Below are 72,089 nucleotides of genomic sequence, written 5' to 3' on the forward strand. Positions count from 1 at the left end.
TGGAGAATCTCATAGAGAGAGGAGACTGGTAGGCTTCTGTCCATAGGGTCGCAAAGAGTCAGACAGGACTGAAGCGACTTAGCGCATATGCATATAGAGAAAAAGTTCCAAAATTAAGAGGTCAGGCGGACTCCAGCATTTACAAATCAGTGGTGGAGGACAGAAGGTATTAGGGAAGATCAAGGATGAGACTGAAAACAGGTTGACAATCAGATGAGTAGGGCACCTTGGAAGCTGAATGGGAGACGTGTTTCAAGGAGTTCTTTTCCTTACTTAACCCTGTGGGTTCTCAGACTTTGAATAGAATCAGTCTGATGGTTCTGTGAGATCTCAAGAATTTCATCTTATAGGGATTTCTGTCTCTCCCCCACAAAATTCCAAATTAAATCTCACACTCACTCCATGTGATGGTCTGTTCTGCTGCCCCTGGCATGAACCAGGTGCTAAGTCACTGTAGTCATGTCTGACTCTTTGTGACCCTATGGACTGTAGCCCGCCAGGCTCCTCTGTCCTTGGGATTTTCCAGGCAAGAATACTGGAGTGGGTTGCCATTTCTTTCTCCAGGGGACCTTCCTGATCCAGGGATCGAACCCGAGTCTCTTAGTCTCCTGCATTGGGAGGCAGGTTCTTTAACACTAGCGCCACCGTGGCCAGAGCTGCAGTGTAACTGGGGACCAGAGGCCTTGTTTCTCACCCCAGCTTCGTCCTTTACTACCAACTGTGACCGTGGACAGCTTGGTTTATCCCCTTGTAAAATGGTCAGAACTATGCCTCCCGCCCTATCCAGAGACTCATGAAGTGGTCCAAGGAGCTAATAAAAGACAAAGCCTTCTATAGATTGCTGAAGCATATACTTCAGAAGGGGTTACTGTGACAGAGGTTCAGAGGATCAGTGTTTCCCACTGTGCGGCGGTGTGTGCGCTTGATCATGTCCTACTCTCTGCAACCTTGGGGTCTGTAGCCCACCAGACTCCTCTGTCCATGGAATCCTCCAGGCAAAAATACCGGAATGGGACCCCCTACTCCAGGGGATCTTCCCGACCTAGGGACTGAATCTGTCTCTCCTGCATCTCCTGCATTAGCAGGCTGGTTCTTTACCACTGAGCCACTGGGAAGGCCTGGGAGAACCCAAACTTTGGTTGGCAGATGTTGAGGGATTCATGGGACATGCTTCTGTCTGACGCGTCCTTTCAAAAGTTATTTCTCAGTAGGATATGTATTCTTCTTAAAAATTTTTATTGGGCTATAGTTGTTTCACAATTTTGTGTTAGTTTCTGCTGCACAACGAAGTCAACGTACACTGTGTACACAGTCATATGTGTTCATATATGTGTACACACATATGTGCAGTCATGTGTACATATATGTGTCTATATGTATGTACAGTCATGTGTGTACATATATGCCCTCTCTCTTGGACCTTCCTGCCACCTCCCCATCCCACCCATCTAGCTCATCACAGAGCAGTGAGCTGAGCTGCCTATGCTATACAATAACTACTATCTAAAAATATTCTTTTCAAATATACTAACATCTAGAATTTTATAACTAATATAATTCCTTACATTTCAAAGAAATTCTTCACTATCGTAGGCCATCATCTATGATAAATTTATAAAGTGCTTTCCCAAACTAAAACCAATGTCTTTAAACACATTACAGTCCTGTCACTGCTTTTAAGCCCTTTAATGTAGTATGGAAAAAACAAAAGAGACTAACTCAATCAGTGACATTTTCAATGCAAGGTGTTTCATGCATTTTTATTTTTCAATTTTGTTTTTTCCAGTTTCCAACAAACAATAAATAAAAATTAATAATATTGTGAAGTATCTATAGTCTCCTTCAATATCTTAAGGTACACAATTATCAAAGCTGATACTGAACACAAACAAATTGATACAATTCAGTACTCTGATATAATTCATTGTCAAATAAGTTACTTTAAACTGCATGTGATACAACTTTATGTTCTATAGCATCTTTAATATAAACTGTATACCAAAATGGCTCTTCAAACTTAAAAAGTGCAATTACAGAGTGCAAAAAGAGCAGAGAGAAATTCACTTTCTTACATTTAACCTCATCCAACTTGAATAACAGGCATGTTTTAGATAAAATTATTCTTCAGTCAAAACATTAAATTTTACTCAAGCAACACTGTTTATATAAAAGCTGTGACTCCCTGTTTTCCCATATGAATAAGAGTAGAAAGAAATCAGAAAGTATTGGGCAGCAAGTTAAACACATTTTTTCCCAAAAGTCTACATGCTGACTGCTGCAGCAAAAATGGCAAAATGGATCAGACATGAGTTTTTAAAAACTGCATTACTGAATTCAATTACTGAAATTAGAAGCTAGTATCATGTATTTGGTACATACAAATTGATCTGACACCTCAGAGCAGTTGAATTTAACTAATCCTCTTCTCAGGTCTCAGAAATAAAAATCTGTCCTCCCAATGCACCATCTGTCTCCTTGCTTTGACTTTGGCAGAGAGATAAGAACAGAGAATGTCCAAAAGAACAGTGGCATTTGATTGTATTTTAAATACTTAATATATTATACAAATCTTGATTGTGAGGTTACAAATTCAATCTTAGAACCTCTTTGGTTATAGAGTATGTCTACTGGGTTACTGTGTGGTCTTGGTGGGAAGCCACAATCTAGGTATTTATGCATTGGTTTGCATTTAGTCTCAATACAATAGATAAAGATAGATCTTTCTAGAAATATATATATAGTGAGAAATTTGTAAAATAAGGAAGATAGACTAAATATGAGCCAAATTTTTTTCATTGTAAGAAACATGAGCTAATAGCAATGGCTTTTTAATGTTTGCTCAGCATTATCTTCATTAAGACATTTTTAAAATTAATTTTCACCCATAAAAGCGATCTGTGTCCTATCTTTTTTATTATTTAATATCAAATTACAAATAAAAATATACTTTTACAGGGGCTAAAGATTTAACATCCCAAACCACTTACAATTAATTATGTAATATGAATTGAAATACTCAGGATAAACCAATACAAAACCCTTTTGTAACAAAATAAATGGATTTCATATGCCTTCTTGTTTCGTCAATAAAATTTTTTGAAGCAATCAATAGCACTCAAAATAAGCAGACCTCCCTTACATACAGTAGATGTCACTAAGGATGTGTAGGATTTAAAACATATTTGCACATTTGACTTCATCTATATTACTGGGAAACAGAAATATGCTTTTAGATCTCTTTAGACCGTATATAGAATAACTGTCTTATATTATACTTTAACACTTAGTCCATCAAATTTTGGACTCTGATTTAATTGTAGAATTCTTTAGCAAAGTTCATATAGAAATAAATACTCTTTAAAAAAGAAGCACATATTTTGGCTTCATGTGTGGATTTTTTTTATTAGTTCACGAGCAACAGTTACCTAGCATAAATGTTGTACTGAAAAAAAAAAAAAAAACATTGTGAAGCTATACATAAAATTACATAAAAGATGGTAAAAGTTTTCTCAACTCATTTTCTTAGGGAAAATCTATTAGATCAGCAGTCCCCAATCTTTCTGGCTCCAGGGACTGGTTTTGTGGAGGACAATTTTTCCATGCACCAGGGAGAAGTGAGTGATGGGGAGAGGCTGTAAATACAGACGAAGCTTTGCTTGCTTGCCTGCCACTCACCTCCCGATGTGTGGCCCATCTCTAACCAGCTGTGGACTGGGAGCAGTCTGGGGCCGGGAGTTGGGGACCCCTGTATTAGACGGATGACTCTTCTCCATAGGAGTTGTGAATGGACATAGAGAACTGTGCACATTCCTTCCAGGCAGTAAACAGCGAGGATGTGTGAGCGGAGGGAGCAGAGGGTGTAGTGTTTAGCCCAAGATCTATATTTGCTTCTCCCCAATTCCCATAGAATTACTGTTTCAATACATGGCACAGTGATGCCAGCTCAAACACCAAACTCTGATACAGTCAAACCAATTATTATTGATTCGAGGAGTAGAAAAATATATTAAATTGGTTTGACCATATTCTAGGCTTATAGAAATCTGTCACGTGTTGACACTTTCTAAACAATGAACTGGGCATTGCTCACTCCTATGCACTGTACACCAGGCAAAAAGTTTTCAGTAAAGCATTTAGCCCAGAAAAGGATTTCTTACAAAAATATCCACTTTCCTTTTATATTAAATATTTTGTGTACATTATACATTAGCAGTCTCTTAAAAATAAAACAAAAATAAAAACTTTTCTTAGTATATTAAAAAATACATCATTGTTGACTTAACATATGACCCCACATAAATATTATTAATAAAATAGGAATATTAACATAGCCAGCCATGCAGTGCATCCTGCCCATAAGCTTAACGGCACCATTCAGACTTGCGGCAATGCCGGATCCCCTGACGTCACTCTTTCATATTCCTTCTTTGGTTCTTTACTTTTTCGATTTCTGTACCTAGAAACATTCAGAAATGAAATCATTAGCACTGTAGTTAACAGTAATAAGAACAAAGTATGCTAACAAAAGAAACAAATATTTGGACTCTAAAGGTATTTCAGCATGGTGCTTCCAAAATGACACAGGTAACCAGGTTTAGGTTGAAGGTGAGAAAAAGGGAGGGAGCAAGGAGTAGTTTCCCTCAACAAATAATTTGGGGAGGAAATGGTGAAATGCAGTTAAAGAACTTCTCAGAGGCTCTCAGATGGTCATGAAAATTGTAAAATTCCAGGAGAGCATGTGACCACATTTAATCCTGGACTGTTAGCATTTTTTTCTTTTTCTCTGTCTTCCCTTTCCTTTTCCTTCCTTCTTTCCTTATTACAAATAAGAAAAAAGGTACAAATACTTTGAATATTGCTATTATATTCTACCTATCACAGTGATGTAATGTTATCACCAATAAAAATAAAAATAACTAATATGTATCAGGCAACCACTACGTGACTGACAATGTTTCAAGTGCTATATATTCATTATTTATTTTATCTTTACACTTAGCATTATCATCCTCATTTTACAGATGAAAAAAGTAAAATACAAATGGATTGCATAACCTGGCAAGTTCTCCTAGCTAGGATTCATAAATCTAGTGGTTCAGAATCTTCATTCACTCATTCATTAAAGCTATCTACCTAATATTTTGAGTTCGTTTTCTACCCATTTTGAAGATGAATCATGTAGACTTAAAGAAACTGCATAATGTTTTTACTTAGTTGAAAAACACAATTAGGAAAACCTTTGTTTAGCCTTGATCTGGCTACTTGTCAACTAGACAAGCCAGGGCATGTCAATTCACCTCTCTGGGTCTCACTCTCTCATCTTTCTAAAAGGAAGGATTGTAGTTAAAGACCTTTCAGGTGTGTTTCATTTGTAATAATATTCAGTTATGTGATCGTAACTAATTAAAAAGTATTATAATTTGATGAATACTTAGAAGTAAACAAAGACCAAATAAATTTAATCTTGTAAAAGTAACATTTTTGGAGCTTCAAAAGTAGAAGTGCATTATTTTCAGCAAAAATAAAGTAAAATTCACTCAAATGTACACTGAAAAATTTGTAGCCCTTCCAAAATAAGAAGGATTTCATGGAGACATGTAAAAGGCAGCTACTATTCAGTAGGGCTTTCTGGGTGGCATGGTGGTAAAGAGCCAGCCTGCCAATGCAGGAGATGCAAGAGACTCAGTTTTGATTCCTGGATCAGGATGTTCCCTTGCAGTGGGAAATGACAACCCACTCCAGTATTCTTGCGTGGAAAAGTCCATGGACAGAGGAGCCTGGCAAGCTACAGTCTATGGGGTCGCAAACAGTTGGATATGACTGAGCACACACACTATTTAAGTCATACTATTCCTGATCCTAACCTTAAAAAACAATCTGATATACTGTCAAAAGTTTCAATGCCCATTCAGTTATCAGTATGTATCAGTACAGCACAGTACACGAATATAGAGTGTTGAAGATGGAATTTTAAGGGATTGGCACGAACCAATTTTTATTTTATTTATTATTTTTTTTCATTTATTTTTATTAGTTGACGAACCAATTTTTAAAAGTAAGCTCTTAACAATTATCCGGACACTCGTTTTTACTAGTCTGCCTTAAATTTTAAGATCCTAAGCCTCTAGGTTTATTAATTTATAAAATATATTTTATGAAATATAAACTTTGATCTAATAAATTAAATACAAGTGGCTAAATTTAACACTGGCATGATTCTTTATGATTTTCTTTTGCATGTGTTATACTCAATACTGATAGTACTCCTGTCATTAATGTAGAATAAGGATTTCTATTTGTATTTTATAAAGGAAGGAACTGATACTCTTAGTTTAAGTTGTATAAGGTCACAGAGGTAATAAATAACAGAGCCCAAAATAGAGTCAAGTCCAGATGCTCTGCTGCTGAAATTTCCTTAAAAATATCTTTAGTGCAGAGTCTGTCTTTTCCCACTAAATAATACTTTGCCATGTTTTTACCCAGTTTGTGTGTCTTGTATAAAGGTAATTTACAAAAGCAGAGTGTTAAAAAACAAAAACACTGGCTTACCATCTGCAGAAGTAGTATATGGAACCAGCAACTATGACAAGGAACAAGATAACAAGAATCACGGTCAAAGCCACATATTCTTTGCTCAGAGGTTTTTGGACGGTTAAAAAGAAATGCTCACACCGGACACCAGTGTAACCTACTTCACACCTAAAGGACAATGGAAGAGAAAGATCAATTATTTTAAAAAGAAATCTTGGTTCTGAATTAGTTTCACAAGAGGTCATCTCACACTATAATGCAGATATCAACAAGGTCTGCCAAAAGTTGTAAAAATGACTTCAAAGACTGACCTGAAAGCTGGCCCAACCTTGATAAAAGAGCCCCATGAAGCTCTCAAATCGTAACTGTTGTATTAAAATGATAGTCTGATTCAGCTGCCAAAGTGGCTGACAATGGTGTTTTGTAAGTTGTGTGGTTTTGCGGTGCTTTGTGTCTAAATCAGTGGAGTCAATGCTTGTAACAATAGCTGACATATAAGTCCAGTGAAAAGATTAAAAGGTGACCTGCTATTGTGATAAGTGTGAGAGGAAGATATCTGAGGCCCTCCCCATTCGACACCTCTGAAGTATCTGTATAATCTGATCACTACCATTTCTTCTGCTATTTGTTCCCCAACTTAAAAGAAGGTGGCACTAGTAGTGAAGAACCTGTCTGCCAATGCAGGAGGCATAAGAGAGCCAGGTTGGATCCCTGGGTCAGGAAGATCCCCTGGAGAAGGGAATGGCTACCCACTCCGGTATTCTTGCCTGGAGAATCCCATGGACAGAGGAGCCTGGGAGGGCAGAGGGCTACAGTCCATAGGGCTGCAAAGAGTCAGACACAACTGAAGTGACACACAGCACAACTTAAAAGAAAAACTCAGTATTAAGTTTCTAATAGTAAATATAAATTGCATGCTAATAGCACTAAAAACTGCAGGCCATGGAAATAATAGAGTAATTAGTAAGAAGATAAAAAAGAGAGACAATGTGGGTTTTTAAAAACTTGTTTTTTGTGTTTGGCACATTACCTGCAGTAATTTTCACTCATGTCTACCAGGTAGATGCACTGTCCGTGCAAACAGTAGCCATTCATCTCAGCGCTACACTTTGTTATTGACACTTGAGCCACACGTGGATTATCTTCAGTTTGAACTGTGAAAGAAATGGAAAGTGGAATGTGTTCTGTTATTTTCTCTGAAATAGTAATCAGCCTTTCATAATAGTAACCAGTCTTAGGCATTTGTGGACAAAAAGTCACTTTAGTTATCATACTCTCTAGACCAATAAGCAAAACACTGGATTTCCAAAGGAAAATGTCCAGAGGACTAAACAAAACAAAATAAAAACTGGCAATAAAATTCTCAAAAGACAACGTTTAAGGATAGAAAAGGTAAGTTGAAGGCACACACGAAAACTCACAATACTTTACGGCTATTCACTTATCCAAATAAGGTGGCCTAATTTTTTCAAATAATTCTGACATTTGCAAGCTGAATCCATTAATTAAGACAGCTTAAATCTATAGTGGGACATTAAGCCAACAAGGCTTGTTTTGGGGTGCAGTCTCTGGTAGCTCAGTCAGTAAAGGATCCGCCTGCAATGCAGGAGACTAGGGTTTGATCCCCTGGGTCAGGAAGATCCCCTAGAGAAGGAAATGGCAACCCACTCCAAGGAAATGGCAACCCACTCCAGTATTCTTGCCTGGAAAATCCCATGGAAGAATCTGACAGGCTACGGTCCATTGGGTCAAAAGAATCAAACATGACTTATGACTAAACCACTACCCCAAACCCAAAATCAATCAGTCTTAATGATAAGACCTGAACATGAACTAAACAAACACTGACTTATAAATGCCTTGGTTACACAAATACAACCATGAAAATGGTAGCCTCTTTAGAATAGTGCTACAACCTACACATAAAATCTACTTTAGAATTTTTTATAAGGAACCTTTTTTTTTTTTTTTTTAACAATTTATTTACTTTTTTGGCCGTGTGGCATGTGGGATCTTAGTTCCCAAACCAGGCATTGATCCCATGTCGTCTGCAGTTGAAGCATAGAGTCTTAACCATTGGACCACCAGGGAATCCCTAAAATGTTTTAATTACTAAAATTTGAAGAATCTAAACGAAATAATCAAACAGGACATCTTGACTGTAATGCTCTTATTCAAATAGCCAAAAATAGGGAGCGAGGCAAACCAAACCTCTAGAATATAATGAGGAAGGACAAGAAAGGAGGTGTAATACTCTGGTTACTCAGGATAACTCTGAACTCAATAACTCAGACTGAGTATAAAGCAGATCTCTCCTGAACCACAGTCAGAGTGCTCTGGGGTCCAAAGATGAGGCTATGTACCACTGACCTGTATGCATGTATGCTAAGTCGCTTCAGTCGTGTCTGGCTCTTTGTGAGGCTATGGACCATAGCTCGTCAGGCTCCTCTGTCCATGGGATTTTCCAGACAAGAATACTGGAGGGGGTTGCCATGCCCTTCTCCAGGGGATCTTCCCTACCCAGGGATCAAATCCACATCTCCTGCATTGGCAGACTAGTTCTTTACCACTAGTGCCACCTAAGCATGGTATTTGGCATGTATTAAATACTCTATAGATATTTTCTAAATGAATGCTGTAACTCAAAATAAAGGACATCATCTGTTCCTTTTACAAAAAATAACAAAATACGTTATCTACTGTGTACAAAGCTCAAATTTTCCTATTTTGCCTGGGATCCAACCTCTCCCAATGGTGTCACAGCTCTGAAATGTTCAAAGGGAATCTGATTTTTACTTCACATTTAACTTCACATTTAACTAGATATCCAGTCCCTCTGCCTCCAGTTACTCCTTTATATAATTTTTCCAGATCATTGAGTTGTTAATAGAGCAGCTATTCCCCCCTCTATTTCCCACTATCTCATATTTATAGTCATATTTTTGTTAAGAACGTGTAATTATTTGATGCAACATTAAAAAAGCTGGGCTTACCTAATGCTGTGCAGTTATCTTCCGACTCTCCCGGGATACATGAAGGAATCACAGTTGTACTGAAGACTGCTTGAAGAAGATAGAAAACTATTTATGGAGAAAAATAAAATATATAACTAATGCTTCAAGAAGGAAATTCTGACTAGATTTCCACATAATTATAATATTTGCAGATTTCTTTGAATTATTTCAAGAATTTGGTCCATCTAAACCATGAAAGAAAATAATTCATGGAAACAGGCATATCACTGAAAACAAATGAACACCCAGCCCTGTGTCCCATGGTAAAAGCCTTGGCATTACATTCAGAGTTACAAAATTGACCTGCTCTAAACATTTCACAGTAACCTTTTCAAAGACCTGGTTTTAACATCTGATTTCTTAAGAAGCTTAGCAATTGGAAAATTTCCACAGTTTTACTTCATGATGTGTTCAGAGCAATGATCCAAAGTAGAACCTATCACAAAGAAGGCTTCAAATAAAACTCAGCTTCTATTTATGGTCACAATGAAATAGGACTCTCAACCGAAGATATATCAGTTGTTGATTTAAGTATCTAAGGTATTCTTTGTATTACACATGAAAATATTAATAGATTTTAATGAACAATGTGTAATCTAAGTAAAGTCACAACATATCTTATCCAATATGGGAAGGAATACACACACTACGTGAACCATACTGAGTCTTAGAATATGGTTTCTGTCAGCCAATGAGAGATTAACAAGGTGTTTCACTGTGTGTCTCCACTGAAAAGATAAATGTTGGGTAACTGGCACCAGGATGACTCAAGAAGTTTGTGAATTGCATGGAAAGAATAGGAAGAATCCTTTTAACTGCAGGAAAGTTTACTGAAGAGAGTTTTCTCTTCTTAGGAGTCATGTATTTGCTCTTTAACCACTCGTTCCAGGTTATATGAGTAACTGTTGCATAATAAACATTATTGGTGGTGGTGGTGGTGGTAGTTGGCAGCAGTCGACATTTCTTCACCATGTACTATGTGTGGGCATATAGATTTTTTATGGTCTGAGACACCAGGGCCCAAGAATACTGGAGTGGGTAGCCATTTTCTTCTCCAGGGGATCTTCCTGACCCAGGGATCGAACCTGGGTATCCCACATTGCAGTACGATTCTTTGCCATCTGAACCATCAGGGAAGCCCATCCTTACCTATTCTATCTCTTTAATCCACCCAGTGACTCTTTGAAGAAGATACTGCTGTTCTCCCCATTAGCCACATGAGAAAAGTGAGGCATAAAGAGTTTAAGTAACTTTCTTGTTAAGTAACTTTCTTTCAATGTTGTTCGTGGGCCACGTTACAGAATTTGGAAACAGGCAATAACACTGGAGTATAATGGACATTACAGGGAATGAACTTAGCTAAATGTAAATGAAGCAGAGTATTTAACGCCATAAAGAGGCAACAAAGTATGGTGGAAAGGCAATCCTGGGAGAAAATCTGAGCTATGCAATTTTGGACAAATTAATTAAATTCTCTGGATCTCAATTTTCCCAAATTTATAGTTTGGGGGAGAATTAAATGAAATGGGACTCATGAATATTCCATGCCATTCAATAGCTAGCTTGTTTTTACCAGTAGTATATGTGGATAGTGCCCTCTGCTGGTCTATAAGAAGGTTATAAATCTCTCTGTACTTTGCTATTTTAAAGGATAATTATTCCATATAATAAAGAATTTTATTTTTTCCCAATCAGAGGAAGTGTGTACATGTTAAGCAAATTGAGTATGATTTGGGTAAAGCATAAGCATCAGAGTTTGTAATTTCTTAATGTTTCAAACTTGACACTGATAATAATCCTGTGAAGTAGTTATATTAACCTCAATAACTGCAGTGTAGATAAATTAAATGTCTTATCCAAGACCAATTATCTAGAGATTATAGAAGATAAGGGTTAGGAGTACGTCTTATGACATCAAGTCTCATAACCTTTCAGTGACTTGAAAATATCTTTTGGAAAGTTTAGAATTATCACCTCCCTTCTCCATATTTCTCCTACAATATAAATGATACTTTGATTGTCTTTACAGGGGGGAAAAAAAAATCTTCCTTAAATGACAAAAAAAAAATGGCTAAAATTTGGATTCCACTGTCAGTTGAACAGAGATGGAAAAGGATAACTTTGTCCACACATTTTTCTAGGGGTGAATTAGTGAGAGTTTTATCCAAGTCAATATCGTTCTACTTCTCGATATAATTTTGCCATGAACTTTCACTCATAAAGAATTACCTCCTTTGACTTACACAATCTGCTCAACACAAGCTGGAGTTTTAAATGTGTGTTTTTACATCCCTGACATTCCTATTCCTCCACGGCTCTTCAATCGATGGGAGGAGATATTATCGATTCTCCTACTGCAAAAGGGCCAGCCAGGTCCACTGTGCAAATGCACATTTCTCTGCAAAGGATCGTTTCTTCATTCTTTGCAGAAACCAGACAGTAGCCTTTCCTGTTCAGAACTGCTTACAAATGCAACCTGCAACTATTATAATAGAATCCAGCTAATTGCTCTGAGGTGTTGCTTATTAGTTGTTCTTTTTTTTTTTTTCTCAAAGGTTTTTCATATTGCTAGCTTTTCCACTGTTGGAAACTTTGTTCCAGTTGGTCAAGCCACAAGTGAAATATTTGTCTTTGTGAATTAAAGAATGTTCAGGCCAGGGCGTGCCTCCACAAAACCTGGGCTGTCCTAACCTCTGACGCTCCCTTGGACATAGTCCATCTCTCAGGATGGTTTCTATGAGACTTGGTACATTAATCCCACATCCGGGTATTTTACAGATGGAACTGTAAATGATTTTAAATGTAGTTCTCAAATGACAGTGTTTAGATTACACTTTCATCATAGATATATGTAGCCAATGAACTACTAAGTGTTCAGTTCTTGTGTGTGCTCAGTCATGTCTGACTCTTGGCGACCCCATGGACTGTAGCCGGCCAGGCTCCTCTGTCCATGTTATTTTCCAGGTCAGAATACTGGAGTGGGTTGTAGTTTCCTTCTCCAGGGGATCTTTCCAATGACCCAGGGATAAGACATGCATCTTTTGTGTCTCCTGCACTAGCTCCCAGATTCTTTACCACTAGCACCACTTGGGAAGAATGACCAAAATTGGTTCCAAATGAACTACCAAAATTGGTTCTAAATCATGTGTTCATTCACACAGCTCTATTGCTTCAAAATTGATTTTCAAACTTTCCTCAACTTCACATCTAGCCCAGAGCCTTGCGCAATGGAGTAAAGGAATAGTGGGGAGAGATCAAAAGATTGAAAAAGTTCACCCATGGAGAATTTTAACATCTAGCATTAATATTCAATTATAATTCACTACTCATTAAAGTCATGCAGGGATACATGCTGAAGTCCTGTCTATATATTTCCTTAATCTTTCAGTTTTTCATGACTTTAGTGTTAATTGAACATAATGATTTTTCTCTAGGTCAATTACAAATCTTATATTTGAGTTTTTGATCTTGACCATGGGTCCCTGCTGAGAAAATATAACCCTATGATATTATTTGGATACAGAGTTTGGATAATGTCAGCATGTCAGCAAACAGATTGGTGGCCAGCCCTACACTGGTAACTAAGACACAGCGGAATTCCATGCTAAATAGTAATTTGTAAACTCAAAATTAGCCATTGGAACTTCTATGTCAATAATGTTATGGAAACAAAACTGTCTTAGGAGCCCATTATTTCTGTCCAATTTCCAAATGGGTTTCAGGAATTTAAAGCTCGCCTATTCATCTAACTTCACCTTTCAGAGATTTGTTTCAGTGAAATCTCAAATGTGCCAGCAGGAAGTGGCACCGGTGACTCACAGGATACAAATCAGCTCTACTCTGACTCAGGGCCGAGCCTACACCTTACACAATACTGGGGCAGCGCGTGGGAGAGGTTGAGTGCCATCACCCCAGTGGGGACGGGGGGCACTAAATGTCCTGGGCCCTGGGGCATTAAGTGAAAAGTGCGTGCCTGACCTTCAGAAGGAATGCTAAAGGTAGAAAACGTCCTTTTTATTGCATACGGGTTTCTTTTGTCCTTGCTTCCTTCTGGCCACACCGAGGGGCCATCTAGATGGAGACTGAGATTTGGTGATTGGTTAACCAAGCCTATTCTGCAATCATCAACTGCAATTCTCAGAGATAAAATGACTCTCCTGAATAACAATCAAGTCAAATAAAAATGACCCCAAATAAAATGAGATGGGTTACAGAATAAAAGGAATGCACCTTATTTCCCTAATTTAACCTTTGAGGATATTTAGACCAGAACAGCAAACTCATAATGAATCACAGTAATTGCCCAGCCCAAACAGGCAGTAAAATCCTCTTTGTTCACACTTCTGTTTGGTCACATGCCTACCTACTCACAAGACTGTTAGTTTTCTACCTTATTCCCTGGCAGTCTGTAATTTTAGGATTTGTCTTTAACATACTAGGCTTGTTAGGTCTTGTATACTTTCAGGAGTGAATATGCCTTCATCATTTCCAGACGTCTTTTTGTCTTAAATTCCACTATTAGATAAAGTTAAAATAACTGTAAGCCCTGTTATCACATCAGGCACTGAAAAGAACGACTGAAAGTACTTTCTAGTAACAGCCTATTTCTCAGAGAATAGCATATATAATAGTACATACATATCATAATGTATATCTGTATAGCATAAACCTTGCTTCCTACCAGCAATCATTTTCTTTCTACAGCTTTTAATGTTAACTTTACCACTAAGTATCATTGAAAAATACATGTAAAAGCCAACAGTAACTATTTAGATAAAAACAGGATAACAGAATGAAACCAGAGGCTGATATACTGACAGGTTACAAATAAGTCTTTAATTTTGAATTTCAAAATACAGCCATAAGATCTTCCTTGTCAAGTGTCAAGAGAAGATGTAATAAATAGGCCATAGTTTTCAGTTCAGAGGCATTAAATAACTCTTCAGTTCTGGCAATAATTTCTAAATCATACTTCAAATTGCTCAAATATTTTAGTTATCATACAATACTATACTTAAAACTATTCAAATCAAGAGTCGTGTGTCAAAATATGAAAGTAGAGCTTATTTTATCATAAAAATGGACTTAACGCTATCTTATTCATAATGGAAATGTTCTCATAATATAGGAGAAAGCATATCAACTATTGTATAAAGGATACAATTTGTACTAGTCTGGATGTTTACAAATTTTGTGACTGAGGGCTCTAAATATGGAATGTGCAACCTTTAAAACCAAAGATTCATCTCTAGGGTACTATTTCAAATTATCTATTGAAAATGTATTTTTTTTCTTCAAGATAATATTTCACGGAGGATCCTTTTAGCACCTTTTCTATCTTTACCCCCTTCCATCTTGCTTCTTACATGTATCCCCATTGATTCAATTCAGAAATTAAATTACTATTACATTATTGTCTCAAAAGACAAATCTTCTAAAGGAGAAACAGTTTGGATAAGTGGGTGCCGTTTGCCTTTTCTTCCTTCCTTACAGTCATGTTGTGGCCTGCAACTTTGAAAACTTAACATTTTTAGAAGCATACTAACTATTGTTATTGTTCATTCTTTACAGAAGCCCACTGCCAAAACTGAATTTGCAAAAGGATAGTGTTTTCATCAGTAAGCATCAAAAAAAAAAAAAAAAAAAGAAAGAAAGAAAGAAAAGAGGAGAAAACAAGTTCATAAAAGATAATTTTTAAAGCCTTAAGGCTAATTACATTTCATTCCAAGAATCTGTGTGATGTACCTAGCAAAATGGGAGCTGCCAAGAAATTTTATTTTGTGAAAATATATTTTTTGGTTAGCACTGGAGAAGTCAACTTTTGTGCGAAGCCCATGTGCATCCTTAGCATAACAGAAGGGTGGGAAGGGCTTAATTACACTTGATAAACTAGAGGGAAGGAAAGCAACTTAACTTACACTACCTTTTTAGTAATTACCTGTTTCTAATAATATTTGTTCAACAAATACCTACCAAGAGTCTTCTATATGCATGATACTGAACAAGATGCTGAAACGTAAACAGATGCAAGGGGCATAGTTTCTGTTCTAACTAGAGGCTAGACCCCAGGTGGTGGTGAGGGAAGGAGGAACTTCATAGAAGATACCACGTTTCTGACCAGAAAATATCAAGGAAGGTGGTGCCATTAAAACAGTAGATAACATAGGCAGGACAGCAGGTTTGTGGCAGTGTTTGGAGCTAGTAGACATGAGGGAAGACATAATGAATGAAGAAATCTGGGTTTGTAGTTCATATATCATCTATTTATATTTATGAGGCACCTGGGAAAAAAGATCTTGAGTAAAAGAGTAGGAATGGAGTTGACAGGATCTATTTGAAAGTCTTATGAGGAAATATTACCTTTAAAAGATAGGAGTCATTCAAATGTTCCAAGGGATAAAGTATGGAATGGAAAATCATAGAATTTGGGAAATAGGTGACAAGGAGTAGATGGAAATGACCAAGGTAATTGGAGGGAAAAGGAAGTTCAGTCTTGCGGGAGTCAAGAGAACAGAATTATGAAAGGAGGCATGCAGTGGTTAGCAATGCAACGATTGGAGAAAGAATGAATGAGTCCATCATAAACAAGATTCAGCATTATTCAGGGAAAATGGTGTTAAAATGGGCAATAAAAATGGCTAAGTCAATTTTTTTAACATTAGAATTGCTTTTATATTTGCAACGAGCTTACCATTAACATGAATTTTATTTGTCTTAGTAACTCAAGCATTGATTATTCGAACTGCAGCTTACAAGAGGCAATGTCTCCTAGCAATGGAAAACATTAGATGGTGCTTCTCACCCTGGAGTAATTTTGCCAACCAGAGACATTTAGCAACGTCGGAAATATTCTGGGTTGTTAAAACCAGAGCTGCCGCTGACATCTAGTGGCTAGAGACCAGGATTGCTGCTAAATGCCCTGCAATGCATAGAACAGTCCACAACAAAAAACTACCCAGTCCATAGTGTAAACAGACCCATGGCTGGAAATCCCTCCCGGCACATCCGTGAGGTATGGAGCTAGTTCTAGCTCAGATACTGTTTATCTCTCTGCAGCTAGGTTTCCTTAACTCTGAAAATATCACCGGGGAGCAGGGTGGAGTAGGAGAGAGAGAATTCAGATTAGATTAAGGTTACTCTCATTTCTAAAGTAATACTTTTTCTTGCTGATTATCCATCATTCAGTCATATCATTGCCCAATCTCCCTCCATCTCTCTCTCTCACACACACACATACACATACACACACACCCATCCACACACATAAAGTGTGATACACTTAAATTTTGTTAGGCATACTGTCACTGAATACAGACTATGTTGAGACAGAAATAGGGAAAACAGGGAAGAAAAAGTGTTCAACTTTATTATTAAACAGAAATGAATTTTCAAAAACTATTGTTCAGCCAAAATATTTGACTTTGCAAACACATTTTCAAAGAACTGAGTCTGAGTCAAAACGGAGTGCTAAGAACCCTAAATAGAGTACCATTCTCATCATCCCCCCAATGATATTCATTGACTGATTCACATAAGTCTGTTACAATGTGAATGAGAAAAGCTGAGCATCAGTAAGGAAAGACAGGCCAGATACACACTTACAGTGTGATGTGAAGGGTAGGACAGGAGGATTCAGAGAGAAGCAAAGGGGTGGCGGCGGCGGGCAGACGGCACATTTATTTTCCAATGGTGAAAGATGGAGGGAGGTATCAGAGAAGGCCTGATACTTTTCTTCAATCTTAAAGGATGAGTAGAACTTTTCACTAAGAGTGAAGTGAGTTGGGAGCATCTACAATAGATGGCACACCATAATGTAAAAAGGAGCTTACATGCCGTGTAACTCACTTCTTTTAACGTGTTTTATCATTTATAAACTGGGAAAAATAACACCTTTCCTGGCTAAAAGAGAGCTGCAAAGATCAAATGAGGCATTTTTCTTAAAAAATCACTTGGTACTACTGATAACAACGCTAACTTTAAAACTGCTTCTCATTATTTTTAATATTATGATATTTATAATATCCACATACAATAACCTAACAGCATAGTTATTACAATCTCCATTTTACAGATGAAAAAACTGAAGCTCAAGGAGGAATAAATTTTTCCAAAAGTATGAAATAAAAGAAGCAGAATGTTAAAACTATATTCTATATACTATGTCTCGATGCAAAACTGTAAAGTATGACACACATGTGTGTATATAAACATATACATATATGCACTTATACATACATATGAGAAAGAGAGGCTTTTCCCCTTATCCTGAGGATTTTCAAAAAGATTTGTATTTCACTCACTTTCATGCCTCAAGTTTAAAATTCAGGCTTTTTGACCTAAGTAATTGAGCTAACTTTTTTTCTGGACAATTATCAAGCTGTCTTGGGTATTATTAACAGTATCCTAGTTAATAAATGCTTTAACTTAGAAAGGCACTGAACCTTTATTTGCCCTGAAACCAGACATCCAGCCTTAACATAAACTGCATTGCCAGAGGACACTGAGTCTGTTGTATTACTTCATTTTCCAAAGGTTCCAGAATCGCCATACCAAGGCCAAGGCTGTCAGGGTGCTCCTCCCTGAGGAGTTGGCCTATTACAGCTTTGGGGAGTCTTCTCATTGTCTTCTGAAGGAATGTTTCCAACAGCAGTTACAGCCATGGGAATTTGCATGGGCCTATATTCAGAGTGGAGACTGACAGATGAGAAGACCACACCTAAATGCAAAGTCTCTTTAAAGAGGATTTCTCACAAGACATTTGCATCTCCTGGGTGATCATTCACCAGGACATGGGAGATTCCTGGGCAAAAATCAACAGAAGACATTCAAATTCAAGTTTTCCAAAGTGACTATGGGACCACTGCACTTTTTTAAAAAACCACATAAGTAGGTCTATTTTCTCACTGTTAATAAAGTATGCTGCAGATTCCACCTTGATCCCTTGTCAACACTACATTCAATCCCCAATATTGTGAATGATCCAGGGAATAAAAAGTATGTGGGTTTCCTTCTCCTTGACTGCTTTACTTAAATATACATCTAGGAAACTATAAAAATAGAAACAAAGGTCTCAGTCAACTGACGTCAATGATTGCTTCATATAAAGTCATTTCCTAGGTATTAAAAATGCTGAATATAGGTTAAGTAAAAATGTAACATATCTGAGCAGAGCTTAAAGGAATAATCTCATCTTTTCTGTGCCTGGTTTTTTAAGTGATACCATCAGGTACCGTTTTTGCACATATGCCAGTGCCCATAACAGGTCCTAAACACTGCAGCAACCCCCACACTACTCTAGGACTTCTCTATTAGAACCAGTTACTTTATTATGTTCCTGATAACTAACTCTGAGAACCTCCGGCTCTTTACACATTGACCCAGAATGACCTTGACATTTGCTGTCTTTAAGTCCTTGTAAGGTATCTGACATCACTGGGCCTCGGTTTCTTCATTTGTCAAACTGGGCTGATCATCTTGACCTCATATAGTTATTTTAAGGAGTAAAGGATACATGGAAAACACCCCTCACACAAAATGGTTAGTTCACAGGAGGCATCTGCCTCCCCAGAGCCTGAATTTGGGTCTCAGGGTTGAACCACACAGTCCAATTACCCAAGTTGCTTATATGGCAAGATGATGCGGAAGGCAGCTAGGGTGCCTGGGTCAAAATCCAGACCGGAGAGGCCTGTCATCGTGTTTCTGCCCACAATGTGTCATCTCAGGCTGTGCCAAGACCAGGCAGCTCATAAACTCTCAGGGTCAAAAGGAAAGCTCTAAGGCGAGCCATTGCCTCACCGAGATCTATGCTTCTCAGATTTCAAGAAAGCATGTTTATTCTGTCAACTCTCTATCATTGTGCAATGAAGTATGGATAAATTGTCTTAGATCTGTCATTCAGGAGCATGCTCAAAAGCCCATCTAGGTATCCTTGAGTATGTTTGATTTTTAGATCAAGAGACCCTAAACATTAATTGCAGACTCAATATAAAAATTTTTCCTTTTTATTCAGGAACAGTCAATATCAAATATTTATAAAATGTAAAAGTGACCAAATGATTGTGGGGTGTGTGTAGCAATTTAAATCTGCATGTGTTGGAGGCAGAAGATGGACATGAAAGTGTCTGGATTTTTTCCACAGACATAAATACATATAAATTCCACAAAAAAAGGCAATAATAAAATGTTTGCTGAAAACTCAAATGAATGTCTCTTTTTCTTGAAGGATAGATATTTGGGAAAAGTATTTCTAGGTAATCTTTAGTTTCCGGGGGAAATGGCAATTTCAGAAAGAACAGTTGGCCTTGTCTTTTTTCCGTGTGCTTTGGAATAAGACTATTGGACTTGCATACCTGAATAGAGTGTAGAGATATGATACAGAACTTCAAACAGGAACTTTCCTAGTGGCAGAGAAATACCTAAACAAACTGGGAAAACAGAAACTGACCGAGCTCATTTAGAAATGGGCTTGGCAGCTGATGAAATAGGTGAACTATAATTAAGTAATGCAATAAAGGAGTTAAGCATTTTTATGACAACAAAAACACACACAACACATAAGCTAAGTGGGTAGTAACCAGGATATTCATAGGATCTTGATGTCTCAAATTAGAATACTCAATGAGTGACCCAGAACAGACACATGCATTGTTCAAAGCAACCTTAGAGGTGGGGAAAAAAGTGTAAAGCTATTCTGACCTCTAGGTTGACATGTAACTCTAGGAAGACTTCATAACAAAGATAGCAAAGCCACATTATTTACTGAGAAACTCCTAGCAAGTTATTCTCAGAAGTTTTGGTAGAAACCACAGATCCTGTTCCCACCTATATTCTTGAACTTGGACAAGTAAGTTACAAGTATGCATAGTATGCATGTCATTAGGTCTCCTAACCCCTAAGATAAGGTGTGTCGAAATAATAATTTAACTGTCACATCCTGCACAGGTAGAGTTAGGGGAATTCGCCTCATTGCAATCCCAGAAATTACGCGAGATTGGCAACCTCTATTTCCTTAGGAAAATTTTCATAAGAGCTCTTCTTGAAGTTTAGGAATTATCAAGATTTTTTTTTCAAAACCTGTAAAGTTACTTAAGGAATTTTCCCCCGTCTATCCAAAACAAAAAAACAAAACCCTGAATTATGTCAAATAAAAGGCAGGCATTAAAGTACGCTCAGCCAGCGCTCGCGCGCGCGCGTGCGTGCGTGCGTGCGTGTGTGTGTGTGTGTGTGTGCGCGCGCGCGCGCTCAGCCGTGTCCACTACCGGCTACCGAGCGTAATTAACAGCAAGTGATGAGCGCGCGGCCGGCAGGGGAGGCGGGCGGGGAGCCGGAAGCGGCAGGGCCCGCGTGTCCCTGCAGCTCCAGGTGAGCGAGCAGCGTTTCCACCGGTGGAGTCCGGAGCTGCAGCGAAGCCGGCGCCGGCGCCCGCCAGCGCCCCAGGAAGCTGAAGCCCGCTCAATTTAGAAAACTAAAGGCCAGGCGGGAGGAAACCGCTTTTCTTTCCCCAAAGTCTTTATAGGCGCGGGTCTAGTCTCTACTCCCGCCTCCTGTCCCCGCCCTCAGCGCAGTTTTCCCTTGTCTTTGGATTTCTTAGAACTGTCAGATTTTCCTAAGGGGGGAAAAAAAGTCTTTTCAACTTTTTATTTCCCCCAATACGGAGCTGTATTAATTCACGCAGAACACACAGCCCAAGTTCCTTGATCAGCGAAAGGCACGTTGAACACCGCTGCCCGCTCCCCTACCCCATCCCATTCCATCCGCGGCGCGAGGGAAGGACCGGACTCGCCGCCTAAGGAGAGACGTGGCTGGAAGTGGAGGACGCTGGAGTCGGGTGGAAAGTGACAAGTGCCCCCCGGGCCGCCCGAGTCTCGTCCTCTGCGTCGGGCAGGGGGCGGCGGACTCACCCAGGACGAGCAGCAGCGTGGGGACCCGGCGGGCGCGGCGCGGCTCCATCCTCCTCCCGGTGAGCGTGCGCGGGGGCGCGGGGGCTGCGGCGGCTGCGGGAGGCGTCCGGCGGGGCGGCGGCGGCGGCGGCGGCTGGAGCGACGGGGGCCACGCGTCCCTGGGACACCCGGCCCGTGTCTGGCAAGTGAGCTCCACGGCCTCGCGCTGCGACCTTTATTAGTCTGGGGAGTGGCCCGAGTCTCACGAGCGAGCGGGGTGAGGTACACAGTGCCCGCAGTTTCATAATCGGCCCGGGGGAGGAGGGGCCGGAGGACGGTCCGGACGTCATCCTCCCTCTCTGAACACCTGAGAGGGACCGAGGAATGAGAAAATGCCCTTCTCGCGAGCCGGGGACTACTCCCCAAACTTTTCCAGCTCCCTCCCTGGCTCCCGCGGGAGGCGATGGGGAGCGTGGACCAGAAGGGTTGGTTTGTGGGGTCACCTGCCTCCCGGATGGTGGGTGGTTTGGGTTGCTCTGGGTGACGGGCGTTAGCTTGAGTCAGTCCCTCGGCCAGGGCTGGAGCTCCCAGTTCGTGCTTTTGGAGAGCTGCGTGAGTGTGTGATGTGTTAGTGACTTATGGACGTTCTTGAAATTTGTCTGTAGCTCCTTGTATTCACACCCGCCACCGTCCAGAGGTGTGTCCGTGTGTGTGTGTGTGTGTGTGTGTGTGTGTGTCTACACTTTCCTTTGCAGCCCCTCTGCTTCCAGCGTGCAGCGAGCATTTAAGGCTTCCAAATGTAGTGATCATGAAGAAAAGCCCCTAAATGATGCTTCCCCCATCGATCAACCTACTGCTGTGAATTTAACTTCCCTGAATTTTGCCTTCATGCTGTCACCGTTCTGTACAAAATCTTTCAATGACTTCCCATTGCCTTTTGGAGAAGGCCAGACACACTTGTGAACTCAACAGACTCCACTTCAACTCCTGCTAGTTCACCAGACAAGCTGTCTAGCCGCAGTCAGACTGGGAAACTCACTCTGCCTTTTCTTATTCCCACTGTCCTCCCTGAGCCAGCGGAGTCCCAGTTTGGAGAAATGGAGCTGGTCAAGCCTATTCACTTTCATGGTTCTCCTCAAAGGCCTGGATTGCTGGGGCCTCTCTCTCCATTCTGATCTGTCACAGCTTGTGTTGTTTATCTTTCCGCTAGACTAGATATAGAATTTTAGATGGTTACTTTGCACCTGATGAAACTACTTTGAATTAACTTTTCTAGTTTGTCAGTCCTGTCTTTGGATCTGCATGAATGAATGAATTGCCTTTCTTGTTGTTGAATTTATCCTGTAGGTCCTAAAAACAGTGAATTAATATAGCAGTACTGACAGCGTATGCTGTGACGTGTTTAGTTGTTCAGTTGTGTCCGACTCTTTGCGACCCCATGGACTATAGCCTACCAGGCTATAATACTGGAGTGAGTTGCCATGTCCGCCACCAGGGGATCTTCCCAACCCAGGGATCAAACCCAGGTCTCCTGCATTGCAGGAGGATTCTTTACCAGCTGAGCTACCAGGGAAGCCCGAACTTCCCTGACATACTGACAGCATACTTGAATAGAAAATGAAATCTAATATGTTGCTAACTCCTCACTTTTCTTTTATCTTTGTTATTCCTTTCCTTTTTTCTTTCTTCCTTTTTCTTTTTTTCTTTCTTCCTTTCTTTTCATTCTTTCTTCCTTCCTTCCTTCCTCCCTTCTTCCCTCTCTCCCTTCCTTGTTTCCTACTCATTTTCCTTCATATCGATGATGTCCTTTACTGATGTTGGAAGCAAATGTTTCCTCTTTCCCACAGTGGTTAAGATCTTGGGTGCTGGATTTAGACTGTTTGCATGTGAATCCTTGGACAAGTTTTTTAACCACTTTCAGTTTCCTCATATGTAAACGAGGCATATTAATAGTATCTAATTCATAGGAATATAGTGAAAGTGCTTCCCATAGCACCTAGTACAGAGTTGGCACGCATTAAAAATGCCTGTTATGATATGCAGATGCATGTTAGGATGATGGTCAGCATTCAGGAGCTAAGTGAATGAATGTATGGTAAGGTACAAGTAGGATTTCCTGTGCCTCAGGAGTTCCTGAGTTTAACTTCTGAACCCAGCAAGCAAACAAGCAGTAAGTAACTTGTCAATTGCTCTCTTCTAAAAGAATAAATGGAACCAAGAAAGATAATCCTGGAGGTGGGTTAGCTTTATGGAACATTGCTAGGGATCACAAATTTGGTAAGTTAGAATTGGGAAAAGGGACAGCTGGTTCATGATGGTTTTTGTTTTACAAACTGGATCTGGAAAAGAACTAGCCCTCAAGTGTCTGAAAAGCTAAAGCAGAATTCAGTGGAAAGAATGAGGGCTCAGCTGGAAGTATGTCATTATTTTGCACAGCGGCCGCTGTCAAGTACTTACAAACAGTGACAGGAAGAAGACTGTCTTAGTCCTAATTTATGTCATATTTCAGTAAATACAGTGTCGTGGTGTGTACGCAAAAGAAGGATGGGGTGGGAACAGATTGGAAAAAATGGGGTCACGCGACAACAGTCAGCTCTTTGGTATTGATATCTGGGGAGGAATTTTTTTCATTTCGTAGCTGATGCCTGCAAGCAGGAGATACCATCATCATGAAAAAATCCCTGTGCTTCTCCCAAAATTTTCCACAGCAATGTGCTCCTCTACAAGCTGATTTCACGTGGTGTGAAGAAATCTTCTCTTTATTGGTTTTATGTTTACCCAATTTTCTAGCCATTAGCTTTCAAGAATGACTCTGTCATGACACATCAGGGAAGACCGGCCGCTGCCTCCGCAGAACAGTCTTGTTTTTTTTTTTTTGATAATTGGGAACCATTTTCATTAATATTTTATTTAAATGTATAAACATAGTATCAAGCATGATCATAATTCCTCTTAAAGGCCCCCAACACATTTCAGGCAGGACAGTTTGGCAATCAAGGAAATGATCAAGTTGTATAGAATTTTCCAACTGGCAGTGACTTTAAGACATCAACCAGGTCAGCAATTCCCAACCCAAGCGGTTTGGGGATTTTTTCTCAAAAACTTAGTAAATGTAAATAATATTTATAGTCTGATATCTATCTCATACTGTTTTTTAAATGTATTGAGGATTGTGATTGTTAAAGTGTATTCATTTTAAATTAATAATGAATCCAAGGTGGCTTGCTGGTACATGTATTTTAATTGATACATAACAAGCATATTACCTCTGTCAGATGGGGCTGTGTGGCATTAAAAGGGGTCCCCTTAGCAGAATTAGGAAGCCCTGGACTGGCATCATCCACACATCCTAAACTGCATACACAGGCCCTAAACTGATATCAGGTGTAAACCTACTACACACCGTAGCCAGATCGAGCCCTGGACCAGACCCAAAAGCTAGCATTTAGCCTTAGACAAGAACAGATGAAACTTCATAATTCTTCTCCCATCACTTGCTTCTTTGGGACTGCAACTGGCACTTCTTTATTATGAAATTAATGATTTTCAAACTAACAACAGAGCATACCTACTTCAGTGAATTAGCTTTTATATAACAAAATGTTTATAATTTTTTGTTAGGTAATCCTTAGCAAGAACCACTGCCATGGAGTGGTATTAGATTGCTTTTTTAAAAATAATGTATTTTAAAAAATTTATTTATTTTTTAATTGAAGGATGATTGCTTTCCAGAATTTTATTTTTTTCTGTCAAACAGGAACATGAATCAGTCATAGGTTGCTTTTTTTAACAATAAAGGTGTTGAAAAATATAGAAAAGTGTTTGAGATAAAGCTATTAAATTTAATATATAAAATATGAGTCCTGGAATGTGAATTCCGTTGTGTCATGGTAACTTTTGAAAAAAAAAAAAGGTTTTGTTCTAAGTTTAGCCAAATACGAATCATACCTTAGCAAGTTCCACTTGAATGAAGAATTTATGTCTTTCATGATAATTATTTAAATGTAGATTAAATAGTATCTTATAAAGTACAAACAAAACACACATTTCCAAGCAAAATTCTAGGCTCCATATTTCCTTGTAGTCTCTGTGGAACTGTGACTGTTTAGCTTTTCTCGTTTTTTAAGAAAAGTATTTACTTATTTGGCTGGGCCAGATCTTAGTTGTGGCATGCAAATTCTTAGGTGTGGCATTTTGATCTAGGTCTCTGACCAGGGACTGAACCCGGGGCCCCCTGCACTGAGAGCATGGGGTCTTAGCCACTGGACCACCAGGGAAGTCCCCTAGCTTTTCTCCTTGACTGAAAATTAACCAACTGCCATGCTTTTTCATTGATTCATTTATTCATATTGTATCCTATTAGGGACCAAGTAGAGAAAGGAGGAACTTATATTGAATGTAGTGATCCTCTCTTTGTTTAAATATGTCTTATCATAGATTTTTTTAAAAAGTCATTGTCTTCTGGACTAATCCATTCTTATCGGAGGATTACTTTGAAAATTCAGAAAGGAAAATGTCCTTGTGTTTCTTCCGATATATGCAGAGGTAGAAGAAAGTAAAAATTTAGCAAGTTTTAAAGTCTAATTAATAGTAAACTATAATTTTTCATTAACTGGCCTGATAATTTGAGTTTTCTTAAACCAAAAATGATTCCAAAACATGTAAAAATTTACATACCATTTGAACAGTGAGTTGTGTGGATGGCTGAGTGATTAGATGAGTGAATTCACTAAAAGACAGTATCTTGCTTGTGGTTCTGTTTTGATTCAGAACTATAGGTGGGAAGGAACATGAAAGTAGTGGATATTTGTTTTTAAATCTAAATCAGAATGTGCCTAATAATAATAACGGTAGCATTTATATACCTAACGTTTTTAACTCGTTAGGTAGTTTAAAATATAATTGCTTATTTATTCCCCTAAATAACCCTGTGAGGTGAGTACATTTTTATTTCTATTTTACAGATGAGACTAAGGCAGAAAGACTGAGGAATTTGTTCAAGGCCCTTCAGCTCATGAACAACAGGAGACAGAATTCAAACCAAGCAGCCTGACTCCAGGCAACACCAACTCTTTCACCATCATCACACTGTATTGCTTTTACCCATAGCAACATCTGGTTCACTGAAAGTAGTGTTTCTTTTTCTTTTTTTTAATTAATTTATTTTTTAATTGAAGGATAATTTCTTTACAGAATTTTGTTGTTTTCTGTCAAGCCTCAACATGAATCAGCCATAGGTATACGTATATCCCCTCCCTTTTGAACCCTTCCATCTCCCTCCCCACCCTACCCCCAAGGTTGATACAGGGCCCCTGTTTGAGTTTCCTGAGCCATACAGCAAATTCCCTTTGGCTGTCTATTTTACATATGGTAATGTAAGTTTCCATTTACAGTGTTTTCTCTATGTGCATTGCTTTCATATATTTTCACTAAAATCCATGTTTCTGGAGTTTCTAGTCTCAGAGTATTTGCATAGAGCGTTCACGTCCTTTTGCAGATAGTTTTGATTCTCTTTCCAAGGAGAATGTCGCATATTATTGCTTTCCTATTAAGAAGGAAATCAGGTATGTCAGTCTTCCAGCTTCCATCGCCAAAGCATTTGTTCATCTTCCTTTTTTATAGTCCATCATGCTTATGTAAAACCTTTTGGTCTAAAAATGCCCCATTGAGAATACCACGTGTGAATTTTATCAACAGCATCCTCTGAAAAATCATTCAGTAATCACAAAATATAAGAAAAAGACAGATGCTATTTGATATTAGGAATCTGACATCTGAAGCTGCCGCTTCTTGTATTTGTCTTGAGCTGTGACCTAGTAATAGAAGAGCCTCCCTTTCTGTCACTTATGCATACCCACAGAGCATTAATTACACACGCAGTGATGATGAATTAGGAATGCAGCCATCCCTACTTAAAGTACTGCTATTTCAAGTTTAGCTAATGCCTAGTAGCATGGGATCATACATCACCTACACTGGTGCTGCTACTTCTTAATCAATGTCCTACAGTTAAAATGTTAACTTTCATAAAGACATTGGTTCAACAATCATTCAATAAGCATTTTATGTGTCATACATCATCAGCCTTTGAGAAACTTCCCAGCTTCTAAATAATCTGTGTGATTATTGCAATGATTGCATATGAACTTATGTAGTTTCATAAATACTCAATTTAATGCCCTTCTTGCTTCTCTTTCCTCAGCTATTTAAAGGCCTCCTCAGACGACCATTTTGAGTTTTTTGCATTTCTTTTTCTTGGAGATGGTTTTGCATACTGCCTCCTATACAGTGTTTTGAACCTCCATCCATAGTTCTTCAGGCACTTGGTCTGCTGGATCTAATCCCTTGAATCTATTTGTCACTTCTACTGTGTAATTGTAAGGGATTTGATTTAGGTTATACTGAGACGGTAAAGCGTGTGCCTACAATGCGGGGTTCAATGCCTGTGTTTGGAAGATTTTCTGGAGAAGGAAATGGCTACCCACTCCAGTATTCTTGCCTGGAAAATCCCATGGACAGAGGAGCCTGGTAGGCTATAGTCAGTCTGTGGGGTCGCAAAGAGTTGGACACGACTGAGCGACTTCACTTTCATACCTAAATGGCTACTTTCCCTACTTTTTTCAATTTAAGTCTGAATTTTCAATAAGAAGTTCATGATCAGAGTCAAGTCAGCTCCCAGTCTAGTTTTTGCTGACGGTATAGAACTTTTCCATCTTTGGCTGCAAAGAATATAATCAATCTGATTTCAGTATTGATCATCAGGTGTGTCCATGTGTAGAGTGGTCTCTTGTGTTGTCAGAAGAGGGTGTTTGCTATGACCAGTGCATTCTCTTGGCAAAGCTCTTTGTTAGGCTTTTCCCTGCTTTATTTTGTACTCCATGGCCAAATTTTCTTGCTACTCCAGAGATCTCTTGAATTTCTACTTTTACCTTCCAGTTCCCTGTGATGAAAATGACATCATTTTTTGGTGTTCTAGAAGGTCTTGTAGGTCTTCATAGAAGTGTTCAGCTTCTTCAGCATTAGTGTTGGAGCATAGACTTGGATTACTGTGATATTGAAGGCTTAGCCTTGGAGACTTATAGCGATCATTCTTCTGTTTTGAGTTTGCCCTAGGTACTGCATTTCTCTTTTGTTGACTCTAATGGCTACTCCATTTCTTCTAAGGGATTCTTGTCCACAGTATAGATATAATGGTCACCTGAATTAAATTCACCCATTCTGGTCCATTTTGGTTCACTGATTCCTAAAATAGAGGAAAACAATAGAATGGAAAAGACTAGAGATCTCTTCAAGAAAATTAGAGATACCAAGGGAACATTTAATGCAAATATGGGCACAATAAAGGACAGAAATGGTATGGGCCTAACAGAAGCAGAAGATATTAAGAAGAGGTGGCAAGAATACACAGAAGAACTATACAAAAAAGATCTTAATGACCCAGAGAACCACAATGGTGTGATCACTTACCTAGAACCAGGTATTTTGGAGTGCAAAGTTAAGTGGGCCTTAGGAAGCATCACTATGAACAAAGCTAGTGAAGGTGATGGAATTCCAGCTGAGCTATTTCAATTCCTAAAAGATGAGGCTGTTTAAGTATTCAGTATGCCAGTAAATTTGGAAAACAGCAGTAGCCACAGGACTGAAAAAGGTCAGTTTTCATTCCAATCCCAAAGAAAGGCAGTGCCAGAGAATGTTCAAACTATCGCACAATTGCACTCATCTCACACACTAGCAAAGGCTTCAACAGTACGTGGACTGAGAACTTCCAGATGCTCAAGCTGGATTTAGAAAAGGCAGAGGAACTAGAGATCAAATTGCTGACATCTGTTGGCTCATAGAAAACGCAAGAGAGTTCCAGAAAAACATCTATTTCATTGACGATGCTAAAGCCTTTGACTGTATGGATCACAACAAAGCGTGGAAAACTCTCTAAAAAAGATGGAAATACCACCTTACCTGCCTCCCGAGAAACCTGTATGCAGGTCAAGAAGAAACAATTTGAACTGGACATGAAACAACAGACTGGTTCCAAATTGGGAAAGAAGTACATCAAGGCTGTATATTGTCACCCTGCTTATTTAACTTATATACAGAGTATATCATGAGAAATCCCTTGCTGGATAAAGTACAGACTGGAATCAAGATTGCTTGGAGAAATGTCAATCAGTTCAGTTCAGTCGCTCAGTTGTGTCCGACTCTTTGCGAACCCACGGACTGCAGCATGCCAGGCCTCCCTGTCCATCACCAACTCCTGGAGTTTACCCAAACTCATGTTCATTGAGTCGGTGATGCCATCCAACCATCTCATCCTCTGTCGTCCCCTTCTCCTCCTGCCTTCAATCTTTCCCAGCATCAGGGTCTTTTCAAATGAGTCAGCTCATCACATGAGGTCGCCAAAGTATTAGAGTTTCAGCTTCAGCATCAGTCCTTCCAATGAAGATTCAGGACTGATTTCCATTAGGATAGACTAGTTAGATCTCCTTGAAGTCCAAGGGACTCTCAAGAGTCTTCTCCAACACCACAGTTCAAAAGCATCAATTCTTGACTCTCAGCTTTCTCTATAGTCCAACTAACACATCCATACACGACTATTGAAAAAACCATAGCCTTGGCTAGATGGACCTTTGTTGACAAAGCAATGCCTCTGCTTTTTAATATGTTGTCTAGGTTGGTCATAAATTTTCTTCCAAGGAGTAAGTGTCTTTTAATTTCGTGGCTGCAATATCTGCAGTGATTTTGGAGCCCCCCAAAGTAAAGTCTGCCACTGTTTCCACTGTTTCTCCATCTTTTTGTCATTAGGGTGGTGTCATCTGCATATCTGAGGTTATTGATATTTCTCCTGGCAGTCTTGATTCCAGCTTGTGCTTCACCGAGCCCAGCGTTTCTCATGATGTACTCTGCATATAAGTTAAATATGCAGAAATGTCAATAACCTCAGATATGCAGATGGCACAATGCTAATGGCAGAAAGTGAAGAGGAACTAAAGAGCCTTTTGATGAAGGTAAAAGAGGAGAGTGAAAAAGCTGGCTTAAAGCTCAATATTCAAAAGACTTAGATTATGGCATCCAGTCCCATCACTTCATGACAAATAAATGGGGAAACAATGGAAATAGTGAGAGACTTTATTTTCTTGGGCTCCAAAATCACTGCAGATGGTGATTGCAGCCATGAAATTAAAAGACACTTGCTCCTTGGAAGAAAAGCCATGACCAATGTAGACAGCATATTTAAAAGCAGAGACACTACTTTGCCAACAAAGGTCCATCTAGTCAAAGCTATGGTTTTCCCAGTAGTCATGTATGGATGTGAGAGTTGGACTATAAAGAAGGTTGAGTGCCAAAGAATTGATGCTTTTGAATTGTGATGTTGGAGAAGACTCTTGAGCATCCCTTGGACTGCAAGGAGATCAAACCAGTTAATCCTAAAAGAAATCAATACTGAATATTCATTGGAAAAACTGATGCTGAAGCTCCAATACTTTGGCCACCTGATGCAAACGCTGACTTATTAGAAAAGACCCTGATGCTGGGAAAGATTGAAGTCAGGATGAGAAGGGGACAACAGAGGATGAGATGGTTCGATGACATCACTGACTCAATGGACATGAGTTTGAGCAAGCTCTGAGAGATGGTGAAGGGCATGGAAGCCTGGTGTGCTGCAATATATGGGGTCACAAAGAGTCAGACACGACTTAGCAATTGAATAGTAAGAACAGTGTCCTTCTTAGCCATGGAGAAAGGATGAAACATACACAGCCTGAAACCTTCTTGTTGTCAATCTCTTCAAAGATATCTAAATTTATAGCTCAATAAATTTTATCTCAGTTCAGTTTAGTCACTCAGTCGTGTCCAACTCTTTCTGACCCCATGAACCTCAGCATGCCAGACCTCCCTGTCCATCACCAACTCCCAGAGTTTACCCAAACTCATGTCCATTGAGTCAGTGATGCCATCCAACCATCTCATCCTCTGTCGTCCTCTTCTCCTCCTGCCCTCAATCTACTGTTGCCTTATTTCTGTAGACCTTGGATGTAAAGATATCTAGAAGATGGAGTAAAATGCCCCAGAAATCTTAGGAATTGTTTTATGATTACTGTTTTTTCCTGTGTTTAACACTACCACTAACAGATAAGTAAAAAATTGCTAGTGAAGGCAATAAAGCAATAGCTGTTGAAGTCTTCATTTTTATTGCATTGGATATTACTGATAATGCCTGTTAGATTTAGAAAATTATCCCCCCCAAAAATTGCACACAAATTAGATTATATTCTGTCTTGCAATGTATTTTAGTCTGTAAGGAATGATTTGTATAATTGCTAATATTGTATTGTGCCGCTGGCTGGACACTGATTCTCACCCATGGCTACACATTAAAGTCATTGGATAGCTTCAGAAAAAATACTGAACCTGGGGCCTTATTTTCCCAGAGATTCTGATTCATTTATTTTGGGAAGGGCCTCAAATGAATGTATTCTTATAAGCAGAGAGCTTGATGTTTTAACTAAAACATGGAAAGCGAGAACGAATACCGAACCACATGGTTTAGATCCAAGTCCTAGTCCTGACTGAACATAGACTGTTGTGTGATCTCGTGTAGGTCATTTAACAGTTCTGGGCTAGACCTTTTTCATCCTTAAAAGGCAGATTTGAACCACATGATCTCAAAATGGAATAGCTTTCTATGACCTCTGAAATCTGGTACTGATGTGATGGAACCACAACATTGTTATCTCTCAACTATATTTGCTTTTTAAGCACTGAGCAATTTTAGACCTCGGCTGAAATGTCCTAGAGTGATAGCACAGGTAATGTCCTTAGGATATGAAAAAGTAGTTTATCTTCTAAACAGGCTTCTCCAGTTTTCTGAAATCTTACCTTCATCTCCCCTAGGATTTTGGTTTAGGTGTTTTGTTCATTTTTTTCCCTTAGCTTACAACATATGAATCATAAATGCCATGAAAACTATGTGGGGATTTAGAAACTTGAAAATCTTGATCCTGTCGTGGATGGAGAACTGTACTATATATGACCCAAGCCACATTTATGAAGAAAATTTCACTTTTTCTGTTGGAAAGAAGGGGTATATGTGAAATGTGCCAAAAACAAGAAAAGAAAACATTTATGCAAAAAAAAAAAAAAAAAGAAGACACTAAATCAACAGTTGGAAGCCCTAGTTTGTGATGCTAGCTCCTATCATTCCTGAGTCTTTTGACCTTATGACCTTATTTACACTGCCCTAGCCTCATCTGTAAAACCTGTTCCTGTCTTTCACTCATCTCAGTATTTTCATGGGATTCAAATGAGGTTGATTAATAAAATGGTGAGACAGAACTGTAAGATATAATTTTTGACATTAACAAATAATCAGATATTTACTTAGTGTCAAGATATATAAGAGAGTCAAAAAGTTAAAAGGGCAATGGTGATAGTGCTGGATTCCCAAAACACAAGGTGGGTGTTCCAAAGAGGTGCCTGTAGCAGGTGGAGCAATGAGGTCAAGACAGTAGGAATGGAGGAAGAGGTTTGGCAAGAATGAGGTCACCGGTAACCCTTCAGGAGAAAGTTCAGTGTAAAGGAGAAGACAGAAGTCAGATCACAGACATATAATGTCCTGTATTTCTTCTAATACTAAATATCACTGTCAGAGAAGAAGAGTCAGTGGGCCTCACTCAGCGTGGGAAGTTTCACAGCACAAGAGTCCCATAAGTCGTCAAAGCTAAGTGTAAAACTCGTGGAGTAGAGAGAAGTCATTCTTGTAGGCAGGCGTTTGTTTAACCCATGTAGTATTCAAGTGAACCCAATAGAGAAGCCGCTTACTGTGGGCTTTACTATAGCATGCATTTCTCATCTTTTTCTTATTTGGAGGGAAACCTCAAAAATAATTTTCTTCAATATTATATATATATAGATCTAAGAAAGTAACCCTAGAGGAATCAGGAACAAAGTGATTTTCTGAGATCCTGAGATTCTATTAATATATACAGACAATGTCTTTCTCTCCTTATTTAAATGCATTGGTCTCCTATCATTCCTTTCCTGCCGAAACCTAATCCATTATTTGTGGGTGGGAGTGAGGGGGCACAGGTGAAAACATACAACAGGTACTCTATATATAGTACACATACACACACATATGTAATATCTGTTGAATCTTCAGTGAGGGCAAGTAGCTGACTATAGAGAAACAGACATAGATCACCACCTCCAGTCTTTGTATGGTGCCACGGCACTTAAACTGACTTGAGAAATAAATATACCTGTCTTTACCAAAAAAAAAGAAAACTGACTTGAACTTCAGAATGACATAAGATCAAAAATATAATGACATAAGATCAAAAATATAATGACATGGAAGGAATATCCGTCTTATAATTCCTAGTCCCTCTCAGGTTACTCTGGCTCCTGGACTATATATGCAGACTCAGGATTCTTCAAAACTCCCATCATCTCACAAATCAACTCCCCAGACTCCCTGGAACAGCATTAATCTTCCTTTCTCTAAACACACCTCTTAATACATACCTATTTATAAAAATCTAGTTGTCTTTCTACTTTTGTAACAAAGGACTTAGTACTTCAGATCTATCCTTCCTGGGTTAGTGCATCTGCATTCCTAAGAATGTATGAAAAATAAAGCTAAGGGAAACCCAGAATCTCACCAGAAGGGAACCTGAGTTTTACTTGAATCTTGAGCCAGTTTTCTAGAAGCCTCCCTATCCCTCACTTAGATTATGAAGTGTGTTTTGGATTTGGAAAAAATATTACCTGTATACCCATGGGGCTCCAAAAGGAATGGTTGTAAACTGCCCTTCTCTCTGCTTACCCCATGCTGCCGGTCTCATAATGGGTATCATGGCATCTTAACATGAAACCTGTGCTGTGTTATGTTATCTGTTGTACCAGGCTCTCTAGTGAAAGTAAAAGTGTTAGTCACTCAGTTGTGTCCAACTATTTAAGACCCCATGGACCCTGCCAGGCTCCTCTGCCCATGAACTCTCCAGGTAAGAATTCTCTAGAATGGGTAGCCATTCCCTTCCCCAGGGAATCTTCCCGACCCAGGAATCAAACCCAGGTCTCCTGCTTTGCAGTCAGATTCTTTACCATCTGAGCCACCAGGGAAGGTCTCTGGTGTCTCTGACAAATCCTTGACTTCCAAAATCACAAATCAGTAGAAGACACTCAAAAGGGAAAACTAAATCAAGCACAGCAATGGATACGGACAGACTAAGGATTTGAGAGCAGAAGCTTTGATGTTTATAACTTTTCTACTTACGAGACTTGTGAGTTCAAATACTTTTATGACACTTCAACTCCAGATTCTTGGCATTTCTGCTTGTTTTTTGTCCTGGCTCATGTTCAAATGAGTGTTAACTTTATTATCACTTTCTCTGGGAGCCTTCTCGGATCTTCCTAGGCCATGTCAGGGACTTCCAGTGATGTCTTTTATTACAGTCTGAACTTCCTCCATCGTAAAACTTATCACTTCTTCATGCATTTGCTTCTTGTTTCTCTCATGAAAAGATGAGCTCCATGAGGAAAGGATCAATAGCTATCCTTATTCAATAACTTGGAGTTAAAAATTTTAGAACATTAGCTAGCACATAAATTATACAGTAAGTATGACTGTTGTTAGTGGTGGTTTACAAGTTGTATTTTAAATACCAGATTTTAATATTCTTGAAGTCAAAGTGATGCCTTTCATGTGTTTGGATACTCTGCTATGCCTCCTTTAGTGTCTTGCATATGTGTCTCTGCTCAGCCATGCAGTTGTGTCCGACTCTTTGCGACCCCATGGACTGTAGCCCACCAGGCTCCTCTGTCCATGAAATTTTCCAGGTAAGAGTACTGGAGCAGGTTGCCATTTTCCACTCCAGGTGATCTTCCTGATCCGGGGATCGAACCCATGTCTTTAGTGTCTCCTGTGTCGGCAGGTGGATTCTTTACCACTTCACCACCTGGGAAGTCCTGTCTTGCATATACTAGGCACTAAATATTTAGTTGTTGAATGAATGTGTTGATTACTAAAGCTGAATTCCATATTATATATTAAAGGAAGAGAAGAAAATTACATTGGGACTTGGGTGTCATATATCTGGTAGTGATCCAACATGACTAGGTTAATAATTATTGCCAGCACAAATCCTATTACATTAATGGTGTGCATACTATCTTAATAAGCTCCTGGACCGGTTTTGTTAGATATCTATGAATCAAACTTAGGGCCAGTGGTAAGGAAGACTTGCCCATTAAGCAGGCACTTACCAATGCTTCTGTGCTCTGATCAGTACTATTCACAAGTCACAGCGTCATAGGATAGGTTTGGTGTGGACCGCCAAAGGCCTGTTGAGCGGAAGAAATATCTGAAGTGATTGCCATAAAATGCTGCTTGTTAAAGACTGTAACATCTTGAATCATGCTGAGAACTGGTCAGAGATGACATGAATCATTTTGAGAAAATCCTGCAGCTTAAGGTGCCAAAGAACTCCTTCTGTTAGAAACCCAGCAATTAGGAGCCCAAGCAACACACGACTCTTGTGTTCCACATGAAAAAGACAATTATGCTGAGGGTATTTGGATGCCCATTACTGTGAAAATTAATACAGGCATGATACTGAGCCCTGTATGATAAACACATCCCCAGTGTTATTAAGAGAAATGATATCATACAGTTTCATGAAACTAAGATATTACTCTTGCCATTTGTTACATTTAAAGTATCTGAAATACCTTTATATCTGTGTCTTTGATTTGTGGACTTAACAACTATGATAGAAGGCTTAAGACAACCCAAGTTATTCAACAGTCTTAGATTTAAACTGAACATTTATTTGATAGGGGAAAAGAACATGGTATTTATAATGAATAAATTATAAATACATAAATAAAAATAAATGGCTAAAAAGACTGAGCTTCTTCTTTTTATTACCAACAAAATTTATGCCTCCAACTTCTTCATTGATTTGCATATGTGTGTTCAACCATAACTTTTTTCCTGAATAGAGTTCCATTATATTAGGGTTGGGAGTTTGTCATTTTAAAATTATTTCACCAAGATGTTATGCACTTCATGAGGTTTTATCAACCTCATGAAGCAGCATGGGGTCTGTCAGACTTTTCTTGGTTGGGGCTTACAATAATTTTACATTCTGATGCAGCATACTCAGGAATATATATCTTTTTGAAATAAGTGTATTAAAACCAATATATTAGCTTGTTGAAGTGTGTTGTGATCTCTTCTATTTTATCTTATATGAAAGATACAATGGCCTTCCCAGGTGCCACAAGTGGTAAAGAATTCACCTGCCAGTGCAAGAGATGCAAGAGATGTGGGTTTAATCTCTGAGTCAGGAGGATCCCCTGAAGTAGGAAGTGGCAACCCGCTCCAATATTTCTTGCCTGGAAAATTCCCTGGACAAAGGAGCCTGGCAGTCTACAGTCAATGGGGTCACAAAGAGTTGGACATGACTGAGCATGCTTAGGCCACACGCCACAAAGATATAAGAGTTGAGATTCATTAAAATTTATTTACTGGCACACTAATTGGTTACAGTATGCAATTTAGGAAAATATAGACACATAGATCAGTGATGCTTTAGAGCAGTGGTAAATCCTGTGGATTCTAAAGCCCTAGGGGCTACCTGAATGGGGAGGGGTGGTGATGCTGCTCAGAGTTTCTGTCATAGTCAGAAATGGGAGAGAGAATGTGTGTTTTTAGAGTGGATGGATTCCAGGTTCTCACTCCCACTTCTGCTACGTATTGCTCTATATGCAGGTCTTCCACAGAAAATTCCATTTAAAGAAACATATCACTGGGTAAAAGGTTTAACAACTACCTCTGTACATTATAATTTCCTTACCTTATAGGTCAAATCCAGTTATAACAAAAAACACTACTTGTGAAATCACTTTACATAAACTAAAAGCTTTCTTATATGATGTTCTATTTATTTCAAGCAATACTTTATTTAGGCATGGAGTTTCAGTAAAATTAAAGTATTTGACTTGATCCTTTTTACATATATTTATGTATATAATTCAGTTTTGTTTACAACTTTTAAATCTGCATCAGAATTTTGAAATTTATATTGTGGACTTGTGATAAGTCAGTTAGATAATTTACACGAATTTTGCTCAGAATTCAGTGCTAAGTTTTGACCACTGTTTTGGTTTCTGGTAAGTGAAGACATTCTCCTCTTCTTTTTATTTCTTGACCACACATTGCAGTATCTTTGTTCCCTGCACCAGGGACTCAACTTGGGACTATGGCAGTGAAAGCTCTTTTTGAAAATTAATTAAAATAATTTTTTATTAGCCTATAGTTGCGTTGCAGTATTGTGTTATTCTCTGCTCTATGGCAAAGTGAACCAGCTATATGTACACATATGTCCCCTCTTTTGGATGGATTTTCTTCCCATTTATATCACCACAGAGCCCTGAGTAGAGGTCCCTGAACTATAGAGTAGGTTCTCATTAGTTACTGGTTTTATACATAGTAGCGTATATATGCCAGTCCCAGTCTCCTAAGTCATCCCACTTGCCAGATCCATACATTTGTTTTCTGCATCTGTGTCTCTGTTTCTGCTTTGCAAATAAGTTTATCTGTGTCATTATTCTAGATTCCACATATATGCAATATTATTATTATTTTATTTTTTTCTCAGTGAAAGTGCTGAGTCTTAACCACTGGACTGCCAGGGAATTCCCAGACATTCTTTTCCTTAAGAGTCCGGATATTTTATTTATTGCTCTACTCTTCATGCCTTTTTAAATAAAGAATACTTCATTTCAGTGGAAAGGAAAAAAATAAAATATTGTTTTAGATTTTATCCATCTGTCAGGAATGGGAACAGATCAATCTCAGAGAGAAATGGGGTGTTTCAAGGGCAAAGGTGACTTCCCATAATTTTAAACTAATTTAAAAGCGTTAGAAATGATTATTAGAACTTCCTAAAGTCATGTTAGTCTAAGATGGATGACACAAAGCCAGTGTTTAGAAGTGACTCAAGACTGGGATGTGGATGAGGGAGGGAGAGGGGACTATGAAGCACAAGAAGAGGCAGAAATTGTATTTATGAAATATTTACTATGTGTGAAGCATTAAGTGTATTATACATATTCCTCCTTTTAATCCTCACATTAGCCTACTGGGTAGACATAATAATCCCTGATATACTGATGAGAACCTGAAGGTTACATAACGTTTCCAAGATCAAGCAGTGGTGGAGCTGGAATTTGAAAATAGGTTTGTCAGATTTCAAATCCCTGGTCTTCCCAGATGTTCCTTGGGATGCCAAGACTGTTCTGTTTCTGCCTGGTTTCTGTAAATTGCCCTTCGACTCCTCCCCAAACACCAGTTCTCACCGATCAGATCTGAATCCCGTCACTTTCCATCCTCTCCATCTCCTCAGTCCTCTCATAGTCAATCCCTTTGTGCCTCCTCCTCCTGATTGGGGGCCTGTCTCACCCTGCAGACTCAGCACTCTTTGCCCCACTTGTTCCTCGGCTTCCACTCAACCCCAGGTTAATTGGAATTTTTAACTATGCAATGTAAGGCTACCTTAGGTTAGCAAGCCCCTTGGTTTAAAGTAATACCAGAACCCCACTTTGATAATCATGCAATAAAGAGTGAAGAACCCACCTGCAATATGGGAGATCTTAGAGGTGCCAGTTTGATCCCTGGGTTGGGGAGATCCCCTGAGGGAGGAGATGGCAACCCACTCCAGTATTTTTGCCTGGAGAATCCCATGGACGGAGGAGACTGTGGTCTCAGTTCAGTTCAGTTCAGTTGCTCAGTCGTGTGAGTCGTGTCCACATTGTCTCTCTTTTTTATCTTCTTAATAATTACTCTATTATTTCCATGGCCTGCAGTTTTTAGTGCTATTAGCATGCAGTTTATATTTACTATCAGAAACTTAATACTGAGTTTTTCTTTTAAGTTGTGCTGTGTGCGCTAAGTCACTTCAGTTGTGTCTGACTCTTTGCAACCCTATGGACTGTAGCCCACCAGGCTCCTCTGTCCGTGGGATTCTCCAGGCAAGAATACCGGAGTGGTTGCCATTCCCTTCTCCAAGGGATCTTCCTGACCCAGGGATCCAACCTGGCTCTCTTATGCCTCCTGCATTGGCAGACAGGTTCTTCACTACTAGTGCCACCTTCTTTTAAGTTGGGGAACAAATAGCAGAAGAAATGGTAGTGATCAGATTATACAGATACTTCAGGGGTGTCGAATGGGGAGGGCCTCAGATATCTTCCTCTCACATTTACCACAATAGCAGGTCACCTTTTAATCTTTTCACTGGACTTATATGTCAGCTATTGTTACAAGCATTGACTCCACTGATTTAGACACAAAGCACCGCAAAACCACACAACTTACAAAACACCATTGTCAGCCACTTTGGCAGCTGAATCAGACTATCATTTTAATACAACAGTTACGATTTGAGAGCTTCATGGGGCTCTTTTATCAAGGTTGGGCCAGCTTTCAGGTCAGTCTTTGAAGTCATTTTTACAATTTTTGGCAGACCTTGTTGATATCTTGCATTATAGTGTGAGATGACCTCTTGTAAAACTAATTCGGAACCAAAATTTCTTTTTAAAATAATTGATCTTTCTCTTCCATTGTCCTTTAGGTGTGAAGTAGGTTACACTGGTGTCCGGTGTGAGCATTTCTTTTTAACCGTCCAAAAACCTCTGAGCAAAGAATATGTGGCTTTGACCGTGATTCTTGTTATCTTGTTCCTTGTCATAGTTGCTGGTTCCATATACTACTTCTGCAGATGGTAAGCCAGTGTTTTTGTTTTTTAACACTCTGCTTTTGTAAATTACCTTTATACAAGACACACAAACTGGGTAAAAACATGGCAAAGTATTATTTAGTGGGAAAAGACAGACTCTGCACTAAAGATATTTTTAAGGAAGTTTCAGCAACAGAGCATCTGGACTTGACTCTATTTTGGGCTCTGTTATTTATTACCTCTGTGACCTTATACAACTTAAACTAAGAGTATCAGTTCCTTCCTTTATAAAGTACAAATAGAAATCCTTATTCTACATTAATGACAGGAGTACTATCAGTATTGAGTATAACACAAGCAAAAGAAAATCATAAGGCATCATGCCAGTGTTAAATTTAGCCACTTGTATTTAATTTATTAGATCAAAGTTTGTATTTCATAAAATATATTTTATAAATTAATAACCCTAGAGGCTTAGGATCTTAATATTTAAGGCAGACTAGTAAAAACGAGTGTCCGGATAATTGTTAAGAGCTTACTTTTAAAAATTGTTTCGTCAACTAATAAAAATAAATGAAAAAAAAATAATAGTAAATAAATAAAATAAAAATTGGTTCGTGCCAATCCCTTAAAATTCCATCTTCAACACTCTATATTCGTGTACTGTGCTGTACTGATACATGCTGATAACTGAATGGGCATTGAAACTTTTGACAGTATATCAGATTGTTTTTTAAGGTTAGGATCAGGAATAGTATGACTTAAATAGTGTGTGTGCTCAGTCATATCCAACTGTTTGCGACCCCATAGACTGTAGCTTGCCAGGCTCCTCTGTCCATGGACTTTTCCACGCAAGAATACTGGAGTGGGTTGTCATTTCCTACTGCAAGGGAACATCCTGATCCAGGAATCAAAACTGAGTCTCTTGCATCTCCTGGCTGCATTGGCAGGCTGGCTCTTTACCACCGTGCCACCCAGAAAGCCCTACTGAATAGTAGCTGCCTTTAACATGTCTCCATGAAATCCTTCTTATTTTGGAAGGGCTACAAATTTTTCAGTGTACATTCGAGTGAATTGTACTTTATTTTTGCTGAAAATAATACACTTCTACTTTTGAAGCTCCAAAAATGTTACTTTTACAAGATTAAATTTATTTGGTCTTTGTTTACATCTAAGTATTCATCAAATTATAATACTTTTTAATTAGTTACGATCACATAACTGAATATTATTACAAATGAAACACACCTGAAAGGTCTTTAACTACAATCCTTCCTTTTAGAAAGATGAGAGAGTGAGACCCAGAGAGGTGAACTGACATGCCCTGGCTTGTCTAGTTGACAAGTAGCCAGATCAAGGCTAAACAAAGGTTTTCCTAATTGTGTTTTTCAACTAAGTAAAAACATTATGCAGTTTCTTTAAGTCTACATGATTCATCTTCAAAATGGGTAGAAAATGAACTCAAAGTATTAGGTAGATAGCTTTAATGAATGAGTGAATGAAGATTCTGAACCACTAGATTTATGAATCCTAGCTAGGAGAACTTGCCAGGTTATGCAATCCATTTGTATTTTACTTTTTTCATCTGTAAAATGAGGATGATAATGCTAAGTGTAAAGATAAAATAAATAATGAATATATAGCACTTTAAGTGCTATATACATTATCAGTCACATAGTGATTGCCTGATACATATTAGTTATTTTTACTTTTGTTGGTGATAACATTATATCAATGTGATAGGTAGAATATAATAGTGATATTCAAAGAATTTGTACTTTTTTTCTTATTTGTAATAAGGAAAGAAGGAAGGAAAAGGGAAGGGAAGACAGAGAAAAAGAAAAAAATGGTAACAGTCCAGGATTAAATGTGGTCACATGCTCTCCTGGAATTTTACAATTTTCATGACCATCTGAAAGCCTCTGAGAAGTTCTTTAACTGCATTTCACCATTTCCTCCCAAAATTATTTGTTGAGGGAAACTACTCATTGCTCCCTCCCTTTTTCTCACCTTCAACCTAAACCTGGTTACCTGTGTCATTTTGGAAGCACCATGCTGAAATACCTTTAGAGTCCAAATATTTGTTTCTTTTGTTAGCATACTTTGTTCTTATTACTGTTAACTACAGTGCTAATGATTTCATTTCTGAATGTTTCTAGGTACAGAAATCGAAAAAGTAAAGAACCAAAGAAGGAATATGAAAGAGTGACGTCAGGGGATCCGGCAGTGCCGCAAATCTGAATGGTGCCATTAAGCTTATGGGCAGGATGCACTGCATGGCTGGCTATGTTAATATTCCTATTTTATTAATAATATTTATGTGGGGTCATATGTTAAGTCAACAATGATGTATTTTTTAATATACTAAGAAAAGTTTTTATTTTTGTTTTATTTTTAAGAGATTGCTAATGTATAATGTACACAAAATATTTAATATAAAAGGAAAGTGGATATTTTTGTAAGAAATCCTTTTCTGGGCTAAATGCTTTCCTGAAAACTTTTTGCCTGGTGTACAGTGCATAGGAGTGAGCAATGCCCAGTTCATTGTTTAGAAAGTGTCAGCACGTGACAGATTTCTATAAGCCTAGAATATGGTCAAACCAATTTAATATATTTTTCTACTCCTCGAATCAATGATAATTGGTTTGACTGTATCAGAGTTTGGTGTTTGAGTTGGCACCACTGTGCCATGTATTGAAACAGTAATGCTATGGGAATTGGGGAGAAGCAAATATAGATCTTGGGCTAAACACTACACCCTCTGCTCCCTCCGCTCACACATCCTCGCTGTTTACTGCCTGGAAGGAATGTGCACAGTTCTCTATGTCCATTCACAACTCCTATGGAGAAGAGTCATCCGTCTAATACAGGGGTCCCCAACCCCGGCCCCAGACTGCTCCCAGTCCACAGCTGGTTAGAGATGGGCCACACATCGGGAGGTGAGTGGCAGGCAAGCAAGCAAAGCTTCGTCTGTATTTACAGCCTCTCCCCATCACTCACTTCTCCCTGGTGCATGGAAAAATTGTCCTCCACAAAACCAGTCCCTGGAGCCAAAAAGATTGGGGACTGCTGATCTAATAGATTTTCCCTAAGAAAATGAGTTGAGAAAACTTTTACCATCTTTTATGTAATTTTATGTAAGCTTCACAATGTTCTTTTTTTTTTTTTCAGTACAACATTTTTTTTTTCAAAACAACATTTATACTAGGTAACTGTTGCTCATGAACTAATAAAAACAATCCACACATGAAGCCAAAATTTGTGCTTCTTTTTTGAAGAGTATTTATTTCTATATGAACTTTGCTAAAGAATTCTACAATTAAATCAGAGTCCAAAATTTGATGGACTAAGTGTCAAAGTATAATATAAGACAGTTATTCTATATATGGTCTAAAGAGTTCTAAAAGCATATTTCTGTTTCCCAGTAATATAGTTGAAATCAAATGTGCTGTGTAAAAATATGTTTTAAATCCTACACATCCTTATTGACATCTAATGTATGTAAGGGAGGTCTGCTTATTTTGAGTGATATTGATTGCTTCAAAAAAAATTTATTGACAAACTAAGAAATCATCTGAAATCCATTTATTTTGTTACAAAAGGGAGTCATATTGGTTTATCCTGAGCATTTCAATTCATATTACATAATTAATTGTAAGTGGTTTGGGATGTTAAATATTTATTTAAGGATGCTTAAATAGAGATTAAAAACTAGCCCCTGTAACAGTTAAATTTTTATTTATAATTTGATATTAAATAATAAAAAAGATAGGACACAGACTGCTTTTATGGGTGAAAATTAATTTTAAAAATGTCTTAATGAAGATAATGCTGAGCAAACATTAAAAAACCATTGCTATTAGCTCATGTTTCTTACAAACAATGAAAAAAATTTGGCTCATATTTAGCTTATCTTCCTTATTTTACAAATTTCTCACTATATATATTTCTAGAAAGATCTATCTATATCTAATGTATTGAGACTAAATGCAAACCAATGCATAAATACCTAGATTGTGGCTTCCCACCAAGACCACACAGTAACCCAGTAGACATACTCTGTAACCAAAGAGGCTCTAAGACTGATGCTAAAGATGTAACCTCACAATCAAGATTGGTGTGATATATTAAATATTTAGAATACAATCAAATGCCACTGTTCTTTTGGACATTCTTTGTTCTTATCTCTCTGCCAAAGTCAAAACAAGGAGACAGATGGTGCATTGGGAGGACAGATTTTTATTTTTGAGTCCTGAAAGAGGATTAGTTAAATTCAACTGCTCTGAGGTGTCAGATCAATTTGTATGTACCAAATACATGATACTAGCTTCTAATTTCTGTTGAATTCAGTAATGCAGTTTTTCAAAACTCATGTCTGATCCATTTTGCCATTTTTGCTGCAACAGTCAGTATGTAGACTTTTGGGGAAAAATGTGTTTAACTTGCTGCCCAATACTTTCTGGTTTCTTTCTACTCTTATTCATATGGGAAAACGGGGAGTCACAGCTTTTATATAAACAGTGTTGCTTGAGTAAAATTTAATGTTTTGACTGAAGAATAATTTTATCTAAAACATGCCTGTTATTCAAGTTGGATGAGGTTAAATGTAAGAAAGTGAATTTCTGTCTGCTCTTTTTGCACTCTGTAATTGCACTTTTTAAGTTTGAAGAGCCATTTTGGTATACAGTTTATATTAAAAATGCTATAGAACATAAAGTTGTATCACATGCAGTTTAAAGTAGCTTATTTGACAATGAATTATATCAGAGTACTGAATTGTATCAATTTGTTTGTGTTCAGTATCAGCTTTGATAATTGTGTACCTTAAGATATTGAAGGAGACTATAGATACTTCACAGGATATTATTAATTTTTATTTATTGTTTGTTGGAAACTGGAAAAAACAAAATTGAAAAATAAAAATGCATGAAACACCTTGCACTGAAAATGTCACTGATTGAGTTAGTCTCTTTTGTTTTTTCCATATTACATTAAAGGGCTTAAAAGCAGTGACAGGACTGTAATGTGTTTAAAGACATTGGTTTTAGTTTGGGAAAGCACTTTATAAATTTATCATAGATGATGGCCTACCATAGTGAAGAATTTCTTTGAAATGTAAGGAATTATATTAGTTATAAAATTCTAGATGTTAGTATATTTGAAAAGAATATTTTTAGAGAGTAGTTGTTGTATAGCATAGGCAGCTCAGCTCACTGCTCTGTGATGAGCTAGATGGGTGGGATGGGGAGGTGGCAGGAAGGTCCAAGAGAGAGGGCATATATGTACACACATGACTGTACATATGTATGCACACATATATGTACACATGACTGTACATACATATGCAAACATATATGTACACACATGACTGTGTACACAGTGTAGACATTGACTTCGTTGTGCCACAGAATCTAACACAAAATTGTGAAACAACTATAGCCCAATAAAAATTTTTAAGAATACATAGCCTACTAAGAAATAACTTTTGAAAGGACGCGTCAGACAGAAGCATGTCCCATGAATCCCTCAGCATCTGCCAACCAAAGTTTGGGTTCTCCCAGGCCTTCCCAGTGTCTCAGTGGTAAAGAACCAGCCTGCTAATGCAGGAGATGCAGGAGAGACAGATTCAGTCCCTAGGTCGGGAAGATCCCCTGGAGTAGGGGGTCCCATTCCGGTATTTTTGCCTGGAGGATTCCATGGACAGAGGAGTCTGGTGGGCTACAGACCCCAAGGTTGCAGAGAGTAGGACATGATCAAGCGCACACACCGCCGCACAGTGGGAAACACTGATCCTCTGCACCTCTGTCACAGTAACCCCTTCTGAAGTATATGCTTCAGCAATCTATAGAAGGCTTTGTCTTTTATTAGCTCCTTGGACCACTTCATGAGTCTCTGGATAGGGCGGGAGGCATAGCTCTGACCATTTTACAAGGGGATGAGCCAAGCTGTCCACGGTCACAGTTGGTAGTAAAGGACGAAGCTGGGGTGAGAAACAAGGCCTCTGGTCCCCAGTTACACTGCAGCTCTGGCCACGGTGGCGCTGGTGTTAAAGAACCCGCCTCCCAATGCAGGAGACGTAAGAGACTCGGGTTCGATCCCTGGATCAGGAAGGTCCCCTGGAGAAAGAAATGGCAACCCACTCCAGTATTGTTGCCTGGAAAATCCCATGGACAGAGGAGCCTGGCGGGCTACAGTCCATAGGGTCGCAAAAGTCAGACACGACTACAGTGACTTAGCACCTGGTTCATGCCAGGGGCAGCAGAACAGACCATCACATGGAGTGAGTGTGAGATTTAATTTGGAATTTTGTGGGGGAGAGACAGAAATCTCTATAAGATGAAATTCTTGAGATCTCACAGAACCATCAGACTGATTCTATTCAAAGTCTGGGAATCCACAGGGTTAAGTAAGGAAAAGAACTCCTTGAAACACGTCTCCCATTCAGCTTCCAAGGTGCCCTACTCATCTGATTGTCAACCTGTTTTCAGTCTCATCCTTGATCTTCCCTAATACCTTCTGTCCTCCACCACTGATTTGTAAATGCTGGAGTCCGCCTGACCTCTTAATTTTGGAACTTTTTCTCTATATGCATATGCGCTAAGTCGCTTCAGTCCTGTCTGACTCTTTGCGACCCTATGGACAGAAGCCTACCAGTCTCCTCTCTCTATGAGATTCTCCAGGCAAGAATCCTGGAGTGGGTTGCCACGCCCTCCTTGAGTTTTCTCTGTGTATACAATCCCTACTTTATTCCACACAGCCCTGTGCCTTTAACTGCCATTTGTAACTGACTATTCCTTGACTAGATATTTCCCCTGATTTCTGAACTTCATTACACAACTGCCTATCCACTTGGATATCTACTGGACATTAAAAGGTAACATGTTCAATGACCGACAGTCCCTTATTTTATCTTCTACCTTGTTCCTATTTAATTAAATTCAACTCCATCCTTTTTGTACCTCAGGCCAAAACCCTGGTGTCTTTTCTGGAAAGTGCTGAAGGGTCACGTTCAAGTAGTTTCAGAGAGGATTACCCTCAAATTTGTACAACAATGGAAAAACTGCAGAACTGACCATTTTGAAGGCATTATGCAGAAGGAAAAATCTCCCAGAAGACTAGACTTTGATAGAATATCACATTTTTTTAAAATAGGAAACTGTAGGCAATGTATTTGACTTTGATCTGTTCTAGAACGTATTTCTCCTCAAATGGCTACAAGATATTATTTTCTTCATTAGGGCCCAACTTGAATTCATTAAGGAGACATAAAATACGGATCCTTTTAAAATATCCCGTCTGGCCAACTAATGGTAAATACCCAATATACAAAGTCAAACAAAGGAAGGATATTTCGTTTATTTAAATTCAGAGAACTATTTAGGAAAAGTTTTCCCAAAATTTCATATGAGCCTGCAGAGCCTTGTGCCTATGAAGAAAGTAGGCACAGCCAAGTAATTTAGTGCAGGTGTTGTTAATAGGTCTTCCCTGGTGGCTCAGTTAGTAAAGAGTCAACCTGCAATGCGGGAGACTTAGGTTCAATTCCTGAGTCAGGAAGTTATTAATAGATCCAACACATGCTAAATGGAGGCCATGCGACAGGATGATACAAAGCTTTGGATAAGGGCATGGTTGTATTCATTGGAAATATGAATAAATTATGAATTTCCCCAGTAGCTCAGTGGTAAAGAACCTACCTGCAATGCAGGAGCCACAGAAGATGCAGGTTAGATCCCTGGGTCCAGAAGACCCCCTGGAGAAGGGTATGGCAACCCACTCCAGTATTCTTGCCTGGAAAATCCCATGGACAGAGGAACCTGGCAGGCTACAGTCCATGGGGTCGCAAAGAATCAGAAACAACTGCAGTGACTCAACAGGCACGCATATAAAAATATCAGTGGAAAGGTGACTTTTCCAGCCCATCTGTCAGAAAGGAGCAATGGTTTTCTGCTTAGTCTTTTTCTCTGGATAGCAGGATTGATACCGGGGAAATATGTCATATTCTTGGCCCCTCAACGTGTCATCAGGGATAATTCATGTTCTGGAAAAATGATAAAAATTAATACTTTATGAATCAATCAATTAATACTTATAGAATATCTTTTTTTTTACGATCTAGTAATATATAAGGACTGTAGAGTATTCAAAAGAAGTATTAAATGTACTTTAGATTTTAGGAAACTTAGATGAGGAATTTGAAGTTATCATGACATATAAAGAACAATGCAAGGCTTTAGTAATTACAGTTCTTTGGCTTTTAGGGGAAAAAAAACTGAAATTGACTCTGGCTTAACCAAGAATAAATTTTTGGGAAGGATATATGGGGTTTGATAGAATTAAAATAAAAGCCAAAGAATCAAGGAAGTTCTAGTGCTTTAGTTAGCAGTGTACTGCTTCTAGAAGGTATGAATTCCAACTGTTTTTGTTCTTGGGTGCAAGTGGTCAAGGGAAGCAGCATCTGATTACTTAGCTGGGATCATGACCTCACCTCTTGCCCTGGCCACTAGTACATTTTGTTGAAAAGCCATAGAGTTTGTACCTAATGGGAGAATCTTTTCCCTGCAGAGGAAAATCAGGGAGCTATTACTAGAGGAAGAATAAGCGAATTCTGAACAGGCAAGAAACAGAAGTCCACCATAGACACTAAATAGTATTATATCAAACAATTTAGAGAAAGGTCATGTCAATGGGGAAGCTTTAACTGGACTTGGAAGGTTGACAGGACTTTGATAAGCAAAGGAGGGACTATAGGACATTTCAACTGGAAGAACAATCAAGAAAATCATAGCATGTTAAAGATATGTAAGGGAAGCCACCCTGGCAATAGTGTCAGATATCTATTTGGGAATAAGTTAGAATGTAGTTGGAAGGATCTTCTAAATCATACTGAGAAGATAAACTTCACATTAATAATAAGTAGTCATTTAAAGTTCTTGATCAGGGGACACACGCCGTTGAAATGGTATCATAAGCCGAATAATACCCACCACCACACCCCGTGCCCCAAAGATGCCCTTGTCCTAATTCCTGGAATCTGTGAACATGGTCCCTTACATGACAAAAGGGCCACTGCAGATATGATTACGTTTACAGACCTTAATTTGGGGAGATGATTCTGATGAACCCAGTGGACTCAGTCTAATCACATGAGCCTTTAAAAGCAGGGAGCTGTCCCCGGCTGTGGTCAGAGAGCTGTAGTCTGAGAAGGACTTGACCCAAAGTTGAAGACTTTGAGACAAAGAAAGTTATCATAAACCAAGAAATGCAGGTGGCCTATAGAAGCTTGAGAAGGCAAGAAAATGGATTCTCCCAGAGAGCCTTCGGAAGAGAATGTAGCCTCACCAACACCTTAATATTGACCCAATGCCAACACCTTGCTTTTAGCCCAAGGGAACCTACACTGTGCTTCTGATCGATAGGACTGTAGGACAATGAGATCTATCGGCTTAAGCCACTGAATTTGTGGCAGTGTGTTACAGCAGTAATATAAATTGAATATGATTAGTGTTTTGAGAAAATTTAAGGGTTCTTATTTAAGAGGACTGATGGAGAAAATCAGTCTGATTGATCGGAAAAAGAAGACAGAATACCTAGCTAGATGAGTGTTGTAATCACCTAGATATAAATTGAAGAAAGCTACAACCATGGTTATCTGACATAACAGAGAGCAGGAGGAACATTTCAGACACATCACAGAAAACCAGAAGTGATTAGTGACTGGATATGCGAAATAAGAGAAAGTGAAGTTAGAAAGAATTCAGCTTTGGAGAAAAGAAGTTAATTTAGTATAAATATGTTGAATGCAAGATAACAACAGGATATACTTATAGAAACAGCATGTTCAAGGTCTTTGACAATGCCTCAAAATTATATATACTATTTTACAATTTAAAGAATACTTTCACATCTATTAACTCTTTGTTTAAATGCTTTCTCTGACACTGAAGGAGATTAATAATTATTACTTACAAGAGAATATAGTTTCTGGAAAGCTTGTGGTTTTCTCTGAGTCACAAAACAAGTAAAGTCACAGAACTTATATGTTATTTCAGGTCTCCTGATCCCCAAATTTCCATCTACTTAGAGCTGCCTCCCTAAAGTGGAACTTGGGTGTGTGGTGTGAGTTAAAGATGTAATGGTGGGAACCCCCATCACAGAGACTATAGCTGGTGTCAGAGAAACATTTCAAGTTCAATACTTCAAAGAGTGAGGGTAGAGGAAAAATGCCAAGAAAACCAATGATTGACACAGAGGAAATGTCTTCACCAAAGAAATTGTCAAAAAAAAAAAAAAAGAAGAGCCAGTGAAGGTAAAAGGAGTGGCTAGATGTTTCATTCATTCATTCAAAAATTGCTTATTGAAGGCTTAGTATATGTCTCACAGTTCTACATCTCAACAGTGAGGGGTGACCAAGACAGATTATGACTGGAATTTGCATTGCTAGTGGGAAAAGAAGATAAATAAATATTAATAATAATAATAGTATCAACCATTTAATAGGGCTTATCATTTACTGGAAAGCTTTTAAAAAATAATAACTCATTAAATCCTTATAACAAGTCTATAAGGTATGTAACTACTTTTATAAGATTTATTTCTCAGATGAAGGAAATGAGGCAGAATAACTTACCCAAGATCTTGTGGATAGTGATAAAATAAGTTAGTAATACATAATACACTTTGGTGTCAGGGCTGCTTTAGCTAGGGTAGCCACATGTATGCATGCTAGGGTGGCCACGGAGGCATCTATTTAGAAGTAATATATGAGCACAGATGTGTGGGGGTGGGGAGCAAACAGTGCTTAAACTTGTGAAGCCAAAGTTACTGGATCTGGGTTAGAAAATACAAGGACTCTAATATTCAAAAATGGTCAGATCAGTATGGCTAGAGCATGCTCCGTGGACAGCAGCAAGACAGAAGTCAGAGAAGTAGGTGAGGGTAGGAAATTTGGGAAGTATAGGCTTTGGATAAGGTGTTCACCTTTTGCTAAAAAGGCAATGAGCCATTAAAGTGTTGGGAATAGAGTGGTGATAAAATTTGAATTTCATAATGTCATATGCAGCTGCATGGATGAGCCTAGAGATTATCAAATTAAGCTAAATAAATCAGAAAGAGAAAGACAAATGTCATATGATATCACTTACATGTGAAATTTAAAGTATGGCACAAATGAACTTATCTATGAAACAGACCCAGAGACACAGAGAACAGATTTGCGCTTGCCAAGGGATATGGAGGATAAAAGAGCGTTGTACTGGGAGCTTAGAACTGGCAGATGGAAACTATTGTATATAGAAAGGATAAACAAGGTCCTACAATTTAGCACAGGGAACTATATTCAACATCCTGTAATAATCCATAATGAAAAACAAAATGAAAAGAATATATATAATTTTTATATATATTTGACTTATAATGTCATGGTTATTGTCTGCTACACAGCAAAGCAACTCAGATACACCTATCCATATATCTATGTATACATATAAATACAGAAAGTAATTCAGATATACCTATATATATAGTTATATAGAATCAATACTTAAAGAAAGCTTAAGGTCATGGAGGAGGTTAACATTACTGGTTAAAGTGGAAGTTGGGATTCACCAATGATTTTCAGTCATCTCTGACATTTATACCACAGGTAACTGAGAGTTGGCCCTCATCCCGGGTTTCAGGAAAAGGACCAATGCCTGTGAGTCACATGCTTACACAAGACGAAGTCTAGGTTACAGTGGGAGAATCTGGCTGGGTAAATATAAATAATACCCTTATCACTGGGTAGGGCTTCTTTATAAAATCATGGGCTGGACCACAGAACAGAAAGTTGAACTGGAGAATATACACAGCAGCTATATTGAGAATTGATTCCCTCAGTGTATGTGATAGCTCCTGACCTGCTGGTCATGTCACATAATTTAGAAATCAGGAGTAGGAGGTTTCAAGTTAGTAGAAGTTAACAATTACAGTGATCTTCTCAGGGGTAACTATTTGCTCTCCTTGACAAGACGAGACTGGGAATCCTAATGAGGACTGGTGGTTGAAGTAAAGTGTCATATTGCAGCATTGCTTCTGCCTTTTTAATTTTGTGCTTCAGAATCTCCCACAGTTCACAGTCTCCATTGTACTATTCCATAGCATGGGGCCCGATATTCAGTAGTTTGTATGCCTAGTATATACCTGTTTTCCAGCTCTTTGTTGTTCTGTGGTGCTTGGTAGAAAAGTTCAATATTTATTACTAATATGATAATACAACTAATGATTCCTCACTGGGATCAGTCTAGACTGAAAAAAATTCCCAAACAAAATGATACAGACATTGTGCCTACCTCACACACACACACACACACACACACACACACACACACACACACACTCACACTCACACACTCACACACACACACTCACACACACACTCACTCACACACACACACACTCACACACACACTCACACACACACACACATTAAATAAACAGTTAGTCTTTAGCAATATGCATATAAAACTGCAAATAATACATCCAGAGTTGAATGACAAAGAAAATATTTATTAAAAACCACAAAAATGATTTCTGAATTCTAGCCCATACTATCTAAAATTTAGGTCCTAAAAACACTTGCAAGAAACTAACTTTGGAAATCGAATCATAAGAGAATTAAATTCCTTTGAAAGTCCTTGATAACGACAACAGGCAAATTTAGCATATAATTAAAGAAGTGTGCCTTGTACAAAGATTTTAATAAATCTATTTTTCTTACCAGAATGGGCAATCTCAGGCTTGATACTCTCATTAGTCAACAAATCCAGTAGGCTATGCCGGTATAGCAGACATCTGTTTGCTACAATGGTAGCAGAATTTCCTGGTGTTGGGTCACAACCCAGCCCCCATTCAAGGAGGCAAGGAGAAACCAAATTAACAGGCAGCACCCTCCAGATTGGCAGCTGGCAGAATGGATAAGCAAGGGAACTTATCTACAAGGTCTTGGGTGATGGTGAGATGGCTAAATTGCCAACACCACCCACCAGATTCTTGAAACTTTATATTAAGCCCTTAATGGTGTATTAAAAAGCAGAGACATTACTTTGCCATCCAAGGTCCGTCTAGTCAAAGATTAATGCTTTTGAACTGTGGTGTTGGAGAAGACTCGAGAGTCCCTTGGACAGCAAGGAGATCAAACCAGTCAACCTTAAAGGAAATCAATTCTGAATATTCATTGGAAGGACTGATGCTGAAGCTGAAGCTCTAATACATTGGACAACTGATTCAAAGAGCCTACTCATTGGAAAAGACCCTGATGCTAGGAAAAATTGAAGGCAGGAGGGGGAGGGGACAATAGAGGATGAGATGGTTGGATGGCATCACTGACTCAATAGACATGAATTTGAGCAAGCTCCAGGAAATGGTGAAGGATAGGGAGGCCTGGAGTGCTGCAGTCCATGGGTCACAAAGAGTCAGACATGACTGAGCAACTGAACAGCAACCAAATGTAGTTTAGCCACATATACCTTCCAGATGGTGTCAGTAACACACTGTTTTCTCAAGGCTGCATCCTTGAAAATGGCTCCCACTGTGGGAATGGCCAGCAGGACACTCATTCCCAGGTGAGGGGAGGGGCTGAGGGACCTCCAGTTGCCCTGGTCCAGCTCTAGTATCCACCAGTGTTCGTATCCTTTAGATGAGCTCCTCGACAACCTGGATGTATATTCCATTAAAAGAAGAGTTTAGGGGTCATGCTGTAAATGTCACTCATCAGTTTCAGCAGCAGAATTTTGTGTCATTGGAAAGAAGTTACAGTATATTCAGGTGTGCATGAAAAAAATAGAAACTGTATTAAAATTTATGCATATGTATGTCTCACTTAAAATATGTAACCTATACTTGCAGCAAATTGCTTTTTGTAGCTTTTAATTACAAAATAATATGTTTGTTTTCAACAAAATTTTAAAGTGTTATTTAAATAAAAATAGGTTTAAAGTTACACTGTTTTCCTATTTCTTAAATTGCCACATCTTGATTTATAGTTTTACAGTTTTTATGTATGGGATTGGGAGTATGTGCACAGGAATGGAGTAATTCTGTATGTAACATTTTGCTTCTTGTTTTTAATGTTTAACAATGGCAATTTTACATGCGACTAAGCATTCTTGCCAGGAAAATCCCATGGACAGAGGAGCCTGGTGGACAATGGTCTATGGCATTGCAAAGAGTTGGACCTGACTGAGCGACTCAGCACTCATGCAAATATTATTGGCTAGTATTTTAATGACTGCATAATCTCAAAGCAAAGCTGCACTACTGAATGTGTAAATTGTTTCTATTTTTCCAAATTTGTACAAATTTAGATGAATATCCCTATACCATGTGCCTCGCCCTGATTATTTTCTAGAATAAACACCCCAAAGTAAAATTATTTGAACAAAGTTAGGGGCCACATAGTCAAAGCTATGGTTTTTCTAGTAGTCATGTATGGATGTGAGAATTGGACCATAAGGAAAGCTGAGCACCGAAGAATTGATGCTTTTGAACTGTAATGTTGGAGAAGACTCTTGAGAGTCCCTTGAACAGCAAGATCAAGCCTGTCAATCCTGAAGGAAATCAGTCTTCAATATTCATTGGAAGAACTGATGCTGAAGCTCCAATAATTTTGCCACCTGATGTGAAGAGCTGGTTCATTAGAAAATAGCCTGATGCTGAGAAAGATTGAAGGCAGGAGGAGAATGGTACAACAGAGATGAGATGGTTGAACACCATCACCGACTCAGTGGACATGAGTTGGAGTAAGCTTTGGGAGTTGGTGATGGACAGGAAAGCCCGGCGTGCTGCAGTCCATGGGGTTGCAAAAAGTCAGACACGACTGAGTGACTGAATTAAACTGAGCTTCAGTGTATATTAGTATAAGGGGTTCCCAGGTGGCACGGTGGTAAAGAATCTGCCTGCCAATACAGGAGACGAAAGAGACACAGGTTTGACCCCTGGGTTGTGAAGATTCCCTGGAGCAGGAAACGGTAACCCACTCTGGTTTTTTGCCTGGAAAATTCCATGGACCGAGGAGCCCGGTGGGCTACAATTCATGGGGTCTCAGAGAGTCAGACAAGACTGAACATGCTCGCCAGAAGGATATATAAAATTTTGCTTTTGATACAATTTGCAGCGATTATTTTTTAAATTCTAGAATGATGAAAAATACATTTTAACACCAATCAATTTAATATTATTTTAATACCTCTAATTTGCCATTACATTGGCAAATTATTCAATCAAGAGTTAACCTATGAACATTTCATCCTATTCCTTCCTTCTCTCTCTGCACAATTTGGGCCAAATTCCAGGTATCTAGAACTTTGCCTCTAAATATATTAGTGTTTATTTCCTGAGAATAAGGATATCTTCTTACATAACCAGAGTCAGGTTATCAAAATCAGAAAAATTTAACCTTGATATACTATTGTCTAATATTCATTCCATATTCAAATTTTATCAACTCTCCTAGTGGTAATCTCATGCTAAACTCTCTTTTTGGTTCAGAATTCAATCAGGATCACATATTGCATTTAGGTGTCAGTTATCTTTAATTTCCTTTCATCTGGAACAGTTCCTTAGCATCTTGATCTCCTAAACCATAATTGTTCTTCCCATTATTAATATCAACCCTTTAGATTAAGACAAAGGACTCCCTTTAAAAGACCAGAGTCATGGAGGAGGGAAAAGTCATGAATTCATTAGCATCCTTAACTATATTAGCATATATTCATGTATCATCTTAGCAGGAAAGTGTGCCCCACCAGGAGAGGGAGTTTATTGAGAGGATAGTGAAGGAAAACTGAAGAATGTGAAAGTTACTGATGATGATGATCATGGCTGAAAAGTTAGAGTGATCCTGTGAGGATTGAAGGCTTTGAAGACTGGAAGGAATAGTGACGATATACGGAGAAAGTGATATTACAGAGATGTGAAAGTGAAAGTCGCTCAGTCGTGTCTGATATGGAGGGCATCAATACATGGTTTTTGCCATTTTACCAATTTTCCCAAGGATAAGGAAATTCTGTAACTAATGCAATGGGGGTTATAAAATGAGTTAACTATAGCATTCTTTTCTCACCCTTTGACTTCTGATATCTAATCATACTTCTCAAAGAACAACAATATGAGCTGGGACTGATCATTCGTTTTTTTAAGTCAGTTCTCAAATATATTTTCTAAAAGGAGAGAATGCCTACTTGGTCAATTAAATCCATAAATATCTCATTAAACTGGTGAGAAAAATATAATTCAGCATAGTAAGCAATATCAGCATAACAACTAGTAAGACTTGTAGCAGTTTCATAGGTAGAAGTCCTAACTTTCTGAAATTAAATTCCTATCACCACAACTATGTTAAATAACTCTCATTTGCTCTTCCGTGCTCACCAGTGAAAGCTCCCTGGGAACACACATGTGGTCAGACTGTTGGGAGAATGCACTTCTTATTAGGAGGAACTTTTTATAGTGTTTGGGTCTGTGCTGGATGTTTTAAAGGAGAATATGAGAAAGCCAACTTGGGTGCTGTCAGAAAGCTTGAGTAATTCAATTAGGTATCCTAAACATTTTTATTTAACAGTCAGGAGGAAGTATGCAAGGCTAATTTTGCCATTAGTCAGAAAATGATAACCACTATGTTAGTGGAGGTAGAAGGGTATTTGAATATTTCGTGATTGCATTGCATACTGTCTCTGTCGTCATATGATTGGAATGTGGTCTTACTTTTGTCGTGCTCCACCATAATCACGGTGTGGCCCTGTCTGACTCTTCTACATATTTGTTGGATGTAGTTTGTGTTCAGTGGAAGTCACCATGGCCTACCTGTGAGATGCCAGATGTCAAGGCCTTTTCGTTTTATTTCATTTTATTTATTTTATATTATTTTATTGTTACTCTTTTCTCAACTTATCTATTCCACATTCAATAAATATGTATGAGTGACAAGATGTGCCTGGCACTGTGTGAGGTACAAGATATGGATGGGGAAAAAAGACAAGAGGGTAGAACTTAGGTAACAATAAAGTGCTCAAGAGCGTGGCTTAAAGTCCCAGATTTAAATCCTGGCTTATCACTTACTGGGCTTCCCTGATGGCTCAGACAATGAAGAATCTGACTGCAATGCAGGAGACCTGGAGTTTGATCCCTGTCTTGGGATGATCCCCTGGAGAAAGGCATGACTCTCTACTCCAGTATTCTTGCCTGGAGAATTCCATGGACTGAGGATCCTGGTGGGCTACAGTCCACAGGGTCACAAGGAGTCGGACACAACTGAGTGAAACGCTTTCACTTTTTTCTTTCTCACTTCATGTCTCCTTGAGTAGTAGTAATAGTGTTAGTCCCTCAGTTGTGTCCGACTCTTTGCGATCCCACAGACTACAAGATCCCAGGCTCCTCAGTCCGTGGGATTCTCCAGGCAGGAATATTGGAGTGGATTGCCATTCCCTTCTCCAGAGGATCTTCTTGACCCAGGGAGGGAACCTGGGGGTCCTGTATTGCAGGCAGATTTTTTCCCGTTTGAGCTACAGGGAAGACCTTGAGTCTCCTTAAGTAAGTTATTCCATATCACTAATTCTCAGTTACTTCATCCGCAAGTAGGAATAATAACATTAATAGCTCCCTAAGTTGTTATTGATATTAAATAAATGTTATCTTCATCATTATCATTAAAGAAGACAGAAGTGCTATGGAAGAGGAACCAGAGGTGCTGTGACGGTCTGTACGAGAGCACTTCAACTCAGGGACAATTAGAGAAGTGCCCCGAGGAGGAAATATTTAAATGGAGCTCTAATCATGCTTTAATTAAGTGGAAGGAGTGAGGAGACGGGTATACCATCCAAATAGAAGAAGGAATCTAAACAAAGCCTAAGACAGGAAAGATGTGTCATGTTTGAAATCCTGGAAGAATGTCTGTGTAGTCGGTTTAGTCCAGAGGAGGTGGGTGGTGGGAGATAACATTCATGACGCGGGCAGTTAGGAAGGTCTTAATGCCATATTAAAGATTTGAGATTGTCCCAAGAGCAGCAAAGCACCACCAACCACAGTGCCATGCCTCACCCAACACCTTTTACAAGAGCTGCTGTTCACAGTTACAATAAGGAGCTTGAATTTTAATCTCTCTTCCCCTCTTTGACCCTAGACATGTGCTAATGAAGGGCTTTGGGTTGTCAGCTCAGACAATGAACACAACCCTAACTTGTGTCCAGCTCTGAGAAAAACAAGTCATTCAAAAAGAAGAGGAGTATCAATGGACAAGTTAGCTTTTCCAAGTTTTTCCAAGATAGTAGAATATATGACACATGCTTTTTAAAAACCCCTTTATTCAAGTATGTTTAACATTGCATTTTATATTTTAGAGTCTAATATTCCACAGATATTCTTTTTTCCTATGTCTGTGATTTTTTTCAATACCTGTAACTCACTTAGATACCAAGTCATTTGGTACCATACTGGTATGTAATCACTTTGGTACAAATAGTCTAAAATATAGATACAGTTGTTCTTTTTTTTTGAATTATGTATTTACTTCTGTAAAAATTTACAGACATAAATATTACTTATTTCTAGTAATGTTTGCTTTCTACACTTTAAAATTAGTATAATTATCTCCCCTAGCTTCTAGGATTGTGATGAGAAGTACATGGGATAACATATCCAATGGATATTCAGCGTATGCTTGTTAATGTCCCTTCTACCGAAAGAAGGCCTGTTTTCAGCAGAAGCCAAGGATAGCCAGGAGGAGCTGACCCTTGAAGTCTGACTTTCAGTTTCCCCAGTTTAATTTGGGAAGTGTCACTGTCAAGGTAACAATTGAGTTGTATTTGAAGCCATGATCTGTTAGAGGATGTGTAAAAGATTTGAACAAAGTCATCAGTGAATGCAATGCTGTGTTGCATTCCTTTTATCATCAAAATTACTTTTCCCAAAGATCTTTGCAGTCATGAGTCCATAATAGCTTGCCAGATTTTGTCCAGGTGGAGCTGAACTTTAAAAAAAGATCCAGCAAAATAAACTGCCCTAGGCTACCATCCATGTGACTCATTTGAATGGAAATGTGAAATTGTTTGAAGGCATAAGGAAAACTTTATATTAAGTGATCTAAATAAAATGAATTAAGTGTTGAGAGATGAGTCAGTTCTTTTCTCTCAAAGCACTAGCATTCCTGCTGATTTCAGTTAGAATCATTAATCTTCCTGTAACTATTCCACCTTTTCCTTCACCTTGTATTGACCTCTCTGTTCTTCTATGTTTAAATCACATAGACTCTCTTAAAATTGTAAAAGCCACATCAGTTCAGTTCAGTTCAGTCACTCAGTCATGTCTGAGTCTTTGCGACCCCATGAACCGCAGCACGCCAGGCCTCCCTGTCCATCACCAGCTCCCAGAGTCTACCCAAACCCATGCCCATCGAGTGGGTGATGCCATCCAGCCATCTCATCCTCTGTCGTCCCCTTCTCCTCCTGCCCCCAATCCCTCCCAGCATCCGGGTCTTTCCCAATGAGTCAACTCCGCATGAGGAGATCAAAATATTGGAGTTTCAGCTTCAGCATCAGTCCTTCCAGTGAACACCCAACACTGATAAAACCGCATACTAGTATTTAAATTTTGACATTAAAGTTGATAAATTTGCCTTTGATGGAAAGTATCTGAGTTTTTCAACAAACTTTCAATTCTGTAATACTTTCTTTTTCTGAATACATCAGAAGGATCCATTTATGTCAATGGTTCTGAGAAACTGATAATTCAAGAAAGTACCAAACTGTGTCATGGATTATACAGAAGAAATATTTACAGACCAAAGGTGAATTCACACAATGTTTTGTTTTATCCATGTAAGATGTGCAAGGAGTAAATAGATTTCCTTCCCAGATGATGGTTTGTATAGACGGTGACATCTGTATTGAAATGATCACACAAGCTTGCACGCGATTCATGCCCAGGCTTTTTCCATCAAGAAGAAATGACTAAGAAGGACCACACCAGTTTACAGGCCAGGAATTCCAGGACAGTCTCCTTGCCTGCCCAGGCCCAGCCTGGCACAGGTTAAGGGATAGAAACCCTTTCTGATCATCCTCATTGCCAGTTATGAGTGGGAAAAATTAAACAGAGCAGTCCTTTAAACTGGATATTACTTTGCTATCACAGATGATTAGTGACAATAGCCAGGGACAAAAATGTATTTTCCCTGCAATTAGGTATAATTTTTTGTTATTCCGTGACTCTGTTTCTCAACCCTGGCTGTACTACAGGAGAATTTAAGAGATCTAAAACAACTTTTACTCGTCATGTATTTGGCTGTGCTGGGTCTTCATTGCTGTCCATGGGCTTCTCTTATTGCAGTGACTTCTCTTGTTTTGGAGTTCAGGCTCTAGGGCATATGGCATCAGCAGTTGTGGTGCAAGGCCTTAGTTGTCCCAAGGCATGTGGGATCTTCCCGGATCAGGGATCGAACCTATGTTCCCTGCATTGGCAGGCAGATTCTTAACCTCTGGACTATCACGGAAGTCCTAAGAGATTTTTTTTAAAATATCTATGCCTAGGTCTTACTCCAGAAATATCAATCAGAATGTCACGGTTTTAAGGCTTGATTCTTAGAAGCTGTTTATGTGCTGCTAATGCTTGCTTATGTGCAGGTATTATTAAAAATAATGGTTTCAACCAATGAAATCAGTCAGCATAGGACCTGTGTAGAGTCTGACTTAATTGATCCAGGTTTTGCCTGAGAATTTCAAATGTGATTCTAATAAGCAACCAGGACAAGATGATGATGTTATAAACTGCCTGTATTCTGTTTAGACGTGTAGAAATCCGTGACAAAGAAGTCTTCTAATACAGTGATCCCAACATTGGTTCTTTTCAGAGACAACGGAGCCATTAATAACTAGAATAATTTTTCATATTTATTTAGCATGCATTACATTTCAGAGTATTTTCCAAAGCATTCAGTTCAGTTCAGTTCAGTCACTCAGTCGTGTCTGACTCTTTGTGACCCTATGAATCACAGCACGCCAGGCCTCCCTGTCCATCACCAACTCTCGGAGTTTACTCAAACTCATGTCCATCGAGTCGGTGATGCCATCCAGCCATCTCATCCTCTGTCGTCCCCTTCTCCTCCTGCCCCCAATCCCTCCCAGCATCAGGGTCTTTTCCAATGAGTCAACTCTTCGCATGAGGTGGCCAAATTATTGGAGTTTCAGCTTCAGCATCAGTCCTTCCAATGAACACCCAGGACTGATCTGCTTTAGGATGGACTGGTTGGATCTCCTTGCAGTCCAAGGGACTCTCTAGAGTCTTCTCCAACACTACAATTCAAAAGCATCAATTTTTCAGCGCTCAGCTTTCATCTCTGTCCAACTCTTATATCCATACATGACCACTGCAAAAACCATAGCCTTGACTAGATGGAATTTTGTTGGCAAAGTAATGTCTCTGCTTTTTAATTTGCTATCTAGGTTGGTCATAACTTTCCTTCCAAGGAGTAAGCGTCTTTTAATTTCATAGCTGCAATCACCATTTGCAGTGATTTTGGAATCCCCCCCCAAAAATATTCTGACACTGTTTCCACTGTTTCCCCATCTACTTCTCATGAAGTGTTGGGACCAGATGCCAAGATCTTAGTTTTCTGAATGTTGAGCTTTAAGCCAATTTTTTCACTCTCCGCTTTCACTTTCTTTTTTTTTTTTTTTTTGTTAGTTTTATTTTTTTTTTTTTTCATTTATTTTTATTAGTTGGAGGCTAATTACTTTACAATATTGTAGTGGGTTTTGTCACACATTGACATGAATCAGCCATGGATTTACATGTATTCCCCATCCCGATCCCCCCTCCCACCTCCCTCTCTACCCGATCCCTCTGAGTCTTCCCAGTGCACCAGGCCCGAGCACTTGTCTCATGCATCCAACCTGGGCTGGTGATCTGTTTCACCCTAGATAATATACATGTTCCGATGCTGTTCTCTCCAAACATCCCACCCTCGCCTTCTCCCACAGAGTCCAAAAGTCTGTTATGTACATCTGTGTCTCTTTTTCTGTTTTGCATATAGGGTTATTGTTACCATCTTTCTAAATTCCATATATATGTGTTAGTATGCTGTAATGTTCTTTATCTTTCTGGCTTCACTCTGTATAATGGGCTCCAGTTTCATCCATCTCATTAGAACTAATTCAAATGAATTCTTTTTAATGGCTGAGTAATATTCCATGGTGTATATGTACCACAGCTTCCTTATCCATTCGTCTGCTGATGGGCATCTAGGTTGCTTCCATGTCCTGGCTATTATAAACAGTGCTGCACGTGTCTCTTTCAGATCTGGTTTGCTCGGTATGTATGCCCAGGAGTGGGATTGCTGGGTCATATGGCAGCTCTATTTCCAGTTTTTTAAGAAATCTCCACACTGTTCTCCATAGCGGCTGTACTAGTTTGCATTCCCACCAACAGTGTAAGAGGGTTCCCTTTTCTCCACACCCTCTCCAGCATTTATTGCTTTTAGACTTTTGGATAGCAGCCATCCTGACTGGCGTGTAATGGTACCTCATTGTGGTTTTGATTTGCATTTCTCTGATGATGAGTGATGTTGAGCATCTTTTCATGTGTTTGTTAGCCATCTGTATGTCTTCTTTGGAGAAATGTCTGTTTTCACTTTCATCAAGAGGCTTTTTAGTTCCTCTTCACTGTCTGCCATAAGGATGGTGTCATTTGCATATCTGAGGTTATTGATATTTCTCCCGGCAATCTTGATTCCAGCTTGTGCTTAATCTAGCCCAGTATTTCTCATGATGTACTCTGCATATAAGTTAAATAATCAGGGTGACAATATACAGCCTTGACATACTCCTTTTCCTATTTGGAAGCAGTCTGTTGTTCCATGGCCAGTTTTCACTGTTGCTTCCTGACCTGCATATAGGTTTCTCAAGAGGCAGGTCAGATGGTCTGGTATGCCCATCTCTTTCAGAATTTTCCACAGTTTATTGTGATCCACACAGTCAAAGGCTTTGGCATAATTAATAAAGCAGAAATATACATTTTTCTGGAACCCTCTTGCTTTTTCGATGATCCATCGAATGTTGGCAATTTGATCTCTGGTTCCTCTGCCTTTTCTAAAACCAGCTTGAACATCTGAATGTTCTCAGTTCACATATTGCTGAAGCCTGGCTTGGAGAATTTTGAGCATTACTTTACTAGCATGTGAGATGAGTGCAATTGCGCGATAGTTCAAGCATTCTTTGGGATTGCCTTTCTTTGGGATTGGAATGAAAACTGACCTTTTCCAGTCCTGTGGCCACTGCTGAGTTTTCCAAATTGCTGGCATATTGCGTGCAGCACTTTCACAGCATCATCCTTTAGGATTTGAGATAGCTCAACTGGAATTCAATCACCTCCACTAGCTTTGTTCATAGTGATGCTTTCTCCCATCCAAGTACTAACCAGGCCCGACCCTGCTTAGCTTCCGAGATCAGGCGAGATCGGGCGCGTTCAGGGTGGTATGGCTGTAGACCATAGTGATGCTTTCTAAGGCCCACTTGACTTCACATTCCAGGATGTCTGGCTCTAGGTGAGTGCTCACAGCATTGTGATTATCTGGCTCATGAAGACCTTTCTTATACAATTCTTTGTATTCTTGCCACCTCTTGTTAATATCTTCTGTTTCTGTTAGGTCCCTTCCTTTTCTGCCTTTTATTGAACCCATCTTTGCATGAAATGTTCCCTTGGTAGCTCTAATTTTCTTGAAGAGATCTCTAGTCATTCCCATTCTGTTGTTTTCCTCTATTTCCTTGCATTGATTGCTGAGGAAGGTTTTCTTATCTCTCCTTGCTATTCTTTGGAACTCTGCATTCAAATGGGAATATCTTTCCTTTTCTCCTTTGCTTTTTGCTTCTCTTCATTTCAGAGCTATTTGTAAGGCCTCCTCAGACAACCATTTTGCCTTTTTGCATTTCTTTTTCATGGGGATGGTCTTGATCCCTGTCTCCTGTACAATGTCATGAACCTCCGTCCATAGTTCATCAGGCTCTCTGTCTATCAGATCTAGTCCCTTAAATCTATTTCTCACTTCCACTGTATAGTCATAAGGGATTTGATTTAGGTCATGCCTGAATGAGCTAGTGTTTTTCCCTACTTTCTTCTATTTAAGTCTGAATTTGGCAATAAGGAGTTCATGATCTGAGCCACAGTCAGCTCTCAGTCTTGTTTTTGCTGACTGTATAGAGCTTCTCCATCTTTGGCTGCAAAGAATATAATCAATCTGATTTCAATGTCTGGTGATGTCCATGTGTAGAGTCTTCTCTTGTGTTGTTGGAAGGGAGTGTTTGCTATGACCAGTGCATTCTCTTGGCAAAATTCTATTAACCTTTGCCTTGCTTCATTCCATACTCCAAGGCCAAATTTGCCTAGGGTCACAAAAAGTCAAACATAACTGAGGCGACTTAGCACGCACGCACACCATAGACTCCTCCGCTTACTATAGATTCCAAAAGTATGGCATTTACACATATACTGACACTTTGCCTCTCAGTAACTCAAGCTTTGGAGTGAAAGCCTTTAAGTTCAGGATCCGGTCACCTATTTGCATGAGGATTAGAGGAGCTGGAGAATTAAGAAGCCCAAAGGAATAAACTATTCCAGATCAACAACTGGCTCCCAGATGAAGCCCTTGAAGGCATGCAGAGTCAAGAGTCAACCCGTCCCCAAACAACCCTCAGATAAGGAAGAGCGTCACTCAGAGGGGAGGGCATTAGGAAAGACGATCGATTGGGGATAGAGGTGACTGCGTGCAAGGAGGGAAGAAAACTCTGAATGTTTTCTAGCCAAAAGCAGAACAGAAAAGGCTGGAGTGATGAGTAAGTCAAACATGAAACTGTGCCATGTGGTCTTATAGAAAATGAACAGTAGAAGGACATAGTTTTTTGCGTGCATGTGTATGACATGATGGGCTTCCCTGCTGGCTCAGCAGTAAAGAATCTGCCTGCGGTGCTGGAGCCGTGGGAGATCCCTGCGTCGGGAAGATCCCCTGCAGAAGGGCATGGCAACCCGGTCCAGTATTCTTGCCTGGAAAACTTCCATGGACAGGGGAGCCTGGAGGGCTACAATCAATGGGGTCACAAAGAGTCGGACACGATTGAAACGACAGCGTGCACGCACGCACGGGTGACATGACAAGAGAATGTACTGCTGTTGAGGAAAGGGCATTTCTCTTTGCTTTGAAGCTTGAGTAGTAGAAAACAATTGAGAACTTTTTCTCCTGTAGATCCTTGAGGGAAGAGGTTTCTTGCACCTGGGGTCCTGTTGACAAGCTGGAGAAGTCTGGTATAGAATTTACAACAGACCCTCCTCATTTGTAGGTCAGAGAGGGATATGGGAGAAAGGTTGAATTTCCCCAGACAACACTAGAAAGGCCTGAGGAACCCTTTTTATGTTTCTTTCCTTTTGTAGATGATGAACCAGGCACTGTGTCTTACACTTGTTTTGTATCTTGCAGCAAGTGGCTCTGTACCTGGAGCATAATTATGCTCAGTCTTGTCTGACTCTTTGCAACCCCATGGGCTGCAGCCCACCAGGCTCCTCTGTCCTTGGGATTCTCCAGGCAAGAATACTGGAGTGGGTTGCCATTCCCTTCTCTAGGGGGAACATAAATAATGCTCCATTAATGATCATTAGGTGAATGAAGGGATTTGGCACCAAATTGGATGATATATATGGAAGTACTGAAGAAGGTGGAGAGTTAAAAGTGTGGGCTTGGGGCCAGATTGCCTGGTTTCATATCCATACAACCCAGTTTACTAATTGTCTAACTTGGGGCAAGCCACTTAAACTTTCTCTGCCTCAGCTTTTGGCCATTTATAAAGCAGAAATGATAGTACTATTTCTTAAGGATGTGCATCTTAAATAAGCATAAAGTATTTAGATTTGTGCCTGGCCCATGGTAAGTGTGCAGTAATTTAATAATTTGGAAATTAGAAACCATACAAGGTTTTTATTGTTTTTTTAAATGACCAAGATTAGATAATAGGCTAATGCCATCATAATTGTATGCAGTCGTAATTGTAATGTATTGAATGACTATAACATGTGGGTAAATGAAATAAATGACAGTAATGTGATAAGGGATGGGAAGAAGATATTGGAAATACCTGCTTGCCCTACACGTGAGGCAGTATCATGTTATTTGAAGATGGCTTTAGTTTAAAATGTGTGCTTCAAACTCCTAGACCAAATATTAAAACTTTTTAAGGAGTATTATAATTGATACAGTAGAAGAGGTGAAAGGAAATCATATATAATAACCAATTAAAAGCAGAGAAGGCAGAAGAACAGTTGAAGCCAAAAATGGAACATTTGTCTGGGTGGCGGTCTGTCCTGTAAACTCAGTTCTCTAATAGGGCCAAGATAATTAGTTGATTTTCAGCTTGTCAGCTTTTTCTTATTCTAAGGATGGGAGTGATATCTTCTAAGTTCTTTGTATGTCAGAACTGAAACTGGATAGCCATAAAATCATTTTTTAAGTAGGGAAGATGTTAGTCAGAAATGCCATTCTTACTTCAAATACATTAACTTCATTCTTAACAGCATTCCCCAGATAAGATCAGCTTATATATTTTCCAGTTTGTAAAAAAAAAAAAATCCTTTAAAAATTGTCATGAGATGAAACTACTTTGTCATTGAAAATCAGAGATTTATTCGACCTCTGTGAATTCGTTTTGCCCATGGGGTTTCCCTCATACCCCAGTACAGAACCTACGAATTTAATTAGCTTATAGAATTGCACAGTAACAACAGAGAGCTGATAAAGACAGTATCTAGCAAAGAGGTTCCTATAAATCTGCTGTTTATAACTGGAAACGTTGGTTACGTGCAAAGAACCTATGTGATAACTATGATTATTATAATCACTTAAGAATGAGCAATAATTATGTCATGCCTGCATGCTAAATCACTTGACTTGTGTCCAACTCTTTGTGATCCCATGGACTGTAGCCCACAAGACTCCTCTGTCCATGGGAATTTCCTGGCAAGAATGCTAGGGTGGGATGCCATGCTTTCCTCCAGGGGATCTTCCCACCTAGGGTTCCAACCTGCATCTCTTGAGTCTCCTGCATTAGCAGTTGGGTTCTTTACCAGTGGCATCACCAATTATGTCATAGATATGGTCATAAAAATGTACCGGTAAAAATATAGGCAAAAGTCAGTAGATTTCTTTTGTTTATCTATTAGGGAAATATGGGGGTATCAAAATGATCCCATTATTCCTATTCGTCTCCTTGTTGAGTATTCAGTTGTATAGGTCTTTAGGATTGCCTGGGGAAACCCCAGTACTTCTAGCCCAAAGTTAGAGCCATTTCCATTTGAAATAAAAACATGGATAATGTTGGTAGTTAGTCTGTTCACATAAGTTACCAAATGGACTTCAAGAGTTTACTTGAACTTGTAATTTGGTGGCAGGATTGTCCTGGGAACCCAGGGTGATACCTGAGAACAGATTCAGATCAGTGTTTATGCTGAAATCTCTGGGCCAAGCAGACAACCAAAAACAAAGCCACAGGAATGGGGTGTGTTGGGTAGGAAGAAAATCTTTCTGTTTTGAGTGTTGGTGAATAGAATTTCTTTCCTCTAGCTGAGACAGTGAAGCTAAATCTCGTTCCTCTACCCTGACATCAAATTAAATCTCAGAGTCAGAGTTTTGGGTGAAGTAGAAAAGAATAGCTTTATTGCTCTGCCAAGCAAATAGGACAACAGTGGGATAATACCCTCAAAACTGTGTGTCCCAACCTGGAGGGGGTAGTGAGATGTTTTATAGTAATGGCTCAAAGAGGGTGTGATCAACTGCTGAGCATTCTTTTGCTCGATTGGTGGTGAGGTAAGTGGGAGTCAGCATCATCAACCCAGTGGTTTGGGTACCATTAATTTCTCTCACCTGGTCAGGGGTTTCGCTATCTGCAAATCAGCTCAAAGATATTGTTATGTCTAGCTCTTAAAGGGGAACCAGGACCCTGCCCCAAAACTGCATGATTGTTTCTTTTGACTATTCCTCCCTTATCTCCATGTTCCCTCCAGTCACTAATGAGCAACTGATTGAACTTGCCCCTTGGAATTCAAGGAAAGTCATCGAGGCTGAATGAAACCTATTTCCTATAATCAGAAAATGGGGGACACAGCAGGGCTTTTGTGTCCAGGAGGCCCACAGGATCCTGCTTTGTATAAACAGGACAAATCAGACTTTTCTTAAAGGATTAGAAGCTTTCAGGAGATGCTCTGGCAAGTAAGACTAGAAACTGGAATGGATCACAAGGGATTGGTGTAGCATCTAGGCCTGAGGCTTTGAAGGGGCTGCAGGAGGAATGGAAGGCAGACTATTGTCTATGTTTGAAGTGCAATTTTGTTTAAAGATGGAGAAAGGGACCAAGTGGAGTAATGACTGTTATTGATGATATTCACTATTTTTAAACTTTATTCATGAATCCTAGCTCCTTAAAAGCTAATAAGTATTAGCTTGAAGTTGTTTAGCAAGCTTGGATCACCATTTTATCTGAAGAATAGTTAACAGAGCATGCATCATGGGATACTTTTGAGGTTGAAGCACTTTCATATATTAAAATGTTGAAAAGAATCCCTGGAACATAGAAGTTACTCATGAAATAAACTATCAGTTCCCTCTAAACACATACGCACATGCACACACACTCACACACATACGCACAAACATACACAAACACACACTTGTGCACGACCATAGTTAGAGATAAACAATACATGCAAAAATGTCAGAAGGAGTCCTTTGCTTTTATTATTAAGTAAATAAAAGTTTAACAGATATAAACTTCCTCATTGTGGGGGGTGTTGCAATGCTGTGACGATTTAAGCAGTGTTTTCACGTATGTACAGTTGCTGGATATCTGTAAGATACTTAATGTCAACTGAAAAAGTACAAGCAACCTAAACAATGAGAGTTATGTCTTATTCAGTGGAAATTTTTAGGCCTTCAAGCCGGAGAGACAGAATCTCAAGTAACCCTGAGAGAACTGGTCCAAAGAAGGGGAGGAGCCAAGTTACATAGAAGTTTTGCAACAAAGAGCAGGTAGTCTTGAGGCAGAAAATAGATGGACTCCAGGTTAGACATTTACAATTGACTTCTTGTTTACATTTTATGGGGCAGGAAGAAGTGGGCTTCAGGCAGGATACTTACAACTAGCCGACTGCTTGCATTTCCTGAGACAATAGATAGGTGGGCTCTAGTTAAGGCATTTATAATCAACCTCCTGTTTGCCCTCGGAAATGGAAGTAACGACAGAAACGGGGTAGATAGCCAGTGTTTGTTCTTAAAGTAATAATCATGGCAAGGACAAAGAGGGGCAAAACCTCATTTGGATAAAGAATTAAGGGATCTCTGCTCCTGCTTTTGGGAACAAGTGAGACACTACACATACAGAGAAAGGCCCCTTGGGGGTCAAAAGTCAGGGGATGATTCCAGGCCATAATGAATCTTGCTCCTCCCAGAAACCTTCACTTCGAGATCCATCTTGGCTGTGGGGCGCACGCAAACCCACAAGAGGGTCCTAGGGTAGGTCAGGTGTGCAAAAAGAAACCAGATACTTGACTGAAGACCCTGACAAACTGCCCTATATAAATGACTTAACCACCTCTTTACTGAGCTCCTCCTCACTAGGAGAGATGCCAATACCCTTTCTCTTCTGCTCTGCGCCTCGCTCCTGTTTTAACTAAACAAACCGCTTCCTTTGATATGCACCTCAGCTATCTGAGGCCAATATCCTGTTTTCACATCCTGAGTTCCTCAGGGCACACCGTAGGGAGTGGCTATAGCCACTGGCTGCTAGAATACTGGCAGGTATTCTCCTTCTTGAGTTCCCTTATGACTCATGGGCTCACATTCAATTCAGTTGCTCAGTCTTATCTGACTCTTTGGGACCCCATGGACTGTAGAATGCCAGGCTTCCCTGTCCATCACCCGGAGCTTGCTCAACCTCATGTCCATCGAGTCAGGGATGCCATCCAACCATCTCATACTCTGTCCTCCCTTTCTCCTCCCGCCTTCAATCTTTCCCAGCATCAGGTCTTTTCCAATGAGTCAGCTCTTCACATCAGGTGGCCAAAGTATTGGAGTTTCAGCTTTAGCATCAGTCTTTCCAGTGGAATATTCAGGACTGATTTCCTTTAGGATTGAGTGGTTTGATCTCCTTGCTGTTCAAGGGACTCTCAAAAGTCTTCTCCAACACAACAGTTCAAAAACATCAATTCTTCGGTGCTCAGCTTTCTTGCTTTCTTTATAGTCCAACTCTCGCATCCATACATGACTACTGGAAAAACCATAGCCTTGACAATATGGTTTGAGAACCCTATGAATAGTATGAAAAGACCTCACATTGGAGGGCTGCAATGGCTGATGACTATGACATTCATGTTTACCGACATGGCAGGAAATATTCCATTTCTCATTAATTATAAACAATGACTCTTCAAAATATAGAGTAGGTAGAATCTTTGTCTTTCATAAAAGAGAGTTGAGTGATAGGACATATTTTTTTTTGACATTTTTTTTTTTTTTGGTGGGGGAGGATAAGTAATAAAATCAGAGTATACTTACTATTAGGTACAATATGAAAACTAAACTTACTTTCAGCTGTTTATATTGTACTACATATTCAAGCATGAAAACAAAAAGAAATAATTTAATGTGATTCCTTCCTCTCGTTTTTTGTTTATTTATAAATGTGATGTCTGTCTTCATTTGGTTCCCGAATTGATGTCAGTTTTTTATTGTAAATGCTATAATATAAACTTGGAAATCCCCAGCTTAATTTTTTCTTTAGAATTCTTTAGAAAGCATAAACATTACAACAATTTTGAAAAAAGTGCATATTTGAAGTCATATTTTGCTCAAGGATATAGCTAATTTTTTTAAAAAAGATTAGATAAACTCTGGAGTAGAAGACTCTTGAAAGTACACATTTTGTTGATCTAAAGTTACAAATAATCACCATAAACAGTAGTCATTGTAGACAGCCTGAAAGTTTCTGTAATCTGTAAATTCTGTAGTTATCTGTAAAAGTACACGTCAATTTTAATTTGCTACAAATACTCATAACATTATTTATTCATTTAAACCTTAGTCATGGACCATATGACTTTATTACTGGCATTAAAATATAATAAATTTTACAATTATTTCCATTTACAGAGTCAGTATGTTTTTCTTTTCTTTTTTTTTTTTTTTTACCATTCCCATTGGTCAGACTTGATATCACTGTGCTGGGTGAGAATTATTTGCACTATCAAGATGAAAAATCATTATTTGAAATAGAATGGACAGTGATTTGTTTTATGGGTTGAATTATGTCCTTCCAAAACTCATCTGTTAAGTCCTAACCCTCAGTACTTCAGAATGTGATTATTTGAAGATAGTCTTTAAAGAAATGATTAAGCTTAAATGAATCCATTAGGCTATGCTCTAATCCAATCTGACTGGAATTCTTATAAAAAGAGGTTCATGGAAAAACTGTCTTCCACAAAACTGGTCCCTGGTGCCAAAATTGTTGGGATTGCTGCAGTAGGGGTCATAGAGAACAGCATTGAGAAAAGCAAGTAAAATAGTAGATGTAAACAAAATTAAAATAATTACTGTAGGCAAAAATGTTAGTTTGTTTTAGACTGATCATAGAAAGTGGGGAGACGATAGTATTTTGGATTAACCGTTTCACCCAGAATGCCCAGGAAAGGAGCACGGTGAAAGAAGGCATTTATCTGAAGGCATCAGACAGGTAGCAGTAAGGAGCTGCTTATGAGGGATCCATATCCAGGAGTGAGGGTGCTGAGCCTCACAATTTGGACTGCTCTGGGTGATTCTCAACAAAGAAATCAGTGGATGAGGGGCTGAAAAGCTGAGCAGAGCTATTGAAGGTCTTACAGGG

At 39.0% G+C, this 72,089-nt stretch overlaps 1 protein-coding gene and 1 long non-coding RNA gene across 4 annotated transcripts; one reads left to right on the forward strand and one right to left on the reverse strand.

The window, feature by feature from the left end:
• Positions 1 to 1,746: 1,746 nt before the first annotated feature.
• EREG (epiregulin) lies at positions 1,747 to 21,667 on the reverse strand. 3 transcript variants are annotated; one of them, XM_065914516.1, is made up of 5 exons: positions 21,446 to 21,667; positions 9,525 to 9,593; positions 7,562 to 7,685; positions 6,550 to 6,699; positions 1,747 to 4,456 (listed from the first exon to the last, which is right to left on the reverse strand). In XM_065914516.1, exons 1-5 carry the CDS (start codon positions 21,492 to 21,494, stop codon positions 4,375 to 4,377), a joined length of 474 nt encoding a protein of 157 aa, XP_065770588.1. In that variant the 5' UTR covers positions 21,495 to 21,667; the 3' UTR covers positions 1,747 to 4,374. The 3 variants fall into 3 exon arrangements, with proteins under 3 accessions (XP_065770588.1, XP_065770589.1, XP_065770587.1); XM_065914517.1 differs by having other exon boundaries at positions 9,525 to 9,590; positions 21,446 to 21,666; XM_065914515.1 differs by having other exon boundaries at positions 9,525 to 9,611; positions 21,446 to 21,665.
• On the forward strand, positions 20,886 to 45,091 carry LOC136152948 (uncharacterized). The gene is made up of 3 exons (XR_010660302.1): positions 20,886 to 21,504; positions 40,057 to 40,206; positions 42,321 to 45,091. It is a non-coding gene; the product is annotated as an uncharacterized lncRNA (long non-coding RNA).
• Positions 45,092 to 72,089: the final 26,998 nt, after the last annotated feature.

This window comes from Muntiacus reevesi, chromosome 22 (genome assembly GCF_963930625.1).
Source record: "Muntiacus reevesi chromosome 22, mMunRee1.1, whole genome shotgun sequence".
In the NCBI taxonomy this organism is placed as follows: Eukaryota; Metazoa; Chordata; class Mammalia; order Artiodactyla; family Cervidae; genus Muntiacus; species Muntiacus reevesi.

Coding starts and splice junctions, on each gene's coding strand:
- EREG (XM_065914515.1), bottom strand. CDS start 21,494: ATGGAGCCGCGCCGCGCCCGCCGGGTCCCCACGCTGCTGCTCGTCCTG. Junction 6,700..7,561: donor ATGAGTGAAAATTACTGCAG/GTAATGTGCCAA, acceptor ATTGTCCTTTAG/GTGTGAAGTAGGTTACACTG. Junction 4,457..6,549: donor ATATACTACTTCTGCAGATG/GTAAGCCAGTGT, acceptor GAATGTTTCTAG/GTACAGAAATCGAAAAAGTA.